The sequence below is a fragment of the Macaca nemestrina genome, chromosome Y, assembly GCF_043159975.1.
Source record: "Macaca nemestrina isolate mMacNem1 chromosome Y, mMacNem.hap1, whole genome shotgun sequence".
NCBI lineage: Eukaryota > Metazoa > Chordata > Mammalia > Primates > Cercopithecidae > Macaca > Macaca nemestrina.
The window spans coordinates 6,874,494-6,946,582 of NC_092146.1; the positions used below are offsets into that span (position 1 = coordinate 6,874,494).

General features: G+C 40.0%; 1 protein-coding gene across 1 annotated transcript; it reads right to left on the bottom strand.

The window, feature by feature from the left end:
- Nucleotides 1–1,331: 1,331 nt before the first annotated feature.
- LOC139360929 (BCL-6 corepressor-like) lies at nucleotides 1,332–33,815 on the bottom strand. Its single transcript, XM_071089420.1, is given in 20 exon segments — nucleotides 1,332–2,745; nucleotides 3,980–4,136; nucleotides 4,350–4,427; nucleotides 5,010–5,155; nucleotides 12,969–13,135; nucleotides 18,771–19,025; nucleotides 19,382–19,707; nucleotides 20,029–20,367; nucleotides 20,740–21,003; nucleotides 26,252–26,435; nucleotides 26,828–26,877; nucleotides 27,880–28,369; nucleotides 28,792–29,129; nucleotides 29,132–29,662; nucleotides 29,665–30,371; nucleotides 30,373–30,486; nucleotides 30,488–30,900; nucleotides 30,902–30,963; nucleotides 30,966–31,103; nucleotides 33,782–33,815. Coding segments are annotated over 20 exon segments (5,085 nt in total). The 3' UTR covers nucleotides 1,332–2,453.
- Nucleotides 33,816–72,089: the final 38,274 nt, after the last annotated feature.

Here is a 72,089-nt window from a genome sequence, read left to right on the forward strand (position 1 = left end):
GTTCGCAAGCTACATATCTAACAGTAAGGGTATCCAGAATCAACAAGGAACTCAAACAAATCAGTAAGAAAAAATCAAATATTCTCATCAAAATATGGGCAAAAGACATGAACAGGCATTTCTCAGAAGAAGATACATAAATGGCCAACAAATATTAATTTGCAAAAAAATGCTCAACATAACCAATCATCAGAGAAATGCAAATTAAAACCACAATGAGATACCACCTTACTCCTGCAACAATGGACATTATTGAAAAGTCAACAAACAACAGACATTGGTATGGATGGGGGGAAAAGGGAACACTTATACTCTGTGTCAGAGGAAATGTAAATTAGTACAACCTCTATGGAAAGCAGTGTGGAGATTCCTTAAGGAACTAGAAGTAGAACTAACATTTGATCCAGCAATCCGCTATTGAGTGTGTACCCAAAGAAAAAGAAGTTGTTATATAAAAACGACATTTGCACATGTATGTTTATAGAAGCATAATTCACACTTGCAAAGATCAGGGATCAATGTATATGCTACCCATTGACTAATCCTGGATAAAGAAAATGTGGTGTATATACACAATGGAATACTATTCAGCTATAAAAAAAAAATAAGGCCGGGCGCGGTGGCTCACGCCTGTAATCCCAGCACTTTGGGAGGCCGAGGCGGGAGGATCACAAGGTCAGGAGATCGAGACCACGGTGAAACCCCATCTCTATTAAAAAATACAAAAAATTAGCCGGGCATGGTGGCGGGCGCCTGTAGTCCCAGCTACTCAGGAGGCTGAGGCAGGAGAATGGCTTGAACCCGGGAGGCGGAGCTTGCAGTGAGCCGAGATCGCGCCACTGCACTCCAGCCTGGCGACAGAGCGAGACTCCATCTCAAAACAAACAAACAAACAAAAATAAAATAAAGTCTTTCACAGCAACTTAGAGCTAAAGGCCATTATTCTAAGTGAAATAACACAGGAGTGAAAAACCAAAAACCATGTTCTCACATGTGGGAGTTAAGCTATGAGTACACAAGTCATGCGGAGTGATACAGTGAACTTGAGATGCAGGAGGTAAAGAGTGATGTGGGGCCAGGGATGAAAGAACTACACATTAGGTACTATATATACTATTCGAGTAACAGATGCACTAAAATCTCAGAATTTGTCACTATATTATTCACTCACGTAACAAAAAACCACTTGTACCCCTAGAAGCTATTGAAATAAAAAGTTTTAAATAATTGAAATTAAGCCACCAAGGAAATTTGTCAACTTAAAAAAAAAAGTAACAATATGTTTTGGATCACATAGGACACAGGACAGTTCAATATTTTCATTTCCTAAACAGTTTTATTGCATCTTCAGAAAATTTCTGTAACAGTGTTACAAAAGCATAAATCTAACAAAGTTGAAAGAAATTATAAGCACAGAATTAAAATATTTACATTTTCAAGCAAACTCAACTGTCATTAATTTTCATAATTTTATAGTGAATAGAAAAACAGGCTGCGTATGGTGGCTCATGTCTGTCATCGCAGCACTTTGGGAGGTAGAGGCAGGCGGATCACTTGAGCCCAGGTGTTTTAGAACAACCTGGGCAACATGGCTAAATACTGTCTCTACAAAAAAATAAAAATAAAAATAAATAAATTAGCAAGGCATGTTGACATAGGCCTATAGTCCTAGCTTCTCCAGAGGCTGATTATGAGAGGACGACTGAGTCCAGGGATGTAGAGGCTGCAGTGAGCTCTGACTGCGCCTCTGCACTCCAGGCTGGATAACAGTGAGACATTGTCTCAAAAAGAAAGAAAAGAAAAGAAAAAAAAGGAAAACAAGAAGGAAGAGGAGGAGGAGAAAAATAAATCAAAGTTTCTTCATTAAAAGATCATAAAATATTTGAGTTTGGTTCATAGAAATTAATTTATAACCTTTAAGTTAGGTTATAAATTTCATATAATTAGTTGTGTTTCAATGTAATTTTAAGTTGAAATATACCCAATAGCCTATACCTGGCATGAGAAGACATACAGTAAACAAAACAAAAAAGTTACAATATCAAATGCTTTTACCAAATTTATTATCCCAAACACTTTCTCAATTCTGATGACATTATTTATAAATGTTAATGATCTCTGTCATCAGAGCTTTGTGTGGAAAAAAGTGAATACATAAGGCTCTTTTTCCTTATTCTAGTTTCCTTTTAAAAGATGTTCCAAATGTAAACAAATTTATTCAAAGCAGTTTCCATACATTTAAAATTAAAGAAACATTTCAGTAATTTTGTAACAAAAGTTTAAAATAAAAAGACATCTTTCTAAGTCTTCTAGCTAGAGTGCTCATCTTACATAAAGCTGAAATATTGTCATATGTCATAATGTCCCTTTTCCAAAGAAATAGTTGTACTTTGAGAAACATAAACAAGGATGAACACTACAACACACAGTATACAGTGGGACTTGACTTCTCCTCAGTGGTCCTTCTCTAAGGCCACATCCCTGGGATTTAAGCATTCCAGAAAGGAGCCAAGAAGAATCTGAAGTTCATTTGTAAATTCTAGTAAATCTAGTAGTTCATTGCTTTCTGGATTGAAGGCTTCCAAGTCTTTGGAGGAAGAGAACAAGATACTTGCTGAAACCTGTCTGTAAAACTCTGCCTCTGCAATTGGGATAATTTTCAGATGTGGAAAATTACAGCGAAATATGCAGGATGACATTTTCAGTTTCTTAAGTACGTCTGAAAGCAATAACCAGTTTCGTGGTCTGCAAAATAAAAAGAAAAGTAGTTCCAATTTCTGGCAAAAATAAGAGTTCCCCCAACCATTAATTATCATCTTGAAAAAACTACCTTGTAGGCATAACAGGAGTCACTTACTTTCACTTCAACACCCCTGCCATTTCTCACCATATCCACTCATAGACCAACATTCTTCTTTCAAGGTAAGGGTAAGTATCTACTTCTAATCAGGGTAACTCTGGATTCATCTGGTTATTGGACATTTGTAGAAGAGCAAACTGAATTATACAAAGCAAGGGAAACACCTTAGTGAGATTTATCATAACACCTACTCCACTGCTCTCACTGCTGATGAAAAAATATTAAACTCCTGTTGACTCAGCTCTCACCATAATTTGGGTAATGACTCTTAATATGTCTCACTAGGCTTACCGAGATAAGTGAGTCTGTACCCCAACCCAAAAGGATAACTACAAACACCTCTTTGATCTTTCTTCTTCCCCAAGTCCATTCCTTTCACACACTCTGCAACACAACTTTACTATTTCTATTTATAATAAACTTCAAATCGAAACCACAATATCATCTTCTCTTAGTTAGGATGCCTATCATCAAAAGACAAAAATAACATTATGTTGGTGAGAATGCAGAGAAAAGAGAATGTGTGTATGCTGTTAGTGAATTCCTCAAAAACTAAAAATAAAATTAGCATGTGATTCAGCAATCTCATGGTTAGGTATATATCCCAAAAAATCAAATCAGTATGTCAGTAAGATATCTGCGCTCTCATATCTACTGCAGCACTCTTCACAATAACCATGACATGGAATCAACCTAAGTGTTCATCAGCAGACAAGTGGATTTTAAAATGGAATATATTTACATAATGGAGTGCTAGTCCACCAAAAAATAACTTGAATCCTGATATTTGCTTCCCAAGAAGCCCTTGTAATGATCTGTTGAAGCATTCCTAGGACTCCTTCCCAAAGAATTTAGTAAAATAAACTTCTGTGCTTAGGGTTCTGGAGCCTTACTTGCATTGGTGGTGTTCTTTTGAGGATAATTTATACTATACTATAAAACCAATTAATTAGCTGAGTATAATCAATCTTCTAAGAAAAAACCTATTTGCTACATCAGGTAAAACCCTTGGGCATTTAGCACTCACCCACCCTCATCTACTTCAAAAGCGCTTTAAGTCCTGCTACTACCCACAAAAGCAGCTCGGCCAATTTTCAGTGACATGGCAGCCATGCTCACCCCTGCAAAGATGAAACTTGAATGTTATAACAAGGTAAGAGAGGGCTATCTGAAAATTCAAATTCAAACACATCACTGCAAGCCTCATTGTCATCATCCTGGTCCTCTTGTCCTGGGGGGTTTGCCAAAACACTGGATCCCCCTTCATTATCTGGTTCTAATGGAGAAAAGAAAGAGATAAAGGTGTTAGTAAGCAATAGTGGAATTTCAGCTGTCATGAAATGAAGAACTCTAAATAAAAATATAAAAATAGATTCCTTTCCAACACAGTCTGTTTTATAGCATGCACAACCTATCTTCCCTCACCCACACCAAAGAAAAATGTCCTCTTCCTATTTTTCACTGAATTAAAAAGAATAATATTGCTCACCACAGACAGAGCTGCCATAGAACTCCCAAGAGCTATTCAGCTTATTGTCACTGCAACCCTGTAGGTCATTTAAGTAATCTGGAGAGAGAGGGAAAAAAAAAGATCAGCTTTTTAAGAAAAGTTAAGATGAGTAATTCCAGCAAATTTGCAGGATACTAAATCAACATACAAAAAAACAGTTATATTTCCATACTAGTGTATGGAAGTAATCCATTTCCATACTTGTGTATGGAAATGTAGTCTAGTAATGCCTGGGGCTTGCATGATAAGTTCTTCACTGAGTTACACAGACGACTCTAAATAACCTCTACTGTGGGAAGTTTGAGGTTTCCATTATCCAGAATCAAGATGTAAAAATATTTATTTGTTTAAAAATTATTGGTAGGAAATCCAAATAATTGGGGGAAATCTTTTACAGTGTTAGTGGTGGAAACAGATAAAAGGAAATATAGAATCAATGGCTACTCACTGAAATAAGTAGCTTCACTAGACTACTGTATTATGCAATACAAAAAAAGCCACATTGCTGCTGTTTTAAAGTCTCAAGCTTTTTAATTTGTACCCAGTAAAACTCAAATCTCAATAACCTAGTCCCCATCTAATATATGAATAAAGAACATATCTTGAACTTTGTTATTCCTGTTCCTTAATGTGACCTACCTGTTAGAAATATTTCCATAACTTTGCTGTGGGTCATTTTCATAATGGTTCTGCCTGCGTAGGTGGCCAAAGTGGGGTCAGCGCCATAGGAAAGGAGCAGGCGGACAATTTCCAAACAATCATTTTCAACTGCACCATGGAGAGGCCTAGTAAGAGATGTGCAGTGGGATTAAACTCATGCACACTTGCTCATTTCTTGACTTTTCTTTAACAATAGGCAAAATTGGATATATGTGTAACATGTGAGCCTCATAGACACAATATTCAACTGATGAAGAATGTCACTGCCATGCACAGATAGTAAAATTGAGACGTAATTACTGACCCATCATCAGATGACAAATTATTGTTATTATACACATAATCCTTTTAACAGGACCCATGCAGGGACTATTTCAGGACTAACTCTCAAATGAAAATCTATCTCAATCCAAGGCCTGAAAAACTGAAGACAGAATAAATATTTTAAAAGTTTTGAAGGAAGCAGGGACAGGATATAAAAACATAACTAAAAAAAAAATTACCATTATGAAAGCTAATACAACAAACAACTGTTAAAAATTTTTTAAATATGCCTGTTTGTTTATATAAAGAACCTGTGTGCAAAGATAAATGGTGAGTTTAGACTCTCCTAAAAGCCTCTCTTGTTACCTTTCAGAGATCTGTGATCAAACTTGTGGCTCAGAACCAGGGTGGTTAGAATCAGGATGAGATCTGAAAAAATACAAAGTTCTCTCACCCATGTCTACTGGAAGATGAACACTGCCAACAGTGCCCTCCTGATGGAATGCTGTTTGGAATGTGTGAAAAACCAAAATACATTTTCGTTTTTTTTTTTTTTTTAACTATTAGCAAACCCTAATACCCAGTCCTCAGGCAGCCACCACATTTATACCACCAGAGGATTCCACAACAGACAAATCTTGGTTTCTGACCAATAAACTAAGGTCAAAAGCAGGATGAAGTCCACGTCTGGGGATGTGGATGGTGATGACAGGTCCTTCTGAACCAGCTGTGGGACATCTGTACTCTGAGGACTCAAACGTATACTCAAATATACGTTTTGCATATAGTCACAATAAAGAGTGCAGAGTCTTACAAAGCAACACCACTAATTATTCACTAATTATTCACCACTAATTATTGACATTTTCAGGGGCTTTTGCCACTGAGAACATTGAAGAACAGTCCAACACTCCATGCCCTCACTACTTACCAACTGAGAGAAAGATATAAACCTACGCACACAGGAATAGGAAGAAATAAGGCTCCAAATGCCATCCAATGGCCAAGAAAGGCCCTGAAAGTGAAGGTTGAAGGCAATGAGGAGTTTGAGCTTGGACTCTCTGGGAGACCATACACGAGGTATGAAAAAGGATTTTGAAGCTGCACAAGGCGTCATGAAGCAGAAAACTTGTTCTGTTGGGCCATGAAGGAAAGTTATGCCAATTCAAGGAAAAAATGGTCAAAATAATAATCTCACTACCTATCTCAACCAAATGCTATTTGTGTTCTTGCTTTTGAGTACAAGAATGACTTGGTCACTGACTTTTGGAGGGAAAAAAAAATTAAAAAGAAAATTAGAAAAAAAATGGTTAGTTTTTTTTTTAAACAACACTATTATAAAACCACAACAAGAAAATTAATGTGACCCTAATACTGAAATAAACCCTATCTGGTGCAGGGAAACACACACACACACATCTTACACATACACACACATATACATGTGTATAAATATATATACACACCGTAACTTAAAAATCAGAATTAATCCTACCAAGGTAACCACAAGATTTTTGTTTGCTTATTTTGAGACAGTATCTCAACTCTGTCTGCCAGGCTGGAGTGCAATGGTGCAATCCTGCCTCACTACAGCCTCAATCTCACTGGGCTAGGATGATCCTCTCACATGTCTCCTGAGTAGCTGAGATTACAGGTGTGTGCCACCATTCCTGGTTAATCACTTCCTCCCTTTGTCCCTTCTTCCCTTCCTCCCTCTTTTCCTCCCTCCCTCCCTCCTTCCCTCCCTCTCTCTCTCTCTCTCTCTCTCTCTCTTTCTTCCTTTCTTTCTTTTCTCTCTTGTAGAAACAGGGTTTCACCATGTCATCCAATCTGGGCTTAAACTCCTGGGCTCAAGTGATTTGCTCCTTTGGCTTCTCAAGGTGCTGGGATGACAGGCATGAGCCACCACGCCCAGCCCCATGTGTGGTTCTTTTTTCAGTATTATCATTCTAACAATGTAGAGGTTATAGTGATAACATTTTAAAGTAGCAGTGTGGAAAAGGAGTAACTAAAATGAGGCTGAACATTTACGAAGGTTATATCCTAACTCTTGTTAAATTTGAAGCACTGATTTTTTTACTTGTGGCAAAAATATATGTAATGTATATTTACCATCTTAACCATTTTTAAGTATTCAGTTCATGGCCATTAAATCTTTCACATTATTGTGTAACCATCACCATCATTCATCTGCAGAACTTTCAACAAGCTCTGTACCCACTAAACGGTAACCCTATTCACCTTTCCTAGCAACCCAGGCAACCACCATTCTACTTTCAGTCTCTGTGATTTTGACTTCTCTTAGCATGTTGCATGAGTGGAATAGTAAAGTATTTGTCATTTTATGATATGTATATTTCACTTAGCATAAATGAACCTCCTCAAGGTTCATCCCTGTTATGGCATGTCAGAAATTCCTTCCTTTTAAAAATAAATAATATTTCGGACGGGTGTGGTGGCTCACTCTCATAATCCCAGTACTTTGAGAGGCTGAGGTGGGCAGATCACGAGGTCAGGGGTTCGAAACCAGTCTGACCAACATGGTGAAACCCCGTATCTCCTAAAAATATAAAAATTAGCCAGGCATATTGTTGGGTGCCTGTAGTCCCAGCTACTCAGGAGGCTGCAGCAGAAGAATCACTTGAACCCGGGAGGCAGAGGTTGCAGTGAGCTGAGAACGTGCCACTGTACTCTGGCCTGGGCAGCTCCATCTTAAATAAATAAATAGAATTCATTTATAGATACCTAGCAAATTTTGCTTATCCATTCATCTAATGATTAACATTTGAGTAGTTATTACTTCTTGGCTGCCTGCTTTCAATTCTTTTCAGTACACACATACCCAGAAGTCAGACTGCTGGATCATATGCTGGTTCTGTTACTAATTTTTGAGGAACCTCCATTCTGTTTTCTATAATGACTGCACTATTCTACACTACTAGCAGCAGTGTAGAAGAGTTCCAATTTCTTCACATTATCACCAACATTTGCTATTTTCTGTTTGTGTTTTTAAAAAACACTCCATCTATTCTAACAGGTGTGAGTTGATATTTCATTGTGGTTATGATTTGCATCTCCTTGATAATTAAAGATGCTCAGTTCCTTGTGGACCATTTGTGTTTCTTCTTTGAAGACATATCTATTAAAGTCATTTGCTCATTTTTTTAATTTGGGTATTTAGGTTTTTCTTGATGTTGACTTACAGGAGTTCATATATTTTAGATATTAACCATTATCAGATACATAATTAACAAATGTTTTGTCTCATTCCATATGTTTACTTTTCATTCTGCTGACTGCATATTTTGATGCACAGAAAGTTTTAAAGTTTGATGTCTTACTTATCTACTTTCGCTTTTATTGCCTGTGCTTTTGATAACATAGTCAAGAAATCAATACCAAACCAAATGTTATGAAGCACAACCCTGATCTTTTCTTCTGTCAGTTTTATAGTCTTACATCTTACTTTTAGGTCTCTAACCATTCTGAATTCTTTTTCGCATATGGTGTAAAGAAGTACATTCCTCTACATGTAGATACCCAGTTTTCCTCACACTTGTGGTTGGACAGACTGCCCTTTCCCCATGATGTAGTCTTAGCACACTTGTTAGACACCATTTGACCACATACATGAGGATTTATTTCTAGGATCTCTATTCTGCTCCTTCGGTCTTCATCTGTCTTTAGGACCGTATGCTATTTTGAAGAATATTTTAAACCCATGTGGTTTGAATTTCTATATACTTGTTTTTCTTGATCAGATTGTCTTAGCTATTCAGATTTTCTTGAGATTCCATATGAATTTTATTATAGAGTTTTCTATTTCTGCTATATATACTGTTGAAATATAATAGAAATTGCATTAAGACTGTAGAAAAATGTGACATTAGCAAGACGGTAGTAAGGGAAGCCTCACAGTCTCAGGGAGAAAAAGTCTTAACAACAACTTGAGAAATCAGTTAATTTGAAGTACCCTAAGAAAGCCCAACATCAAGAAGAGCTTTACTGACACAAAGTTTACCCATGATTATCCTCCCACATCTAGCACAATGCAGAGCAACAGGAAGAAAACTCCTCCTTCCAGCTTCTCCCTAGGTAGAGAACAAGAGTGTGTGCATTCAACATCTAGCTTCCCGCACGGCATCTCTGAGAGACTGGTTCCTGTCTGCCTGACTCAGAATGCTGAAGGTACTCTTCAGATGGTCTCTTGGTCAGCTCAGGCTGCCACGACAAAATACTAGGTGGACTAAAAAAAAAAACAGAAAAATTATTTCTCAAAATTCTGGAGGTTGCATTTCCAAGACATAGGTCCTAGCCAATTGAAATAAAGACTCTGGCCAATCCAGTTTCATATGAAGGTCATCTTTGTAGCTTGCAGTCAGATGTCTTTTCATTACATATTCACATGACATAAAGAGATATCTCTCTCTTCTTATAAATAAGGACGTGATCCTATCAGTGTAAGCCTTCATCAATATGACTTCATTTAACTTTAATTACCTTCTAAATATCCTATCTCCAGATACAATTAGACTGAGAGGAACAATATGTGAATGGGTTTCAGCATATGAATTTTATACCTCTTCTCTCTCTCTCTACATATAGATCTATATACAGACCAACAGATATTTCTATATATAGATAGCTCTATAGACACACATATAGATCTTTATGTGTATAGATTTCCATATCTCTATGTACATTGGGATGCATGGATAGATAGATAGATAGATAGATAGATAGATAGATAGATAGATAAATTTTCTTTTTTTTTATTTATTATTATTATACTCTAAGTTGTAGGGTACATGTGCATAACGTGCAGGTCTGTCACACATGTATACTTGTGCCATGTTGGTGTGCTGCACCCATCAACTCGTCATTTACATCAGGCATAACTCCCAATGCAATCCCTCCTCCCTCCCCCCTCCCCATGACAGGCCCCGGTGTGCAATGTTCCCCTTCCCGAGTCCAAGCGATCCCACCGCTCAGTTCCCACCTATGAGTGAGAAAATGCGGTGTTTGGCTTTCCATCCCCACGATAATTTGCTAAGAATGATGGCCTCCAGCTGCATCCATGTCCCTACAAAGGACACAAACCCATCCTTCCCCATGGCTGCATAGTATTCCATGGTGTACATGTGCCACACCCTCTCAATCCAATCTGTCACTGATGGACACCTGGGCCGACTCCAAGTCTTTGCTATTGTGAACAGTGCTGCAATAAACATACGTGTGCATGTGTCTTTATAGCAGCATAATTTATAATCCCTTGGGTATATACCCAGTAATGGGATGGCTGGGTCATATGGTACATCTAGTTCTAGATCCTTGAGGAATCGCCACACTGTTTTCCACAATGTTTGAACTAGTTTACAATCCCACCAACAGTGCAAAAGTGTTCCTATTTCTCCACATCCTCTCCAGCACCTGTTGTTTCCTGACTTTTGTATGATCGCCATTCTAACTGGTGTGAGATGGTATCTCATTGTGGTTTTGATTTGCACTTCTCTGATGGCCAGCGATGATGAGCATTTTTTCATGTGTCTGTTGGCTGTATGAATGTCTTCTTTTGAGAAATGTCTGTCCACATCCCTTGCCCACTTTTTGATGGGGTTGTTTGTTTTTTTCTTGTAAATTTGAGTTCTTTGTAGGTTCTGGACATTAGCCCCTTGTCAGATGAGTAGATTGCAAAAAGCCCTCTGGCATCCAAAGTTTCTGATAAGAATCCCTTTAGGAATTCCTTCTTTCTTGTTGCTCTCAAAGTTTATCTCTTTATAGTTTATCAAGCTTCTTGGATGTTTACATTTATGTATTTCATTAAATCTGGAAATTTTTCTGCTAGTATTTATTCAAATAACTTATCTCCTTCTATCTGTATATTTTCTTCATCAGGGACTTGTACATGCATATGTTGGTCTGCCTGATGATGTTTCACAGTTCCCATAAGCTCTGTTCATATCTATCATTTTTATTTCTTTTCCCAAGACTCAATAGTTTCAATTGCCCTATTTTTCAAGTTTTCTAATTCTTCTGCCAATCCAAGTCTCCTTTGAATTCTTCTAGTGAAGTTTTCATTTCGGTTTTACTTTCTGCTCCAAGATATTTTCAGTTCCTTTTTATATGTTATCTCTTTATTGCTATTTCCACATCACGAATACATCATTTTATTGACTTCACATCTTTCACATCTTTCTTTGTGTGTCTGAGTTCCTTTAACGTAGTCATTTTAAAGTGTTGGTGTAGTAAGTCCACCAACTGGTCTTTGGGGCAATTTCTGTCTATTTTTCCTTGAATGAAACATACTTCTGTTTCCTTTTTATGTTTTGTGATTCTCTTTTGGTTGAATCAGGGACATTTCAATTTTTTATTTCTACTTCTTTTCTATTGTGTAGCCAGAATCTCACTATATTGTCTGGGCTTATCATGAACTAGTAGCCTCAAGTGATCCTCCCAACTTAGCCTCCCAAATCATTAGGATTACAGACATCAGCCACTGCACCCAGCTGACATTTGAGTCTTACAGTGTGGTTAACAGACTTTAGAGTTTCAAAATAGTTACAATAATTTTTTTAAAACTATTGCAGAGTGTCTCTGTGCCAAGCATCAATTTGAAGTATAGATTTCTCAGTTCTCTTCTGAGCCCATGACTTTCTGAGGCCCCTTGTACATGTGGTCAGTTTTGTTCAGTTTGCTTTATTTCTTCAATACTTTATTGGATTATAACTGACATACAAGTGTATGTGTGATGTTTTGGTTGTATCTATATACTGCCAAATGATTACCACAATGAAGCTAATTAACATTTCCATCACTTCACACAGTTAATTTTTCACATACATATGGTAAGAATATTTAAGATGTACCCGATAGGCAAATTTTGAGTATACATTATTATTCACTGTAGTTACCATACTGTACATCAGATCTCCAGACTTATGCATCCCACATAAGTTAAACGTTGTGCCCTTTGAATAAGCTGTTTCTATTTTGTGATTGTTTTGAATGTCTTAACTATTTATAAGTCTAGCTGCCAAAAGAGAAAAATGAATAAAAAGCGAAAAAAGACAATGGTAAATCCACTGGAAGTCATTTCATCCAAAAGAGAAGCTGATAACAATATTTGCCTGTCTCAGTGTCTGCATCTCCTGTCTGTGATGAGAAGCAACAATCAGTGATAAGAACATAGATCTCCAATATTTGGTGGACAGGATGCTTTTTTACCCTGGCTTCTGCAACTTTATGCAAGGGGCTTCAGAAATGTGTACATGTGTACAGGGCTACCTACCCTTGGTCCGGTGTGGAGGGAAGGTACCCTAAGGAAGCTAAGAACTGCTAAGACAGCTAATATAGTAATATTAACTGCAATTTCCCTGGAAGTTATAAGATTTGAACAGACTTTAGAGTTTCAAAATAGTTAAAACATACAAATTCTGCCAATGTAATTGTCTAGATAGGAAGTCTTTACTGGTGCTATTCTGCCTATTTCCCTCTCATGTCATTAACTTTTCATGTTATATTTACTTTGGCAGAATTGCCTGATTTAGTTCTAGATGATTCTACCATTCATGTGCTCCTCACTCATGTTTTCTCCAGGAATTCCTGCATACCCTGAAAAATATTGTCTGTCCCCTAAATTGAGCCACAAGGTTGAGAGTAAAATATACCACTAACCTGGTTCCATCTTGGGCACTGCAGTTAACATCAGCACCATATCTAAGAAGGTGCTGCACAATATGGAGCCATCCACGTGCACAAGCTTCATGTAGAGCACAATAACCTGCATTGTCTTGATGATTTACATCACAATGCTTGTTCTCCAGGCAGTACAAGACCAAATCCTGTAGGGAAGAAAACATGTCACTGCACAGTGAATTTTGTAATGGGGCTGTTCTAGCTTGGTAGTGTCCACTTTAAAAAATACATACTCTTATGCCCAAGAACCCACTGTAGCTTACCCAAGACATGGAGACCTTGGTAAAAGGCCAACACATGTGTGAAGGTCTTGTGATATAGACAGTGTAGTCCATGCCTCTGCAGGTTGGTGACACTGTGAAACCTGGCTCTGTTACCCAGCTGTCTGGCTCTCAGTAAGTCAGACTTCATCTTCTCCAACTCTCCATATCCTCCTCTTTAAAAACAAAAGGCTATACAGACTGGCTGTTTGGACCATTCAAGTAGGCAACTACAAAAGCCCTTAACCCAATGCCTGTGTCAAATTCAAATAAAACAAAATAAAGATAGAGATCTCTAAATTTAAAACCCTTTGAGAAGCAAGAATTGCAATGCAAGACATACACTGAGATCATGGAGTCTTCAGTATGTCTGAGGAACAAAAAGAAACTTGAAGATTTCATTTAAAAAAAGAGATAGAAGGTAGAAAGAAATGTTACATATTGCTCTTTAAGAAAGTTCATTGGCACTTAGTAAAGTTTTAGGGAGCTGCAAGCTCTTACTGGTAACTGATGGTGATGAAGAATTAATGTAAAAATTTCAGCAGGTTGTTTTACTAGCTATTAAATAAAACTGGACTCACATTACAGCAGGCAGTTTCAGAACCCAGGATAGCAGAGAGTTACATTCTTAGAGAAATAGTATGTGATCCAAATATTTTTTCCTTCTGGACTCTCAACTGTTTTAGCGAGGTGTAGCAAGAATGACCCAGTTCGTATGATCAACGTTTACAATTTTTTAATCTAAGATCCTTCTCTGAGAACACTGCTTTACTTTATCTGGGAGCAACTATCTTAAAATTAGACATAGTTGTGTTTTGGTATTCAGAGGGACTTGTTTTGCCTGTCTTTGTTTAAAGTTAAAGGAAAGGTATGTGGATAAATGTCAGAGACTAGAGTCACGTTTCAGTAACAAACAAGTCAGAAAAAAATTTTTTTTGAAAATATTTTGAAATTACACTCAGTTTATTAGTTTTACAGGTATTAGTAATTATTTTGAAGTGTTAAGTAACATTATTTTGTTGAGAGGGCAGGCTTCATACAGATTAGACAGGCAATAATAATAAAATTTAAACACTATAATTAAAATAACTGACACTATATAGAAACAAGGGGAAAATAATTAACAACAATACAACAAATTTAGTTTGTATAATAGTTTTGAATTGACAATTTAAACCTATGTTAATCAACCAAATAAATTAGGAGCACTGTATAAAACATGCTGTCATTACTAAGTGATGTTTTATCACTGGGTTGAATTAAAGCAGAGAATGTTAACTCTATAAAAGTGATCACATGTCTAATTTTGAACAAAAAGTTGTGTTAAGGATATTGTGAGAGTTTACCACTAGGCACACTACAAGGATATTTTTAAGTTAGGTTTTGTCAAGTTATTTATAGCAGTTATTGATTCTGAAATTGTAATTACAGTATTATTTCTCAAGTGAAAATGTAGGCATTAAGGAGGTAAAAGTGTGATTATGATATGCAGTTTTGTTCTGATACCTTGTAAAAGTCAATTATAATGTAGAAAATGTTTTTTTCTTTGGTTTGTAGTGTGAATGCTTTTGATTATGGTATTAGACATTTTGGCAAACTTTTTGTGTGGCTCATATGTTAGCAAAAAGATTCATTTAAAAATATTTATTTGGTTTTAGTTAATAGCTTTGGGAAAAATGAAATTTTAGTTTAGCAATTTTATGGAAAAAAGTTGGGTTGGAAGGACCTAAAAGAATTTACAAAATAATGTATAGCATTACACTTTAAAAAGTGTATGATACCTTTTTTTAGGAAATGTAACTTTATTATACTGCATAACTATGTATTCTGTATTTAAAGATTGATTTCTGAGACTAGATAGCTAACGTAAGGCCAACTTTAGATTTTACTTATGGCCTTAAGGTTTGGGAGCTGTCAGGAAGTGAGAGTTTTACATTATTAATTTATTGTAAGGCTGGAAACCCTTGAAGTTATTTTATGAGTATTTTAAAATCTGACAGTTAAAGTTTTGGTGACATAATCAATGTTTTTAATTATATTTTGTTATAAATAAAATATATTTTAAATTTTGGAGAAATTAAAAGAACAAATTTTATTTTTGCTTATAGAAGTATATTTTATTAAACTATAAGTTATACTTTAAAAGACATTTTTTAATTGGAAAAATAATTTTAGAATATTTTAAGTAAAGTTTATAATGTTTCTGTTATTAATTTTGTTTTTCATTTTTGTTTTGACTTTGATTTTATAAATTTATTTATGTCTTATAAATTTATTATTTATATTATAAATTTATATTATAAGTCTTATAAATTTATAAGTTTTTTTATTAGAGTTTTGAAAGTTTTTATTTGGCTTTTTGAACTTCAAGTTATTAGAAAGTTGTGTTTAAGACAACTTTTGTTGGGCTGAGCACAGTGGGTCATGCCTGTATTACCGAGTTATTACAAAGTTGTGTTGAAGACAATCATTTATTTGGCTTAGCACAGTGGGTCATGCCTGTAATGCCAGCACTTTGGGAGGCCGAGGCAGGTGAATCACTTGTGACCAGGAATTCAAGACCAGCCTGGGGAATATGCAGAAATCCCCATCTCTACAAAAATACAAAAAACAGTTGGGAATGATGTCGCACGCCTGTAGTCCCCACTATTCGGACATGAGAGGATCACTTGAGCCCAGAAGACTGGAGGCTGCAGCCTCCACTCCAGCCTGGGAGACACAGTGAGATCCTACCTCAAAAGAAAAAGGAGAATATTTGCTGTATATATATATAAAAAACACAAAAATTTCTTTGCCTACTTCTTTCCTACCAGCCCACTAATTTCTGACAAAGACACCAATAACACACATTAGGGAAAGGACATCCTATTTACTAAATGGTGCTGAGGAAACTGGATGTCCATATGAAGAATGAAACTAGATCCCAAAACCTCACCAGACAAAAATATCAACTCAAATAAAAGACATTTATGTAAGACCCAAAATACAAACGTACTAGACAAAAACAGGGGAAATGCTTCAGGACATTACTCTAGGCTAAGACTTTATGTTTAAGACTTTAAAAGCATGGATAACACAAACAAAAACAGGGAAATTGAACTACAACCTCTGCAAAACAATCAACAGGAGTGAAGAGACAATCTGTAAAATGGGACAATATATTTGCAAACTGTTCATATCCAAGAAGGGACTAATATATAGGGAACTCAGCTCAACAGCAAAAAAAAAAAAAAAAAAAAAAAAAAAAAAAGACAATAAAAAGTAGGCAAAGGATCTGAATAAACAGTTCTCAAAGGAAGACATATAAATGGCCATCATATATGTAAAAATGTTCAACATCATTAATCATCAGAGAAATACAAATCAAAACCACTCTCAGGTACCGTATTACTCTAGTCAGAATGGATATTATTTAAAAAGACAAAAAAATAAATTCTGCCAAGGGTTTGGATAAAAGGTTGTTTAACAAACTCTTGGGAATGTAAATTAGTACAACCAATATGGAAAACAATATGGAGGTTTCTTTGAAAACTAAAATTAGAGCTACCATATAATCCAGCAATCTGACTACGCAGGCTAACGAAAAAGAAAAAAAGCGAATCCCGATAGGCAAACATGAAATCAGCCTAAATGTCCATCAGTGAATGAAAGGACAAAGAAAATGTGGTATACATACACAATATAATATTTTAAGCCATATAAATGAATCAAATGCTGTCATTTGCAACAACATGGAGGGAATTGAAGGTCATTATTTTAAGTAAAATAAGTCAAGCATAGCAAAAGATATATCACATATTCTCACTCATATGTAGGAGCTGGAAGAGTTGATGTCATGAAGGTAGAGTATAAGATAATAGTCTCCAGAAGCTTGGAAGCCAGTGTAGTTGTGGGCAAGATAAATAGGAGTTGGTTAATTTAGGGTACAAGTATACAGGTATATCAAAGGAATAAGTTCTAATGTTTAATAGTAGAGAAGGGAGACTATAATTAACAAGAGTATTGTATATTTCAAAATATCTAGAAGAGAAGGTTTGAAATATTCCCAAAACAAAGAAATAGTAAATGTTTGATGTAATGAATATACTAAATAGCCTGACTGGATCATTACAAATTGTATGGATGTATCAAAATATCACATATAGGCAGGGAACGGTGACTCGTGCTTGTAATCCCAACACTTTGGAAGGCTGAGGCAGGTAGGTCACTTGAACTCATGAGTTTGACAGCAGCCTGGGCAACATGGCAAAACCTTGTATCTACAAAAAACAAAAATTAGCTGGGTGTAGTGGTGCATGCCTGTAGTCCCAGCTACTCAGGAATCTGAGGTGGAAGGATCACTCTGCCCAGGAGGCAGAGGCTGTAGTAAACTGAGATCACACCACTGCACTCTAGCCTGGGTGACACAGCAAGACCCTGCCTCAGAAAAAAAAAGGTTTTTTAACTAAAAACTTGTGATCTATTTAATTTACATGTTGCAAATTCACTGAATATCTGAAAAAGTTACTATTTTTCTAACCATCCAAGTGGCAGTCTAGAAATTTTAGTTATCCAAATACCAGAAATCTAAAGCAACAAAGTCAGCCATCCTTACACAAACAAAAACAATCTCAAAACCACATGTGCCATCAAAAGCTTTGTGACCTAAAGATGTATAGATGTGGAATTCACTGAAGCTGTTCATTGGTATAGGCCTCACATCCATCAGCTCTATACAAACAACTAAAACTGAAACTATTCCTAGGTTATTACCTATCCAAGTCATTTTAACACTTCTGGGAGTTAGTTTCCTCACATGAAAACAGTGATACTAGTTGGCAAAGCTGATGAAAGAGTAAAATGAGTTAGTCCAGATCATGTGAGCTTAGAAAGAGCACTCAGCCCAGTGCTGAGCTGACATTCGCCAACACTGTCATCACCCATCCTTGGAGGAGTATGGGTGTAGGGGTCAGGAGTGAGGGGTGATGAAGGAGTAGTGACTTGGGGAGAAACCCTGAGTCTGAATCCTTCCTCCATTGCTCAGCCCTAGGGCCACCTTACCCTGTCTCAGAAAGAGACCACTCAGGTCTGCTCCACACCCTCATATCTGAACACCTGTGCCTAACCTGCATTGCCACTTCCTGCCTGCTCTCCACACAGGGCCACCATAGCACAAGCAACACTAGATAGAGCTAATAACATCTCTTCCTCTTGCTAATCAGAATCCAAAAGGGCTCATTAAATTTCTCCAAGTCACCAAGCCTTGAATTTTGTCAAATTTTATAGCAGAAATAAGTTAGCCAGACTGGAGGATGCTGAAGCAGCCTGCCTGACTGCATGCCTGTTTGCACACTGTGACTGCACAAGCCACCAAGACAGAAGGCAGACTGGGGCTAACACAAACATGCTACTGTAACACCAGCCCAATCCCCTGATGTGAAGGGGCTGAGCTCTGCTGTCCCACTATCCCATCCTAGCTAGCATGACCTGCCCTCTAGCTGGAAGCAGCAGCTGCTCTAGGAGTGCTCACCAGGACACTCACCTCATAGCCAAGCCATGCTGCCCGCTGCAGGAGAGTCTCACCAGCATGCCTATCGACAATAATTCTCTTTGCTCTCAGCAGCATTGGGCGAGATTGGTTGGTTTCTTGAGGGAAACATGAGTGTGGCAACTTCATGGCCTGGGAAGCTGGTAGCAACTCTTGCAAGCAGTTGAAGGGCTTCAGCTCCTGCTTGGATAATGTCAGATCATAGTTGGAACTGGGTTCAAGCCGCTTTATGAATCTTGGGACAGCTGACTATGACAAAACGAGTTAGTATACACAGTTAAGATTAAGACTACATCCTTTCCACATCCACTGCTTCCCCTCCTCCTTCCTGCAAGACAAATCTGCATGGGGAAGGCAGTTTCCTTTCCTTCCTTCGAGGTGGAATATCAAAGGAAAAGTGTTACAGACTGGGGTATGAATTTAAATTTTAATATTTTCCAATTTTATCAACATCAAGGAAGACTATGCCTCCAAGACAGGGAAGTTAGGAGTACAATAAAAGAAAGGCTTTACATCCTTGAGAAAAGCAGGCAGGTGGGGAATGTTGGGGTGAGGGGAAATAACCCCTACATAAGCCTAAGGAGAAAACAAGTGCTAAGAGGTACCTTGCCATCAGCATTCTCAATGTAGCAGTCCCCTGTTAGCAGGAACCCCTGCCTCAGGTCCTGAGGTATCAAGTGCTTAGTTTTGCACTGTCTCTTCCCAGATGGCTTCTCACTGTTGTTGGTGTATTTCTCCAGCAGGGAGGTAGCAGGGCAATCCTCTTCCTTGTTTGTGCACAGCATATCTGTCTTAACGCTCTCTCTAACTTTCTGCTGCTTATCAGAGAGCCTCACCAATGGTATGCAGCGTGGGTGAGACAGCTTTTGGCGGCTTGCATTGTTGGATAAAAGCTTCTTCTTTGGTGGAGGGCCTAAGAACATAGGCAAGGCTAAATATAGAGGGTGCAGCATGGTGGCAGAGTAGCTAGCAGGCAAGAGACACGGGGAAAAGGGCAAAAAAAGGAGGCATTACTTAGTTGTAGCCCATGCAGAAAGAAAATACCACTGTTAACTCTTACCTGGGAGCAACTTCAGTTTTAAAATTAAGTTTTCAGACATAATTATCCCTCATACAAATGGAAAATAGGTTAACACATCAAACTGCAAGTAGCAAGTTTCTTCAAAGTGCTCAGACAAGAGAACAGAAAGCCAACTCTCTCTACATTCCACAAGGAAGTGGGTAGGGTAGTCAAGAAGTGGCCTCTACATACCTTCTTCATTGTCACTGGGTTTGAGAGATTCTTCCAACCAGCTTCTATTGCCTTTGGCCTCTGCCCTTTTCCTGCAGAGTTTCTCTTTCATGATATCATAATCCCAGGCAGTGACCTCAGGCTGAACTGTCTGGGTCACTTCCTTCCTGCCTTGCAGACCAGGTTTGCTCTCTGCTGCCAACACCTGCTGCTCCCACTGTTCTCTAAGGTGCATCAAGTGGTGTTTCTTAGGATGAAACCCTGTAAATGTAATATACACCTTCAGGTTGGTCAGCTCACTATAATGTGGGTCTTCTAAGTGGATAGAGGAATTTGTCACTTCCCTCTAGGGCCAGTTACCTAATGAATAAATAACTACACATTAACAAAAATGCTGCCTTGAAAGGAACAAATGACTTTATGCATCACTAGTAGTGTGAAGGGAGAAGGGAAAGGAGGGTGGTTACCATCTCTGCTTTTGGGAGAGAACCTAATTGTTTTTGACCCTCTCTGGGCTTGAGTGCCTGCATCTGGCTGTGAAGCAGGGGCTCCAGGGTGGAAATCTTATGGAAGAGGAGTGGGAATAAAAACTCTTCACTGCTGTGTGTCATGGCTTCCCTTCACTGATTCTGTTTATGGGGGCTGCATGCCATATATCCATATGCCATGTCTATCCACTGTGGCTGTATGCACAGGCCCCCTGAGCAGGCAGGTAAAAGTGACAAAACTCACCTATATAAACCTGTTTTTGCTTGTTTTTTAGGAAAGAGTCCTCTGGCAACTTCTCTGGAGTAGTCTCAGTCTGGCTGCTGTCACTTGAGACTTTGCATTTCTTTTCTAGCTGGAGGATGGGGCTGTGCAGCACATCCATAGCTACCTGGTCTGTAGCTAACTCACCCACAGGCTGCCTTTCCATTAAATACTTCTCTACAGGAAGATCTTCATCCTTTAGGGCTTTAAAGGGATTGTGCTGTTTGTTTCCAGGACTATACTTGCCTAGCATGAGAGAAAACCAGAATACATAAATGAATTCAAAAATCACTATGAGAAGGCAGGATTCAGGGAACAGCTGGGACCATGTCAAGGTAATCTGCTGTTGACAGATGCTTCTTTAGAAACTGGAGTTCTCACGTTGTTAATATCAAAATCTCATAAATAGACTTCTCCAAAGGAAGGGTACACTGAAGATGAGCAGCAAGCAAAGCAGAGAGTTAGGCACATACCCCACTCATAATTCTCTCCTTTCACCTTTGTATATTAGGGAAATGAGACATAAGAAAGAAGACGAGACATCAATGTTATCTTTAAAAAAAAGACCAAAAAACTACAGTCCTTTCTTTCAGCAGCAGGATCCAATCAAGCTAGGACTGGCATAAATATCTCTACAGTAATATTTGCTGAGGTCATAATTTTGAAATAAACAAAAGACTGATGAGATTAAGACAAAAAATATGCCCAAAATGTCATCTACTGAAGGGGTAACACCAATATTCACTTGGGCCAACAGCAGAGATCATGAAGAAGGAGGGAAGGGAGACAGAATGTCAAAATAAACCTTGAGCCTTATTGGGCACAAGTAATCATCTCTCCCGTAGGGCCCATGGTCCAGGACATGGCAGCTGTCTGCAAAATCAGCAGAGGGAAGCAGCTGCTGGAGGAAGGTTGAGAACCTGGGCAGACCCAAGATGTGGCGAAGAGGAGTCTGGGAAAAGCCAAAGACAAGGTTTGACAGCACATGCACAATTTCAGAGACAACTTCAAAACTCAGTCTGCTGGTTGAACACATGTGGAGGGAAAAGCTTTTCACTGGAACCAAGGAGATTCCATTTCCTGTTCAACATAGGAGGACCACAATGAGGACACTGGTCACACCAGCTGGGACTAATCAAATGTTTGTAGAACTATGGACAGCATAAGGTTTTGGATGAAAATGAAGAATATGTCACCAGAAACTGGATGAAAGGATACCCTTCCTAAAACAAGTTCAAGGAACTTGGCAGAATTGCCTTCATGTCCAAAGATGTTGTGAAAGGCAAGGCTTAAGAGCAACGAACTAGGATATCTACAAGCATACTAAGTCTTAAAACATTCATGGTACTGTATGGCTTCCTTGGCAACTTACCAGCAAAATGAGAGAAAAGAGAAATGATTTAAAGACAAAATTTGTAATTAAAAAGCATTATGAACATATTTGGCAAACTCTGTATATCAAGTAAAGAAAAAAAAGTGGTTTCAAGAGAATAAAAACAACATATAGCAAAGCTATCATTTGCTAAAGAGATAGTTCAGATATAAGGAAAACAGGTGCTATTCATCAAGACTATGGGAGAATGAGCCTGAAGGAATTTGAGAGATCTTGGAGGAAAGATATTGCCTTGTAGGCAAGTACACCACCTCAAGTATCTATTCCTTGCATTTTGTTGCAGTGATCTTTGGCTACCCCAGTGATGGCTCAAGCTGACCCAGATGTGCCTCATGTCACACTGCCAGAGGGGATAAGCCTTAATCTACAATGATATCCATATGGTTCTGATTCTACAGGTATATATAATCCCTGAGCCAGGGCCACATTCACCTGCATTATAAAGGATGGCTTCAGGAAGAGTCATGTCACAGGGGCATAGCCAGATTCCCACTACAGTAATGCTTTGTGGCGCTGTGAATCTGAAGCCATCTCCAAGAGCCCAGAACTGTAGAACTACCAGAGTGTACCTTCAGCCTGGGAGAGATATAGGAATGTAACTCCAAACCATGAGAGTTTCTGGGTGGACTAAAGCCCAGCAAAACCATGCAGGCAGGAATGCCTAGGCCTTGAGGGCTGAACTCTTACCACCGTGTGCATAAATGTACAACATGAAGTCAAAAGATATGATTGTCCAGCTTTATAACTCAGTGTTGGCTGGGCGGGCTGGCTCATGCCTGTAATCCCAACACTTTGGGAGGCTGAGGCAGATGGATCACGAGGTCAAGAGATCAAGACCTCTCTGGCCAACATGGTGAAACCCCACCTCTACTAAAAATACAAAAAATTAGCTGGGCATGGTGGCATATGCCTGTAGTCCCAGCAATTCGGGAGGCTGAAGCAGGAGAATCACCTGAACCAGGGAGGCAGAGGTTGCAGTGAGCTGAGATTGCGCCACTGCACTCCATCCTGGCAACAGAAAAGACTCTGTCTCAAAAAAAAAAAAAAAAAAAAAAGAAAAAGAAAAAGAAAAAAAGAGAAAGAAACAAAACCAACAAACAAAAAAACTCATTGTTGTTGTTTTTCTCCCCCTTTTGTATTTTGGGGTTATCTGGAACCAGTTACTCCTTTCTTCTTGCCTATTCTCCATTTTTAAATGGGAATGTCTTTCCTATGCCTGTTCCACCATGGCATTTCAGAAGCACATAACTTCACAGGCTCACAGTAGAAGAGAAATTTGCCATATAGTAAATTACGTCTTGTGTCCCATTCATATCTGATTAAGAAAAGACTCTAGATTTTGGACTTTTGAGTTGATGCTGGAATGAGTTAAGATTGTGGGGCTATTAGGACAGAATGAATACATTCGGCATATGAGAAGGACATGAATTTTGGAGACCACAGATGGAATGCTATGGTTTGAATGTTTCCCAATGGTCAAGTGTTCGAAACCCAGTCCCCAGTGCAACAATGTTGAGAACTGGGACCTGTAAGAGGTAATTAGGTCATGACCATGGACATTAATTAATGTCATTACTGTGGGAGTGAGTTCATTATTGTGGAATTGGGTTCATAATTAAAATAAATGAGTTTAGTCCCCTTCTTCTCTTTCCCTTGTGCTCTCTTGCCCATCTGCTTTCCATCATGGGATGCAACTGGAAGATGGAACTCACCAGAGAAGGCCCTCGTACTTCTTGGCCTCCAGAACTATGAGCAAATACATTTCTGTTAACTATAAATTACCCTATTTATACCAGTAGAAAACATACTAAGACATGAATTCTTCCAGTTAGTCCATTCAACTTCTTTGATCCAATTAGTCTCCCCTGAAAGTACTATGGGAGAGACTAAGGATGCAGAATAAAAATGTAAGTATTGCCTTAGGAAATGCCATGTGCAAATGGAAAAGTATACTTTTAAACTTTTAAAGTGTACTGTCTCCTCTCCCTAACTCCTTTAAGATAGAAAACATGTTTTGAAAAAAGTGATTGCATGGTGTCACAATGTCTTTGAGAGTCACAATCAGGCAGTGGCTTAGCTAGTGTGGGACCCAACCCAGAATGAACTTCCTTTCCCACATCAAGTATCAGACTAAGAAGTTCTTAACCTGAGTGTTTTAGATTCTACTTTTGTCCCTTATATCTGAACTACAGGTCGCATACAGTCATCTGTATCTCTAACACTCTCAACTTTGTCTAAGGCTTCTTTCTTGAGGAAATGGTTTTCCAATTAAGTTTTATCCCCACTGCAAAATTATCTCTCACCCACCTGACCTTTTGCCCAAACTGAGAGCATATTTTACTGGAAGAGTTGTGATGAGTATTTCACAAGGTGAAGTTACTGGGCAATGACTGACTGGTAACCTCATCTCTCTGCTCAGTGAATGGCACTACCTCTATAAGACAGCCCTGGCCAACTCTGTCTACTCCAAAATTTCCCATATGGTAAAAGCTACCCAGTGAGGGTAGGGAGGTCTCCCTTTCACATACAACCTCTTGCTCCCCACTTCATGAGGAGTCCAGCCAGGAAAGGATGGCCAGCCTGCTACACAACTGTGCCTTGGAAGGTTGTAACTCATCTCATGGGCATTATCCCAACTCTCCACATAATACCAGGAAACCCAGGGGACCATGACCTCACCCTGAACTATTATCAAGAACCCTCCATTGCTAAATTTGGGGTTCACTGCAATCACACTTACACGCATAGAGTTTCCCTACTTCTTAAAAGGACTTTTCCCCAAAACTGGTTCCATTCACCCTTTCCCAAATTCTCCAAGTCATTACAAAAAGGGACAATAATTTCAAAGAATTGAGGTATTTTCACTATTATCTCTTAGGTCAAAGATTCTCATTCCTCTAAATAAGCTCCTGCTACTCCCCTCACAAGATATTACACGACTTTACAAAGGCCAGTAATAATCCCGCCCACAGTGACAGCCCAAGAAACACAGGTTATCAGCTATAGAGATGAGAGGCTCTATGTTCCTTTGCTGCACATCTCAACCTGGATGTTCTCAAATTAGACTATTTCAATCATCACCCACAGCATTAATCACAGGGCAAAGGATATAAATTAAGAGATGCAGGGGTCCTAACCATTAGACTCTATCACTGCTGCTATTTTCAGCCCTTCTAAAGAGCAGAAAACCATGTGCCCTTGATAGATAAGAATGTGACTCTGTTATTTGCGGTCTACCACCTGCTCCCTGCAGCATGATCTTATAAGACACAGCACATACATTCTATAATTTGTCACAGTTGTGTCAAAGTAGAACCTCATAGAATTATTTCCATGGCAACATTTACAAGTCTCCACCTCAAAAATAAATTTTGCCACTGTTGGTGCCACAGATGCTGAGCCTTAACAAGATAGGAGAGGACTGAGACTTTTGAGGGTTTCTCATGGTCCATTTCCTTTGTAAGCAACTGTACCACCACAGCTGAGGCTAACCTTGTTATAACTTATGCCTCCTCCACCATAGGCATCAACTTTCTCTGATCCTAATCCAAGGTAGTCTACAAAGCATTCAGGCATATTCTCCTGGAAGAGAAGTTTCTGAGCCAATAACTCATAACTCCTGCCCAGGCACTGCGACCGAACACACTCTAGGTCTGCTTCAGTGGAGTGGCTGGCAGAAGAAAAGGAAACCCACATTCAAGAAGGAAGGGCTAATATGTACACCTACTATGCATCAACAAAAATAAATCAATAATTTAAAAAACTGAAAAGTGTACTGTTTCTAACTATAGGGCTAGGCCTCTTTTAGAAAAGGAGATGTGTCCCTTTTCTAAAGGAAAATAATATTTCACAGATTATTAAAAGGAAATAATCTTTCACAGATAATTCATTCCTGATTGCCACAATGATTAAAAAGACAATCAGTCCTTCACTCCACAGATGGCAAAAACAGCCCATTATTCTAAGAAGACACCATACAGAAGTCAGAATCTTGTATGTGAATTGATTTATCTCACCTCCCTGGGCTCTGGGGGCAGGATCACCCTGTTGCCACCAATGTGGTAACTGAGCCACACAAGCAGGTGGCTCAGCTGTACTTACATCTCTCACGGTTATTCTGGCTGGCAATATCCTCCTCCAGAAGACATTTTGGCTTTTTGTCCCGATTTCCTTTCCATCTCTCTGAGTCAGCTGTGCTGAATTTGTATGCCTTGGAGTCTTTAGTTTCTGAATGGCCACCTTTTTTCTCACTTACCTGCAACTCTGAGAAGCGCATCATTGCAAGCTAGAAAAAAGAAGAAAAAAAGAGGGATGAAAACAACACCTTATCGTAAAAGTTATTTTGTCTTACATTAAAGAAAAATATTTTCAAACAAATATTTGCCCAAAACTAATCACAGAGATAAACTCTTTAACCACACTGTTTTCAAGGAGTTTAATATATCTAGATACATAAGCTATAAGCGTGTATATCAGTGAACACATTTTTGTGCACATTCTCTTTTGGAATAAGAACACAACACACAATCAAAACAAAGTAGAAATAGCAGAAAAAAAATCACAAGGAATATAGGCTATAAACTAACTTTTGAGTATTTGGAAATAAAATTTAACTTTAAAGGCTTATATAATATTGTAATAACAATAATATGAAAAACAGAAATTTGAAGAACTGACCTCACAGTAAGCACTAGGCAGACATAAAATATTGTCCTTTTGTAATTCTTCTAGTCATGTAATTAAAATGGGCACTCAAGGGGGTCATTTAAATAACTTCATTCCTTTTTGTAAAGATAAATTCTTCTTAACATTAAAAAAAAATGGCCTATCATCTTTGAAATGAAAGTAAAAATCTTAGAAAATTCCTATACAACATGTATCATAATTAACTATCAAGGTAAATATATGCTATATCCCATTCTGCAAGAGGTAAGGGAGTGAGTGTGTGTGTCTGTGTGTGTGTGTGTGTGTGTGTAAGTTGAACCATCCTGCAGACCCGCAGCTGCTACACATCTTCTCAAGCAAGTATCAAGTAAGGTATTCTGAGCAGCACTTCTAGATATATTGGTTATTTTATCAACAGAAAAATAAAATCAACTGCTAGGTAAATGCCATGCATTTTTTAGAAATTATTCACAATAATTAAAACTTCTGTTACAGGTTGAGCATCTCTTTATGTAAATACTTGGGACAAGTATTTTAATTTTTATCAGATTTTAGAATATGTGCACATACATAATAAGGTATCTTGAGGATGAGAACCAAGTCTAAACAAAAAAATTCATTTATGTTTCACATACACTTTATACACATAGCCTAAAAGTAATTTTATTCAGTATTATTTTTAATAATTTTGCATATGTAAAAAAGTTTGTGTTAAGTACTTGTGTGTGGGTTTTTCCACTTGGGGCATGATGTTGACATTGAAAACGTTTCAGATTCTGTAGCAAATCAGATTTTGAATTTTTGGATTATAGATGCTCAACCTGTAACTGCATTCAGGTGATGTTCTCTCATAACTTATAGCACAACTTAAAGTATCCAGACACATGTACATCCTAAGTACTACTATTCACATTCCCTTACTGGACATAATACATACATTCAAATTACCATAAGCTTCATTAGTCCAATCTGCCTAGTGCCATGTCCTACCATACTCACCCAGTCCTCTTTACAGATTTAAACTGTAACAACCGGTAAAGTTGTGAAAATTTGGGTGGAGAGGCTCATCTTCAATGCCCGTTGCTCCCACCTGAGCTGACTAGAATCTGCATACAGTTCAGCAGTGACACTGTCGAATCCGTCACCCATGTAACCTGCTGAGGTAGCGATTCTCTTTACCAGCTTAGATGACTTTGGTTTCAGAAGTTTGCCATCATTTGATTTGGCCTCATTGGCTCCATCTTTGGTGTAAGTAGAGATTATGTCCATACTCAGTGGGGCACTGCCAAGGCTATATGGTTTGGAATTCTCTTGGATTTTACCAAAAGTTACAGCATGACCATCACTCACTAAAGCTGGCTCCAGCAATGGTGTTGAAACTGGCATCCCTAGGTTCTCTTTGTTGGCTGGAGTCTGTTTGAGAGTATAAGCCTCAGGCAAGTCACCAATGTGCCCCAACTCCTCTCTTAGCATGACAAAATCATCATGTTGCTGCAGGGATGGCTTGACAACCAGCAGCTTGGCAGGCTCAGAATTCTGACCAACATTTTTTTGCTGTAAAGCTGAGTTTGGACATGTTTGCATCAGTTTTGGCATCTGGTTCTTCTGGGAAGATCTACATAAATAATCTTGTCATTTCTGCTAACAGTGCTCCCTTGATTCCAGCTGAAGTTTAGTTTTAGATTGTCGGTGTGGACTTCTGGATGAAACTCTGTACTGCTAGCTTCCAACATCTCAGAAAACTGATTCCTGAGAGTTGGGTCTTTGTGGCAGGCTGTTTCATGGGAATGAGACCTCCTCTCTGGTTTCTCTTCTTTTTTCTGTTTGTTGGCTGGAGTCTGTTTGCTAGTACAAGGTTCATGAAAGTCACCAATGTGCCCCAGCTTCTCTCTTAGGGTGACGAAATTGCCATGCTGCTGCAGGGATGGCTTGACAATTGGGGGACTGGCAGGTTCAGCATTCTGGACATTTTTCACTGTGAAGCTGGGTTTAGACATATTTGCATCAGTTTTAACATCTGGTTTTTCTTGGAGATGGTCTACATAAACAACTTTATCACTTTTGATAACAATCTTTCCTTGATTCCAGCTGGGGTTCAGTTTTAGAATGTCAGTGGGGAGTTCTGGATGAAATGCTGTACTGCTAGCTTCCAACACCTCAGAAAGCTGATTCTGGAGAGTTGGGTCTTTGTGGCAGGCTCTTTCTTGGGAACATGACCTCCTCTCTGGTTTCTCCTCTTTAGTGATCTCCATGGGCCTGTGTGGTATCAACATGGGTTGTACCATGCCAAATCCGAGGGCATCTTGGTAGATCAGAACTCTGGATAGCCCATAGGCACCACATAAGGCAGTGTAGGCTTTGGGGCAAGGTGCCCAGGAAAGAGACTGTTGTTGGGCAACAAAATCGGATGAGGGTAGATAGGTCCTTTGTCATGTAAGGAGAAGGGTCTTATAGCAGTGGCCTTAGATACTGGGTAAGGAAAATAACTTCTGGGATAGGAAATTGATGGCGGCCTGAAAGCCTCGTTTGGAGACAGAAATATGGGGCTTCGTTGAAGGCCATTCTCATTTGCTTTGAAATTCAGTTTTGGGTTGCTGGCTTTGGCATCCTTGCTGCTGGTGTTGCTGCTTTGTTTAACAGGCATGGTTGGAGGCTAGCCCACTTCCTGAATGATGGATAGTGTGGTATCCACAGAGCTCCTGTTGGTCCTAGTGCCATCTGTCCCATCTGGGGTTGGAGATTGGTAACATGGAGGTAATACAGAGGTGGGGTGGCCTGCACAGGACACTGACCCCAGAACATTAGGGATCATAGTGTCTTTACCACTCATGCAAAGATATGAAGACTCTGCTGTTTTATTATCATCCAGTCTATTATCTGGTTTTTCAGCATGCTTTCACCATTGTTCTCTTCATTAGGTCTTGGCTTGGGTACTACCCAGGATGAAGGATCAGTGCGAATGATTTCAGATCTATAGATAGCACAGCCATTTCTTGGAGAAGACGTTTCTTTTGGAATCTCACTTCTGGAGAGCACTAAGCCACCTCCAGACCTGCTGTGAACCAGGCCCATAGACGCCATCTTTTTCATATGGTCAGCTTTGGAAGCATCTACCTCCATCACTTTAGAAGACAACTCTACTGGCTTATTTGAGATGCTTTTGGTAATACTCTGCTTCTCTAACAGAGGCGGTGAGCCTCCATCTTTCCTGTCTTGAGCCACTGTCTTCCAGGTGTACATGGGGACTGGCTGAGCACTTTCACCCACTTCCAGGGTCTCAGGATATTTGCTATTGGAGAGCTTGGCTGTGGGAAACTCGCTACCTATCATGTATAGCCTTGACAGCATGACTGCAGGAGGGGTGGAGATCCTGGTATAATGCTCATGGAACTCAGAGAACGTGTCTGCAACAGCCTGGGTGGCAAGGTGGATCTAGGGTGAGGGCTGAGGGGAGGCAGGGACCACGAGAGTTGTATCCCCTGGAAAGCCGCTAGTAACTGCCTTGGTAGACGGCATCCTAGGTTGTTTACTGTTCCGAATATGAGGATAGCTGTGGGGGGTTCTGGAGATTGATGGCCATCCTCCACGGTAGGCTTTTGTCTGCACAGCAGAAGAGAGGCAGAATGGCTGAGATGGCGAAAGGCACCGAAAGCCTCATGGGTGATGCCAAGAGGTGGTGGCAGGTAGGAAAATTGCTCCCTGTTTCTGTTTCCTGGAGAATATAGTGGCTGGGCCAAGTTTTAGAACTGCTGAGGTAGCAAGAACATGCTCTGTGAATACATATTTGGCAAATCAAAGGAAGGATGGATGGCTGGTGTGGCACTCTCCATGTAAGGATTGACCCAGGGTAGTTGCAGGTAATGAGCATCAAACATATTGAGAAGTTTCTGATTGTGGCTTGCAGGCCTGTCCAAGGCAAGTGTTTCTGCTGTGCTGAAAGCATTCTTTTGTATTCCATGTTGTGTTTTACATACAGCAGGTAAGCAATCTAGGGGTTTTTCAGAGACAGAAAAATCTTCCACTATCTCAAGTATATTTAGTTTGAACTGCATCTCTGGATTTATTTCTGAAAAAAAACTCAAGGCTACCTACAGTGTTCATGGCAACCTCATGATCTTGTTTGGAGTCCATTCTGCTCAAACTAGAAAGACAGTGTTTCTGGGTAACTGGAGCCCTTCCTGTTTCAGGCCTGTGTGGTCTATGATCAGTGCTTCCAGGAGGTCAATCTGATAAGCCGATTTGCATCCACCTTGGCAGAGCAACAACACAGATGTTACTTGGGACACTCCTGCAAAACAGCAGTACCAGTCCCTAAGATAAAGCGCCAAGTAGTTCAATATGACATCAGCCTAACATCTGAGCAGAAGGGGTTAAAGATAAAGTAAGAAAGATGGTATCTGTGTGAACTGCTGTTTTCCCTTATGCAGACTTCTTCTTAGGGCACTGTGCTGCCTACTTTCTTCACACCTCTGTTGAACTGTAATTCTAAAAGCATAACACAGTGATCCTTTCAGATTTAAGGGATATTAAGTTGCCTATTCACTCTGGAAATTTTGCCTTCTCAGCAAAAACTATTTCCTGCAACTTAGAAGCTACCAACTCCAAAATTCTCAGCACCACCCTCACTGGGTAAAGAACTCACACTAACCCTCACAAGGCCTGTTAAAGTTCAGATAAGATGAATATTCACTTAATTTTTCCTGAGTGCAGGAAGGCATTTTTCACAGAATAAACAACCTTCAGTGGACAACAAAAACTCCAGCCTGGGAAATACAGTGAGACTCTGTCTCAAAAAAAAAAAAAAAAAAATTAAAAATTATAGAGGACACACAATTTTATAACATAACCATCAGCTGCTACAGTATCAACAGGAAGCTGCACATATGTGCCAGGCTGCTTTGTCTGTCCTGGGACTTGTTTTCAAAAGTAAGTAAATATTTGGTGCCATCTTTCAAATCCCCAGGATAAAATCACCAATATGCAGCAAAAAGAAATTGGGGCATTTCCCTGAAGAGCACCTTTAATTATTTACTGCTTAGACAGAGAAGACCCTACAAGAAAAGAAAGTTACAGGCTAGTATGACTGATGAACACATAAATAAATTATCAAAAAGTACTAGCAAACTTAATATAAGAACACATTAAAAGAATAATTAACCATGATCAAATGGTATTCATCTCTGAGAAACATAGTATAACATATGCAAATCCAATAAATGTAATACCTCACACTGAAAAAAAGAAAAAATGAAAAGTACATGATCATTGTAATATTAACTGCAAAAGCATTTGATAAAATTTGACACCCTTTCATGGTAACTCTCAACAAGTTAAGAAGAGAGGAAATTTACAGGCTACATATGACAGATGCATAGCTACCATCAGATTCAGTGGTGAAAGGTGAAAATTTTACCCTAAGAACAGGGACAAGACTACTCTTTACCACTTATTTTTGTCATAGTAGTGGAAGTCTTTGCCAGAATAGACAGCAGATAATAATAAAAGGTATCCTAACGAGAAAGAAATAAATGAATTTGTCTCTACTTGCAGATGACATGATCTTATGTTCAGAAAATCCCAAGGCTGCACCAAAAGAAAACTGCTGGAACCAATAAATAAATTCTATAAAGTTACAGGACAAAAAAATCAATATGTAAAAATCAGTATCATTTCTGCATACCAACAAACTACTAAAAAGGAAAATTAAGACAATCTCACTTATAAGAGCAACAGCAAACAAATGTAAAACTTGGGTATAAATTTAATCAAGGACATAAAAGACATGTATACTGAAAACTACAAAAAAAAAAGATCCAATAAACTTAAACACAAATAGAAAGATTTGCCCCTAAAATCAAAGAATTAATACTGTGAAAACATCCATTCTACCCAAAGTATTTTAGAAACTCAATGTAATCACCGTCAAAATTCCAAGGTCTCTTTTCACAGAAATAGAAAACACAAACATTAAATTTGTATGGAACCACAAAAGACACTGAATGACCAAAACAATCTAAAACATAAAGAACAAAGCTAGAGGCAGCATATTACCTGATTACTAAACATATTACAAAGAAAAGTTAACAGGAGCACCTGTTATTAGCATAAAAACTGACATATTCGACCAATTAAGAATAATAGAAAACCGACAAATTACTCAAACATTTATGTTATCTTTTTTTCAAAAGTGTAAGGAGTTCAGGATGGAAAAAGGACAGGTTCTTCAAACAATGGTGCTGGGAAAACTCAATATCCACATGCAGATGAATGAAATTGACTGTTATATTTGTTACACAATATACAAAATCAATTCAAAATAAATGAAAGAAGCAAATACATAATCTGAAGCTGAAAAACTACTAGAAATCTCAACAATATCAAACTAGGTAACAACTTTTTTGATATCACCCCAAAAACACAGGCAACAAAAGTCAAAATATCAAATTAAATGGCATTAGACTACAAAGCTTCTGTGTAGCAAAGGGAAAAAAGGAAGAAATGTCCCATACAGTAAGAGAACATATTTGCAAACTGTATATCTTACAAGGCATTAATTTCCAAAATTTACAAGTAACTCAACTGAGTAACAATAAAACAATGTGAAAGTAGGCAAAGAATCTGAATAGTCAGTTATTAAAAGAATACATTCAGGCCAGCCGCAGTGGCTCAAGCCTGTAATCCCAGCACTTTGGGAGGCCGAGACAGGCGGATCACGAGATCAGGAGATCGAGACCATCCTGGCTAACACGATGAAACCCCGTCTCTACTAAAACATACAAAAAACTAGCCGGGCGAGGTGGCGGGCGCCTGTGGTCCCAGCTACTCGGGAGGCTGAGGCAGGAGAATGGCGTGAACCCAGGAGGCAGAGCTTGCAGTGAGCTGAGATCCGGCCACTGCACTCCAGCCTGGGCGACAGAGCGAGACTCCGTCTCAAAAAAAAAACAAAAACAAACAAACAAAAAAAACCCTTCAAATAGTTGATAGGTCTACAGTCCTCCATACTCCCACGGAGACACCAATTTAATAAGGATATATGAACCAAATTTTACTCTGTAGACTCGTTAAGAAGCTGCAGCACCCAGTAAAATGCACTGTCAAGAAATACTGCAACCAAAAACAGCAGCCAAGTCCATGATATTTTGCTCATCTTTAGCCCTTCCTCTATCTGGTATAGTGACGAATGATCGGAGAAGACCTTCCAATTCGGAACTCCTCCCTCAGGATAGAGCAACCCCTCCCTGCTGCCAACATTGTTCTGTCTTGTCTTCAGGATACCTAAGAAACTGGTTTCTATCTCACTTGAATCTGAAGTACTGAAAGAAACTGTAGCATCATTTGTATACCAGGATGCAGTATGCTGAAAACATGGGCACATCAGGCAACAATGAGTCTGCAATGTCAGAGGCAGGAACCAGAGGAAGTAAGAAATTGTTGGCAAATGAAGACCAAGACCAGATTGAAACCAAAACCAAATCACGTGAGAAATAGCATGGACAATCCTATAATGGAAATTAAGACAGTTAAATCAGCTATATGTGTTAAAATAAAAGCACATACAGGCAAGAGGCATCCCAGGAAAGGTAATGAGAAGTCCCAGAACCTCTATCTGGGGTGACTAGAAAAGATCTTTCCCTCAATGAAGCCAGTACATAAAATGGAGGGGTGGCTGTTTCTCACATGCCAAAATCTCAAGAAAGATCACAAGACATGCAAGTAACATGGAAACATGGCCTAATGGCCAAATCAAAAAACAGAGTACATCACTGGAAACTAAACCTAAAGAAACTGAGATCACAGAATTTCCACACAAGGGTTTAAAATAACTGTCTTAGCTGTTCACTGAGAAAACAAAACAAACATAAGCAACTAAATGTAATAAGAAAAATAGTACATGAACAAAACTGAGACTATCAAGAGAGATGGAAACGATTTTCAAAAAAAAAAAAAAAAAAAAATCTACAGCCGAAAAACAAAGTACTAAAATTAAAAACTCACCAGCAGACTTGATCAGGTGTGGGAAAGAATCAGTGAACTTTAAGATAAATTATTTGAAATTATTGAGTTAAAAGAGAAAACAAAAGAATAAACTGAGGAGACCATCAATATACATATTATGAAAGTCACATAAAAAGAAGAGTAAGAGAGAGGCAGAAAACATTATTGGAAGAATACGACCAAAATATTTCCAAATTCAAAGATAAAAAGACATACAAATTTGAAAACGTATCAAATTCAAAAACTTAACGAATTTAAAAACACCCATACAGAGATACACTATAATAAATTGTTTTTTTGTGTGAGGGGGTTTTTTGTTCCCTAGTTTGGAGGGCAGTGGTGCAATCTAAGTTCACCACAACCTCTGCCTCCGAGGTTCATGTAGTTCTCCTATCTCAGCCTCCTGAATAGCTGGGATTATAAGCACCTGCCACCACATCAAGCTAATTTTTGTATTTTTAGTAGAGATGGGAATTTGCCATGTGATCCAGGCTGGTCTTAAACTCCTGGGCTAAAGTGATCCATCTACCTCGGCCTTCCAAAGTGCTGGGATTACAGGTATGTGCCACAGTGCACACCCAATCAAACTATTGATTTTTAAAGAAAAGGAGAAAATCTTGCCACATACCAGGAAGCTTTTAAAAAATTACCAGTGAATTTCTAAGCAGAAACCTTGAAGGCCAGAAGGCAGTGAGAAATTCAGTGAAAAGAAAACCTGTCAAATAAGATTACATATATACACGTACAAATACATGGCAAACATTCCCTAAAAAATGAAGTAGAAATGAAGACTTTCCCAAATAAACAAAAGTTGAAGGCATTTATTCCCACCAGACCTCCCTCACAAGAAATGCTAAAGAGAGTACTTCAAAGAAGGAATGCCAAACTGCAATAAGAAGCCCTATAAGACATAAAGTTCTCTGATAAGGTAAATATATGGTCAAATATAGAGTCCTATATTATTGAAAGATTGATGACGAATAATACTTTTAAAAGCATTAAAAGACAAATGCCTTAAAAAATTATACATCCATACATCCGTATACATGCCATATAAAGATTTAAGCTGGGTGCAGTGGCATATGCTTATAGTCCTAACTGGTTGAGAGGCTGAAACAGAAGGATTGCTTGAGGTTAGGCATTCACATATACCCAAGGCAACATACAGGATCCCAAATCTTTTTTAATAAAAGACGTTATTTGCAATATCAATAACAGAAATTTGGAGGGAAATGAAGCTGTAAACGTGTGGTTTTCATTCGTAGTTGAATTCAATATCAATTTATAATAGCTTATTGCAAGTGTCAGATGTCCTATATAATCCCCATGTTAACTATAAAGAAATCTCTACAAAATACAGGCAAAAGGCCAGGCGCAGTGGTTCACACCAGCAGTCCAGCACTTTAGGAGGCCGAGGAGGGCAGATTACTTGAGGTCGGGAGTTCAAGACTAGCCTAGTGAATATGGTGAAACCCTGTCTCTACTAAAAATACCAAAAAAAAAGAAAAATAGCTGAGCATTGTGGTGGATGCCTGTAATCCCAGCTGCTCAGGAGGCTGAGACAGGAGAATCTCTTGAACACGGGAGGCAGAGGTTGCAGTGAGCTAAGATTGTGCTGAGCTGATATTGCGCCATTGCACTCCAGCCCAGGCAACAAGAGTGAAGCTGTGTTTCAAAAGAAAAAAAAAAGAGGAAAGGGAATGAGAAGAAAATCAAAGCACGTCACTAGCAAAAAATCAAAACACAAAGGAAGACATTAAGAGTGAAGATAAAGGAACAACAACTCAACACACATAAAAACAATAAACAAAATGGCAGCAATATGTAGGTCCCTCTCTACCAGTAACTACTTCAGTTAATGAATTAAGTTTCTTAATTTAAAAAAAAAAATGGACTAAATGCATAAAACATGGGCTCCACAAAGGGACTGATTTAGAGTCTTTAGGGCATGATGCTAAATATGAATGAGTGGATTACATTCAAATGGTAACCAAAAGAGAGCAGGGGTGGTTATAGTAGTAGAATGAGTATATTGCAAACTTACAGAATGCAGCAAAAGTTGTGCTAACAGGGAAATTTATAGCTATAAACACTTACAATAAAAAAGACGCATCTCAAATCAACAACTTCACTTTACAGCACAAGCACAAGAGGAATACCAAAGTCAACCTAACACTAGTAGAGAGAGGAATAATAAACGAAAATTAGAGTAGAAATAAAGGAAACAGAAAATAGAAAAACAATACAAAAAAACCCACCAAACTAAGAGGTGGTGATTGCTTTGAACAGATCAAGAAAACTGACAAAACTTTAGCTAGATGTTTTTGAAAAGGAAATAGATTCAAGTAACTAGTGTCAGATTCAAATAACTAATAGATTCAAATAACTAATATCAGATGAAAAGGGGACATTACAACTGATGCCATAGATCAGCAACCCCTAGCATTTTTGCATCAGACATAGGTTTAGTGAAAGACAATTTTTCCACAGAAAGAGGAGGGGGATGGTATGGTTTCTGGATGAAACTGTTATATATTAGATCATCATGCATTAGACTCTCATAAGGAGCACACAGTCTAGATCCATTGTATGCACTGTTCACAAGAAAGTTTGCACTCTTATGAGACTCCATTGCCACTGCTGATCTGACAGGAGGTGGAGCTTAGGCAGTAACCCTCGCTCACCAACCTCTCACCTCCTCCTCTGCGGCCTAGTTGCTAACAGGCTATGGATTGAAATGGGTCCATTGCCAAGGGATTGGGGACCCCTACAATAGAGGTAAAAAGGAATGTAAGAGAAAGCTGTGAAAATTGCACACCAAAAAACTAGAAAATCTAGAAAAAATAAGTAAATTACTATAAACACACAATCTAATAAAAATGAAATATAAAGAATGAGAAAATTTGAAAAATCTTACAGTAAAAAGACTGAATCAGAAATCAAAAACCTTCAAAAAAGGAAAGCTCAGGATCAGAACGCTTCACTGGAGAATTCTACTTAACAAGGAATTAAAACCTAAAACTCTTGCAAAAAAAAGTAAAGAGAGGAAAGAGTTCCACATTCATTGTGTGAAGATTTATACATTCATTCGTTCCATATTGCCCAGATAGTAACACTAAAGAAAAGGCTTAAGAAGAAAACTATAGGCCAATATAATATTTACATGAAAATCCTCAACAAAACACTAGCAACAGTTCAACAGAACATTGAAAGCATTATACACCATGACCAAATTATGTAGGGTTTACGCCTACATAAATACAAGGGTATGCCAGAACATGAAGAAATAAAAGGAATGCAAGAATAGTTCAACACCTGAAAATCAATCAATAAAATACATTCTCACTAAGAGAATGAAGGGGGAACATAAAATATCAACTCTATTTATACAGAAAATGCATTTGCAAAAATTAACCCCATTTTGTGATATAGAAAAATACTCAGCAGACTTGAAATATAAGAAAACTACCTTAACAAAACAAATGTCGCATATGGAAAATCTAGAACTATTATCATACCCAACAGTAAATGATGAAAAGCTTTTCCTCTAAGACCAACTACAAGACAAGGATGCTTGCTCCAGACTCTTATATTCAACAGGATACTACAAGTCTTAGCCAAAGCAAATAAGCAAAAACAAAATAGTAATAAAATAAAAAACATCCAAACTAGAAAAGAAAAAGTAAAAATATCTGTCTTTTCAGATGATACGATTTTATATATAGAAAACCTGAAAGATTCCACTGGTGGAAAACAAACAAATAAAAAAAACCAGTTAAAACTAATAAATGAATTCAGCAAAGTTACAGAACACAGAGCAAACAAGTTGTGTTTCTGTAAGCTAAAATATACCAAAATGGCTGACAAAAATTCCATGCATAAGAAAATTTTACAAATAGTAACTTGGCATATTGAAACAACAAATCATTGCTGAAAAAAATTAAATATACAAATAAAGAGAAAGACATCCTATGTTCATAAGCTGGAAGACCTAACATTGTTAAAATGTCAATACTATGTTGACATAAATTACAACACAATCTCTCAGAATGTTAATGGGTTGTTTTGCAGAAGCACAAAAACATATCTTAAAATAAATATGGAATCTTGGGAAACACCAAGTCATGAAATCAATCTTGAAAAAGAAAACCAAATTGGTGATCTCAAACTCCATGACACCAAAGCATATGACAAAGTTACAGAAACCAAAAAAGTGTGGTGCTGAAACAAAGAGAGAACCCAGAAATAAACCCTCAACTATATGGTCAAAGGAATAAAAGTGATAAGACCACCCAGGGGGGAAAGAAGAGCCCATTCAGCAAATGGTGTTTAATAAACCTAGATACTCACACGCAAAAGAATAAACTTGACCCTTACACCATACACAAAAATTAAATCAAGATTGATTAAAGACCTCATGTAAGTACTAAAATCATGAAAGAAAGAAAAAAATCATAAACAGAAAGGTTCATGACACTTAATTTGGCAGTTATTTCCTGGGTATGACCACAAAATCAAAAACAGAAAAATGGAATTGCATCAAACTAAAACGTCTCTGCATAGTAAACAATCAATCAGCAGACTAAAGGGATCCTATAGACTGGGAAACTGTTTCTTCTAGATTATTTAGTTTTTTTGTGTACAAATTTCACAGTTTTCTCTTACATTCCTTTTTACCTCTATGGCAGGGTCCCCAATCCTTTGGCAATGGACCCTTTTGCAAACCAAAAGGCTTTTAATTTGAATTAATACCCAAATATATAAGGATTTCCAATCAATATGAAAAAATTGAAAACAGGACTTTTAAAATAGCAAATAACTTAAAATACATTTCTCAAAACAAGACATACAAATGACCAATAGGTATAGGAACAATGCCCAACATCACTAATCATCAGGAAATGCAATGCAGTACCACAATGAGATATCACCTCACATCTGTTGCAATGGCTATTACCAAGAAGACAAAAGATAAAATATATTGACAAAGATGCAGAGAAAAGGAAACCCTTTTACACTGTCAGTGAGAATACAAATTAGTATAGCTAGAATAGAAAATAGTATAAAGTTTCCTCAAAAACTTAAATATAGAACTACCATATGATCTAGAAAATCTGCTTCACAGTATCTCTCCAAAGAAATTGAAATCAGTATGTTGAAGAGACTTCTCTTCTCTCATGTTCACTGCAGCATTATTCATAATAATCAAGACATAGAATCAAATGAAGGGTCCATCAATGGATGACGAGTAAAGAAAATGTGGACTATATGCACAATGAAATATTATGAAAATTATGCACATAAATATTATTATGAAAATTTACATTGCCTTGATGTGCCTTGGTTTTACTGTGGCAAAATATATATAATATAAAATTTACCATTTTTAAGTGTAAGTTCTGTACCAAAAGAAGGAAATGCTATCATATGCTACAACGTCGATGAACTTGGAGGACATTTTGCTAAGGGAAACAAGCTAGTCATGAATACTATATGATTCCACATATATAAGATATCTAAAGCAGCAACACTCAGACACAAAAAGGAAGTGGCTGTCAGGCACTGCAGGAAGAAATGGGTGGTGGTCTTCAGTAAGCACATATCTCTGATTTGGACAATAAATTTTGGAGATTGGTTGCACAATATGAATGTAGGTAATTCTACTGAACTGTACACTTAAAGTCGTTAAGATAGTAAATAAATGGGGTTTTCACCACAGCTTAAAACCCCCGAAAAAATTGTTAAAAGGACACTAGCAGGAAAATTAAAAAGCAAACGACGAAATGGGAGAAAATATTAGCAAATCATATATCTGATGAAGGATTAAAATTCTCAACATATAAAGTATAACAGCTCAATAACACCACCAAAACAACCCAACTAAAAAAATGGGTGAAGGACATAAACAGGCATCCAACAAAGGTACAGAAATGACCAATAAGCACATAAAAAGGTGCTCAACATCGTGAATCTTTGGAAAAATGTAAACCCAAATCACAATGAGATATCATAAAGATGGCTATTAAGGTTTACCCCATTAGGATGGCTACTACCAAAAACAAAACAATAAAATGAAACAATGTAACAAGTATGGGGAGGATGTGGAAAAACTGGGACCCTTTTTAATTGCTGGTGGGAAGGTAAAATCATACAATCGGTTTGCAAAACCATACTGCTTCTTCCAAAAATTCAACATATAATTACCATTCCAGTCCAGCGATTCCACTTTTTGGTGTAACACAGAAGAATTGAAAGCAAAAACCAGAATAGTGTTTTGTATACCAGTGTTCATAGCAGCATTATCTGCAATATCTAAATAGTGAAAAAAAGTCCACTGATGGATAAATGAATAAATAAAATGTTGTGTGTGTGTGTGTGTGTGTGTGTGTGTGTGTGTGTGTGTGTGTGTGTGTGTGTGTATATATATATATATGGCAAGAATGAACCTTTAAGATACTATGCAAGTGAATGAAACCATTTGCAAAACAACAAATACTTTATTTAACTTACATGGGTTACTTAGAATAGTGAAATTTGTAGACACAAATTGGAATTGTGGTTGATATGGTTGATATAGCCGAGTGGGGAAACAGCTTTTAATGGATTTAAAGTTTCAGTTAGGGAAAATAAAGAAATTCTGAGGATGTAGAGTAGTGATGATTGAACAACAATTTAGATGTACCTAATGCCACAGAACCTATACTTAAAATGGTAAATTTTATATTATATGGTATATATAACCATAATAAATCTAAAGCACATGAAAGAAAAAAAAAAAATCCGAAAAAGAAAAAAGAAAATACTCAACTATTGGGGGGTAAGAACGTTGCAGCCCCAGTGGAAAAGAGCCTGAAATTTCCTCAAAGAAACAAAGAAATAGGAAGTTGGACTGAGGACATGATTAGCACCAAGGTGTCTTCCACTGTGTCTGCCTTCTCTGTATAGACTGAATATTGAGATTTATTAAAGTCCACACATTACACTTCTCAAGTAGCACAGACAAAATGGAAGGCATCTTAGAAACCACTCAATATAACACAAATCAATGTCTCTCATTTCTTTATGAAAGCACCAAAGAGCTCGTCCCTAGAAAAGGAGAGGCTGAGAACAAAAATCATTTTCATGTAAATCATTTTGCATAAAATTAATCTGTATCAAGTAGAAGACTCCAATAATGCCCTCAAGGTTGCCAGCAGAATCATATAAGAAGCATTGCAGAGGGAAATACTACCCACTGTTGCTATCTGCTGCCATCGCCCTCCTGCTTGTCTACACACATCCACGCTCCCAAGTTCTGCAGTTACAACAAAATGAGTCTTAGCGAGGAAAGAAGAGGAGAGAACTGGAAATTCAGAGTAGAAAGTTCAGTGACCAAGTACTTGACTCTCATCAGTGGCAATATAGAGAGAAGGAGAAATGTCCTTTCCTCTTGGTAGACCAAAGTTCTCTAACACTTACTACACACCAATTGGCCTTGGCAATCCAACTTATTTTTCCCATGCCTGTACCTTCTGTCCCCACCGAAATCTTCATGAAAAGAAACTACATGGTGAATGGTGCAGTTCCACATGCCACAGGGAGACTCTAGTATACCAAAAGTCTCATTGATAATACTGCTGAGCTTACTAGGAAATGGACACAGAAGATACCATCCCTCTACCTTAACCCACCCCCATCTCCACTTCCACAGTCATTCAGGCAACCTTCCAAATTGAATGAAGCTTTGCCTCCCATTGTTGGCCCTTCCTCCCCTACAAAGATACAAGTGAGGTGTAAGCAACCATTGGGGATAAAGCAGAGGACGGCAGTGCAGGCCCTGGGAAATAGTGAGGAAAAGGAACTAGCCAGTAAATCAGCAAGGAGAGTATAGGACAAATCCAGGCTTCCCCATAGAACCCCTCATGCAAAAGCATCTTGGGACAGGTGCTTCTCCCAGATCAACTCTTGCTGAGGGACTCTCTTCTCCATTAATCTCTCAAGCTACTACATCTGCTTTTTTGTTCCTCTCACTTTTTACACATTGTGCCACATGCTGAACCCTTAGGGAGTTATTTGCCTATGTGACAGCAGAAGCATTGGAATGTTGGGGTCCCTCAATAGGAGAGGTCACAAAAGAAGAAATATGTATCAAACATGGTGAATTAGCATTACTTCTTCTCCCACAAGAACTTTCTTGATCTGGTCCTAACAGAGCTTGTTCCCACTCACAGTGATGGGTGAGAGGGGTTTGTTTAGGGAGGGACAGATCCAAAATAGGCAGATCTACAATAACTATTTATTTAAACCCTGAGTGCCTGTCAAAGCACTTGCCTCCATTAGAGTATCATAGGAAAAAAAAGCACTTGAGCTAGGTGTTCTAAGTCATGCCTGTAATCCCAGCACTGTAGGAGGCCAAGACAGGAGGATCACTCTAGCCCAGGAGTTTGAGACCAGCCTGCACAACAAAGCAAGACTTACATCTACAAAAACTTAAAATAAAACACTTAGCCAAGTGGGTGGTATGCACCTGTAGTCCCAGCTCTTCTAGGGGCTGAGGTGGGAGGATCATTTGTCCAAGTGTTAGAGGCTGTAGTCAGCTATGAGCATACTAATGGACTCAAGCATGGGTGACAACACAAAACCTTGTCTCTAATAATAATAATAATAATAATAATAATAATAATGTACTTAGTAAGCCCCTCTATCCAACAAAATAGAACAAACTCTACCATAAAGCTAATGGCAGCATTTATGAGTATATACAGGGAATATAAAGAAACTTTACTCAGGAGTTCTGAGATTCTTTGCTCTTGATCCAAAGTCTGGGAGTCCATGGAAAGCAGGATGAGGGCCAGAGCACAAAGTTGGAATCCATTTTCTTTACAAGGGACTAAGAGAAACCCATGGGTGCTGCTTAATCTTAGAAGTCTAAAAACACAAAAGAAAGCCTTAGAAAAACTTCAGGGTACCAACTGCCCATGGTTACTTTTCTGGTTGATCAGAGTTCAGTCACTCCTCCTTGCTCCATGGGACTATACACACTATAACACATTCAATCACCTCCAAAGAGCATCAAGCAGATGTAAGCATGCTAGTACAAATGAGGCCTACCTTGGGGCACAATAGAAAGTGACTAATACATTGCACACAATTAAAAATATTTTTTCTATAATTTGCATTTACTTCAGAAAAATGCCAACCAAAGTCCCTCCTCAAAAGCACAGATCAAATCTGAAAGTACAAGCCCAGCTGTAAACAGGAAAAGGCCTCTAATGTTTTCACACTACAGGCTTGTTTATCTGTAAGCCTTTCCTCCAGAAGAAACTCAAGCAGGTAAAATGGAAGCAACAGTCCTCCAGAAGATGGCATAAGTCATAAAAAGACACCAATTTATAGAACTGGCAAGAAGTTTAGGTATCACTCCAGAAGCATTTCTGTGATCCCCATTAGGTATCCTAAGTATATGTAAAAGCCCATGTTAAAACTTAGGGAGACTGGAGGGAGGGGAAATGGAAATGGTAACAAAGAAATGCAAGCATCCTGCAGGTATTCACCAAAGATTCAAAGTCATGTAGAAGGGCAGGATACAGATTAAGTCAGCCCTAAATGACTCTCTGAACCCCAGGTTCTATGGTTAAAAGCTATCAACTTCAGAGTTCCTAAGGGGTAAATTTTTACACTAAGTTTACCCCAACCCAGCCAAAAGGCAGACCCACATTTCTGATCATCTTCACTTTGCCTGCTTTGGTGACTTGGGCATTTGAAGGATTCATTGAATAGTCAGCACTGCAAATTGATCTGCTTCCCAACATGATGCCTCTCTGAAGTACCTGGAGAGGTGCCAGGAACTTGGAAATGGCCTATGACTATGAACATCTAGTTTAATAAGTCACAGAGTGGATGATACAGTAGGCTGACCTGAAGACTACACTTTTGCATCCTATAATTGAAGGCAAAAATAATTCTGAAAAGGGTAAGGCTTATAAGGGATACAGATTGTCAAAAGCCAGCTGGCATTCTTTCTTCCTAAATATACCCTCTTTGAGTCCTGGACCCTACAATGTTGCATTTCCAATCTGGTAAACAGCGTCAAGTGTAAGGAACAGAGCACACTCCTGTTTCCAACTTGTCTGAAATAACAAGGCCATTTCAGAAGGAAACAGTGACTTTCAGAGTATTCTGCAATTTCCAGGACTATTATTACATAACTAATGTATTATTAAATACTTATTTAACTAAATTAATAATTCTTTTTTTTTTTTTTTTTTTTTTTTTTTTTTTTTTTTTTTTGAGACGGAGTCTCACGCTGTTGCCCAGGCTGGAGTGCAGTGGTGCGATCTCGGCTCACTGCAAGCTCCGCCTCCTGGGTTTACGCCATTCTCCTGCCTCAGCCTCCTGAGTAGCTGGGACTACAGGTGCCCGCCACCGCGCCCAGCTAATTTTTTGTATTTTTAGTAGAGACGGGGTTTCACTGTGGTCTCGATCTCCTGACCTTGTGATCCGCCCGCCTCGGCCTCCCAAAGTGCTGGGATTACAGGCTTGAGCCACCACGCCCGGCCTAACTTAATAATTCTTACAGCAGGGTTATTACTTACCATTTAAAAGTTATTTTCTCAAATCTTAAAAATTCTGTTTCAAGCAGCTGAGAAGACAGATGTACAGATCCTGGCCAAACTCCTCCAGGCAGAAACACTCATGACCCTGTACGCCTTCTGCCATCACCTCCGCCTAACAAGTTCCCTAAACCACAAAATACAAACCATCTTGCACCTCATCCCAATTCTGGGAAGTCAGAAAGATGTGTGTTAAGGAAGTTCAGCTTAGCTTTCTCAGTCGAAGACATTCTGGCCAGAAACTAGCAGCCACCTCTGCACTTCCTCTGTGGGTTTACATACTGTGGGCTTTGTAAGTGCTGAGGAAAGAAGACTAGAGACACTGTGCTAATCCTTGCCAATAGCTTTTACACTATTTACAAATCATGATTGAGGTAAACAGCCTTCATATTCCTCTTATCAAAGTCAAAACCAAGACTAGTGATACAGCTACAGATCAAACCTTAACGGCAGTTCAAAACAAGTCCCATACTGGTCAGCTTCACCAGAGACATCATAAGCAAAAGAACCCTGCCATTTCTTATAGATTTCTGTGTGGTTTATCAGCCCTCTCCCAGAATTTTCTCCTTGTGGTAAAAAGAAAGCATGATTCCTACAGCCCATTTCCTCAGCTAGAAATAAAGGTTGTTCAAACCTCTAGGACTGATTGCTACACTCAGCAAAAGCAGGAGCTGATCTACCCTGGACATGCTGAGGTTTTGCAAGTAAGTCCTACAGGTATCTGTGCATGTCACAAAGGTCTGATCTGTCCTATAGCCCACAGCATTCGTTTTGTAAATTGGCCACCTCAATGTCTCCTTTATGATATTTGGTTAACTTCATTTTCATAGTATCATTATTAGACCAAATTACAAGACTAGTCAGTCCTTAAATATACTTCAACTACATACTTACATGAGGCACATTATATGGTTTACCAAAGGCATTACCTTGTATCATAAACTTTCACTAGAAATACAACTGCCCTAGACACAAATCTTGGTCTCTCTCTAAAGAATATTTTTGATATATAATTGACATTGTACTGAACAATTAAATTTACCAGGTCAGTTTACCTCCCATCTTAGCTCCTTGTTTTTTTGTTTTGTTTTGTTTTGTTTGCTGTTGTTGTTTTGGTTTGGTTTTTGTTGTTGTTTAGGTTTGGTTTTTGTTTTATGTTTCTTTCTTTTTGAGATGGAGTTCCACTGTTGTCACCCAGGATGGAGTGCAATGGTGCGATCTCAGCTCACTGCAACCTCTGCCTCCCAGGTTCAAGAGATTTTCCTGTCTCAGCCTCCCGAGTAGCTGGGATTACAGTTGTGTGCCACCACGCCCAACCAATTTTTGTATTTTTAGTACAGATGGGGTTTCACCAGGTTGGCCAGGCTGGTCTCAAACTCTTGACCTCAAGTGATCCACCCATTTTGGCCTCCTAAAGTGCTGGGATTATAGGCATGAGCCACCATGCCCACCTTGCTTTATAAACAGTATTTACCCAACTACAATTATTTTGAAGTAGATAGCTTGGGCCTTGCTTATATCAAAACATAGCTTTAACTGAGTGTACTCAGAGAAGGGGTGAAGGTGGGGAGTGCAAGGACAGGAAATTATTTTCAAGTCTTTTTGTTTTCTTCAACAACAGAGGCAGTGGTGGAACTGGGCAAGTCAAAAATGTATGTTCCAGCTTTTGGTCTGATTAAAACTTGGTTTATTGTCTAGAAACCTTGTTAAATGCCTTGTTAAATGCTTTGAATCTCCCAGCAGTTCTGTACAAATTCTGTACAGCAGTTCTGTACAAAATCTCCCAGCAGTTCTGTACAAGTTCTGTACAGCAGTTCTGTACAAATGCAAACTTGAATAGCTCTAGGCCTACTACATCTTAAAAAAAAAAAAAAGAAAAGAAAGAAATGTAATGTCCAAACAATGTAAATCCTAGACAAGTGTCATATTATCACATGACAAGTGCCAAGGCATTTCATGTCAAAAACCCATGAATCTACATCCTTCAACCTTTGTAATGTGTTTTTCTGTTGACAGTATAATTTGTTTTTCTATTGACAGCATTTTATACAGCATTTAGTAAGCACAGCCTGATTTTGTTTCACTGCGACTCTGAGCAAAATAAAGGGTAGAAAACCAGTAAGGGTAGGAAGAGTAGTCTACAGAAGAGCGTCATGCTGGAGATATGTCTTCAGGTGGGTAAGGAAAAATAGCATTTAGGAATATTTCTACTGGCCAAAAAGAAAACAAAGGTATTTTTTTTTGGAGGGAAAAAAGCCACTCTCACTTGTCTAGTGGCTCAAAGGAGAAAAGCTGTGCAGATGTAAAGCGTCTGGTTACAGCTTCCATTCTAAACATAAACCAGTTTTTTTCATGACACTCTGCCCTCAGTTGTCAGGTAATTTTCAAAAAATGCAGATCTGATTTTCTACACATGCTAGAAACTTTTTTAAAAACACAAAACATAAAACAGCAATCCCTGGGCAACTTTACTGAACACCACACTGAGCCCTTATAACATCCAGATTTAATCCTTATCAAATGTATCCCACACTTCTGCTTCTGCAGCAGGCCACTTCTGTCTCACCTGTTCCAATCAGGTCTCCTTCCTCTAGCAGCTCCTGTTCCCTTCCCCAAAATAATTATGAAAAACTTGCCAGCCAGGCATGGTATAATCCCGTAATCCCAGCACTTTTGGAGGCCAAGGCAGGCAGATCACCTATGGTCAGAAGTTTGAGACCAGTTTGGCCAACATGGTGAAACCGTCTCTACTAAAACTACAAAATTAGCTGGGCATGGTGGTGGGCACCTTTAATCCAAGCTCCTCAGGAGGCTGGGGCAAGAGAATCGCTTGAACCTGGGAGGCGGAGGTCACAGTGAGCCAAGATCATGCCACGACACTCCAGCCTTGGTGACAGAGCAAGACTCTTGTTTCAAAAAAAACAAAAACAAAAAACAAAAACAAAAAAAACTTGCCAAAAAGCATAGTGATAAGAGTTTTGGAACCAATGTCTAAATCATAAAATGATCCTATTTAGTGGGGAAAAGAAAGATTTAGTCGTTTCATATAGACTCCTTTAAAATACAAAGAACTGACATAAAAGGAAAGAGGGAAACCCACAGAAATAACCTCAGTGGGGAGTATTAACTGGTCAGTCCCAGGACAATGGCGTATCACTGTTAGAGGGAATAGCAACAGCAAGAAATGAAGGCGCAATCCACAGAATGTGACTGGTTAGCTAAGGCAATGATTTATCCTTCGGACAATTATGTCCCTAGTGTTCTTCTTTGGTCCTAAAGATGAATGACTGTTCAGTCTTAACAAATGAAAAACTTACTGAGGCTTGAGGGCCCTAAATAACAAAACTAAAATGAGCCACTCAAGCTCAAACCTGGAAGTGCACAGAGAAGGCAATTGCTGGTCTAATTTTTCCACTTGAAATCATTATTTTCTCACGCCATATCCTTGAGTAAGTTTGGAAGACTTCCTTAATATTCCTTCCTAAATAACAGTAAAAAGATACCATTTCAGTACTAGAAACTAAATTCACCAGGAGCCTTGAACTCAGTTTCTCTTACCTGCAGTAATCTTTTAGCACGTTTTAAACTTTCATACTTTTTTCTTATATCCCACTCTACTATGAAATTGACCTCCTTAGTGTAAGGTCATTAGTCACCAGAAGACCCCACTTTCCCTTCTTCCACGAGCCCAGAATAGGAAGGAAAAAAAAAAAATAGGTTGGCTACTCTCAGGTCTCCAACTCATTGTTAGAAACTAGGCTTTGACGCTCTAGTTTTGCCACGTAGTGAACAAATCTATTTGCCTCGGGCTAATGTCTTCAAAAGGTATTTTCACACTGGTCACAGAGCTGAAACAAAACTAGCAGAGAGGAGGAAGGGAAACAGGTGAAGGGAGAAACTAATAGGAGTGGCTTGCAAGCCAGGTACTGTGCCCTACAACGCTCGCGCTGCCACAAAAAGCCATTAACGAAGCAAACTGGTGCATCCTTTCCTCTCCCCAAAAGTTCGCCCTAGAAATAAAAAACCACTGAAGTTTAGGAGTGGCAAACATCGGTGCCCGTTCCGATGTTTGTTCTCACACTATTCCCAATTTCTAGTTATCATGGAGGCTCCAATGCCCAGGGTTACCGCCAGCTCGGCTCCGTGGGGACGCGCAGGGGGGCACCAGATCATCGGCCACCCCTACGAGTTTCCCAGTCTTGGACCGCTTGCTTCTCCTGACCCCAAAACTCCAGATGTGCGAAATGGCTCCGCCGTGTGACCCAGTAGTTAGCGATAGGAGGGACAGAGGGGTGATGGCAACTCGTTTTGCCAGCCAAGCACGCCGTGATGGTCCGGCATCCCTGGCCTGGGGGCCAGCCCTCCGCAAGTGCCTTTTAAAGAGTTTCTAGCCTAGATAATACGGCAAAGTTGTGACCTCACCCCCTATAGAGTTCTGGGTGGGGTGGAAAGGGCCCTCCTCAATCTCTCTGGTAGCATCCCAGCACCTCCGGACAGGCGACGTCCCGCCCGGGCACTGAGAGACAGAACTCACGTTGCTGACTTCCCCTAACCCAACCAGGCTTACTTGGTCCTCGTGGAGCTGGAGGATTCCCAAAGCGATCGCCTACCAATCGAGGCCGGGAGCTCGGTGTCAGAAACTGCCTACAAATCCAACCGTCCAGTCCTACCTGCGGCAGGCGTGCAACGTGCACCGCAAGTTCGCGCACTATCGGAAGTGTCTATAGCTTCCGGAGGGGGGACAGGGCGGGAGCAAGGCGGAAGGGGGCTGTCTTGAAAAAATAAAAATAAAAAAACAAAAACAAAAACAAAAAACTTTTGCGATAAAAGTCTTTTGTATTCTCGTCACGATAACTAGAACTCCGAAGAACACAAATTGGTGTTGGAGGAAGGTGCCAGAAATGGTACGGAGCGACTCCTACTGGCCCTATAAATCTACCTCTACGGCAGTTATTATTAGCATTAAAAGACCATGCAATAGTGCCTTTTCATAACCTTCCGCCACCTAAAATGGTACTCCTCCCCACATTCTGAACTCACAAGGACAAACATCACTTCGAAAGTTGTAACCCCGGGGCCGGACACGGTGGCTCACGCCTGTCATCCCAACACTTTGGGAAGCCGAGGCGGGTAGATCACGAGGTTACGAGATCGAGACCATCCTGACCAACACAGTGAAAACCCGTCTCTACTAAAAATAGGAAAATTAGCTGGGTGTGCTGTTGCGAGCCTGTAGTCCCAGCTACCCCGGAGGCTGAGGCAGGAAAATTGCTTGCACCAGGGAGGCGGAGGTTGAAGTGAGCCAAAATGGCACCACTGCACTCCAGCCTGGCCAGACTCTATCTCAAAACAAACAAACAAACAAACAAACAAACAAATCTGGAGACCTCCGAATCTCTTGGTTATCTCACATGCCCTGCTCCTAGAACCCTAACCTGGAACCCTGATCTGAAACACTTTACCCAGCAGTTCCTCTAGATGCATATAAAATAAATTTATAGTTTAACTTCAGGTTTTCAACCTTAGCATAACTCTGTATCCATGAAGTCAATATGACAAGTACAATCTAAAAGCTCTATCTGCCCTGTGTTGATGTAAATTAATCATTCGCCTATCGTCTTTGAGATCACAAGTTATATTTTCTGCTGGGTTAAAGATCTTGGAACAGACTTCCCGCGAATCTAATCGCCAGGAGTGAGCAAGTTAAGTGCAGAGTGGCAATGCTAGTTGGGGTAACAGGGCGCTACCAAGGGAGAACAGCTCAGTTACTAAAACCCACAATGACTCTCACTCAACAAATATTCAGACAATCCCTTGGCAGGAATGTACTAGGGACAACTGCTGAAAGCAGTCCGGATAGCTGTAGACCAAGGCAATTTGGCCAACACAGAGACTGACAAAACAGGTCAGTCACTCCGACCAGAACGTCTTCTCCGGGCTCAGATACCTGTGCCTCAGCAAAGAACAGAATTTGCAGAGGAAATAGGGAATTCTGTCCAAAAACACTGGAAAAAAAAGTCAGTATGAGTGGTAGCCAAACTTGTCCTCCTGCCATTCTGCCTATGTCCCTAGCAGGGCTGAGACATAACAGGAGGCACAAGAAGTCCTGATGCAAGAGGGTCCTCTCCAGCAGAGAAAAGAACTCACCTGCCCCATGTGGAGACTTCAACACACTCATGCACACATGAGAATTACACTAAGGCCTAATAAAGGACCTTTTGGACTTAAGCCTGTAATTACAGCACTTTGGGAGGCCGAAGTTGGGGGAAATCACCTGAGGTCAGGAGTTCAAGACCAGCCTGGCCAACATGGCAAAATCCCCATCTCTAGTAAAGCTACAAATATTAGCTGGGCATCATGGTGGGTGCCTGCGATCCCAGCTACTTCAGAGACTGAGATAGGAGAATCACTCAAACCCGTGTGGTGGAGGATGCAGTGAGTCGAGACTGGGTCCCTGCACTCCAGCCTGGTCAACAGAATGAGACTCCATCTCAAACACCAACAACAGAAAGGGACTTTTGAGCCCCTTTAGCCCTGGGGCTGGTGGGAGGTAGGGAAGAGGGGTGGAGAACGGGCTGTTGTATGAGACACCATGCCTCAGGCATAAACCCACAAAACCCCTTGCCCCTCCTATGTTTTTCAAAACCTCCAGGATGGCATTCCCAGGACTGCCTGGAGCTTCTGAAGGAACTCCTGGTGATCCTGGGGTTCTGGTGGCATTCAGGCCCAGCCAGCAGCCAACATGGGCTCCACCCAAGAGCAGTCTTGCCAGCTTAAATCCTGCTATGCCAGGGTGGTGAAAAATCCTTGAAGCAGGGCAGAATTTACATGCATGTCTGGGTTGGTGGGGGCTCATACTAATCTACCCTACACAGGCCTTCCTGATGGTTCTCCAGAGGGGTGTGGGGGGAGGGAAACATACAAAAATGAAAGCATTCTTCTTTTGGCTTTGTCTTTCCCAAGCCACAAGACCCTGCATCACTTAAGATAACAGAACCACAAAATATGCAATATCCACTACCCAGTGTCAGAAAGTGGAAAAATTGTCCTCCCTTTTTGTACCCTCATCCAACCACTCAAAGTCAATAACTCAAAATCTCTTAGAAATCTTGCTTCACAATGAACACATACCCTCTTTTCTGCTTCAGAATGGGAGAAACAATAACCAGAATAAATTTTAAGAATTGAGGGCCATCCACATTCAGGTATGTAGCTTTGCCCTCTGTTTCCTGTTTCTGTATCCCACAAAGATGTACTATTTCCCTGTGAACAAAAACATTATATGTATGAGTGTGGTTGTGTAACCCATGCTTCCTTCACAGTGTTGTTTTCTCTCATCAGGAAAGTCTTCATTACACATTGAAGAGATTTTCTCATTCACCCTGTGTCCCTAAGCATGGATAGATAGATGTTCATGGAACTTTTTGTGTTTCCAAGTAACCATCTTCACACCTTTAAATAGACTTTTGTCCCTAGCAATATCTTATAAAATTTCTGCCCAGTATTAAATTAAGCAAAATCCCATATTTTCTCTCAAATACAGTTACACTTTTTGTCTTTGTATTTGCCTATCAATGTTTACATTTCTAGTTCTTTATGGACAACTGAGTGCCAAGTGTCTTGATTTGTCTTCGTGCATGTTAGCCTGACATACATATTAAGCTGAACATTCTTGATACATACCCTAACTATTCAAATTGTCTTGTTCTACCTACTACCAATAACATGATAATCCAGAACATGTCTTTAAAAAAAAAAAAAAAAATTTACGAATTAGTAACATTTATAGGGCACCAATGTCTGATCTGTAATCCATCCATGAATGAGCAGCTCTGCAAAGTACTGTACTAATGTCTGCATGGTCATTAAGTTTTTAGACCAATCCATTATCGACACCCCAAATCATCCACACATCAGTCTCCTGCTGCTGAATGAAGGCTTTTTCCCTCCATTTTTCTGATTCTGTCTCCTCACAAGTTCAAAAGGTGTCTATTTATGTCTCGTTTGCTCTCTCCAATGCCTAACTGCAGACATTGGCATGGCACTTTAGGCTCATGTTCTCAGTGTGCATATGTCTTGCTTAGGGCGTGTACACATGTTAAGGCTGAGCAGACCCTCCTCTACTTGAGCACTAGCATGAAGCCTCTCCGAAAACAGGTTTCCATCTACATCTCCCAAAATTAGTTCCTTAAGTGTGCCCATTATGTTTGTTCACAGCTCCCGCAGTAAGACTGATAAGCTCAAACTAGCCCATGTGGCATCTCCTTTGGGTTTGCCAAATTACCAAGCACGATGTAGACTATGAAGTGCACAGAGAACAGAAAATCCTAAACCCACATTCCTGTGCCCTCTAGGCTTTGTTCTCTTCCCCTGCCGTTTGCACAATTCACACTATGTTCAAATATTTGAAAAGAAAAAAAAAAACCTCTGTATTCTTCCCTCCAATTTATTCTATGGGAAACCGCAAACTAGCTGGCGCAGTATCTGCTCGCCTGCATAAGCCTTCTCCTATTTCTCCACCTTCCTCTGCATCCCATCAGCACTCTGGCTTCCAAACTCCAATCCCCAACTCCACACTCCCTCCCTGCTCCGCCCCCCACTCCCTTCCTGCCCCGCCCCCAGCCTCCCACCACCTTACTTCAACCAAAAGAAAGCCTTTAAAAGGATTTGTCACAGGAAGACTAGTAACATCGGAGACATCAGAGAGACCCTACCCAGGTCTTCCGGCCCTCATGGTACATAGCGGACAGAACCTGCGCAGGGTGAAGGCGCCTGTATGGTGGGGGACGAAAGGACTCATATCCATCCGCTCAAGAGCAAGAACAGAAAATCTTGAGTTGTCCTCACCATTCCTGGTTTCTGGAGCTCTGGCAGCACCGCTTGTGAAGGTTCTGAGGCAGTCAGAGCTCCCGAGCAGAGCTGTTTAGCTTTGTTTGTCGTTTTTGTTGTTGTGTCTTGTATTTGTTTTGTTTTGTTTTTCAATTTATAAATCTAGTTGAATCGCCAACCGGGCGGAAAGTAATAGTGTCGTATTTAGAGAACAGGAGACGGAAGAGCGAAGCGAGAAACAGGAGCCAGATAGGAACTCAATGTGGTGCGAGATGAATGCACAATTAACGCGGCCATAAACAGAATGGAGGACCCGGCTGTGCCATACGTGTTGCGCTACCCTGCGAAGTGGGAACTGGCCCTCTCTACTTCCCAGACGCGCCGTCGGCAGCTAGGCGGGAGGCAGCATCACATGCAAGGGAAGTAAAGATCCTAAAGGTACTGAAAAGCGCTGCAAGGAATTGCAAATAAGCCATACTACCCTGTGAACCAGAAAAGACTTCTTAAGTGGCTGTGTCACCTACTGGTGATAGTACTTCGAAGGACAATGCTGGGAAGGAACGACCTGCTAGCAGAGCACCCGAACCAGGGAGGATCTCCTTCCCAACGGCTAGGAAAAACCTGCCGTGTGGCAACGTAAACCAGCACACTGAAGACCTGCCTCAAAATAAACGAGAACAGTATAAAAATCGCTATCTCCACTTTTGCTTCCGGTAAAACTGTGCCCAAAATTTCACGAGAACCAGCCCTGCAGAGCCCTGGCAAGAGAACAGGTCAAGAGTAAAGCAGGATATTTATATGCAGAAATCTAAACTATTTTGTGACAGGTCGTTTAAATGACCTTTATACACAAATCCTGTCGACGACCGAATCCAACATTTTGTAAAGATTTACTGCAGTCTCTAATATCCATTTTCAGAGCTACTCCAAGTGCTAAATGGCTGTAAATACTGAAGCGTGTTTGTTCTGGCTAACCAATAGAACGTCTACGATGGACTATTTCTCACTTGTACTCCCAAGCCAAAAAGCTAGAATCAAATAACACCACTCCTCCCTCAAACTTCTCTCAGGAAAAAAAGGCCACTGAACTCTGGAGCTGTGTAGTCTGGAAGCAACAAGGCTGCTCACTTCAGTGGTCTACAGAATTACCTATTTGAAGAGGGTTTTTTAAAGTTTTTTATTTATTTATTTATTTATTTATTTATTTATTTATTTATTTAATACACTACTCCTTGTATTCAAATACACACAGACTTTTAGATAATTCTCTTTGTCCTTTCTATCACCTCCTCCATTCCCCAAGCACCATCCTCTGCAGCGCGCAGTGGACCTCACAGAGTCTAGCAAGCAGCAGAGAACGAAGAAGAAGAAGGAGAAGGAGAAGAAAGAAGAAGAAACCAGTAAATTAAGCTTTCTACAGCCTCCGCATACAAACTGGCAAAGGAAAGGGCAGTAATCAGAAACTGCTATGGTACACACTCTATAACGTAGGAGCTTCGGAAAGCCATCAAGAACAAAACATACCCTCCGAATCCAAATCTTGATGCCCCACGTTGCAAGCCGGCGTTCTCCATTCTTCCTCGGCAAACGCGTATTCTGTGACCAGTCCTGGGAGTGTCCAAAGTAAAACACAACCAGCAATGCGGCGGTTGTGAGAGGGGAAGAAGGAGGGAAAAGGTGGTGAGGATTGAACTCTCATGTTTACTTAACCCATCTAAATCGATGGTAGTCCAATTCAATTGGAACCTCTTACGATCTCATTTCCTGGTAGTGGGAGTCTCTATTCTAACTCTATGAAATTCACAATTCGGGGCAAACCGAGAAGAATTCTGTTCATGGCAGCCACTGCAGGTTAAGCTCTTCTGTTTCCTGGTGACGCCTGACAACGCACAGCGTATACACTGGTGGTAGCTGCAATTTGGAAGAACTATCCGAACTGGATCGCCAAGGGAGACGACTGCAGCGGCAGCCGCAGGTTTTTAGTTCTCCTCATTCCATCCAAAAAGCAGACAGAAACCCGTCGCTGTCCCCTTTCTGCTGGCTTGCGAACCCTAACCAGAGTTTCTCAGCTTCCAGCCAGCATCCCCGAGGGCGGATGACTCTAGGAGACCCAGCCGCACTAGAAGCCACAGGCCCTTTTCCTCACACTTTCCTTCCTGATGATCATGCGGCCGCTTAGGATCCCCCCATTTTTAATGAAATAAAGACAAAAAGTAACATAGGGCAGGGCGCAGTGGCCGACGACTGTAATCCCAGCACTTTGGGAGGCCAAGGCCGGCGGATCACGAGGTCAAGAGATCAAGACCATCCTGGCTAACACGGTGAAAATACAAAAAGAAATTAGCCGGGCGCGGTGGCGGCGCCTGTAGTCCCAGCTTCTTGGGAGGCTGTGGGAGGAGAATGGCGGGAACGCGGGAGGCGGAGCTTGCTGTGAGCCGAGATCGCGCCACTGTACTCCAGCCTGGGCGACAGAGCAAGACTCTGCCTCAAAAAAAAAAAAAAAAAAAGTAACATAGAAGCCACAGGAAAGTGCGAAAACGAATTTTTCGTGGAATATACGAGCATAGTCGGATAAACGAGTCGTGAGCTGGCTAGCGTGGACCGAAAGGAAATGGACTAAATTGCACCCCCCCCCCCCCCCCCCCCCGCGCCGGGGCACAAGCCGGCCTTCCTGTAGCGGTATAAAGTTGTTTCGGTCCTAATGCGAAATTCCGGACCCCACAGGGGAGTCCACAAAGAACCTACGAACCACTACTTTTATGTATTCTCCTAGAGCTGACTCAAGGCCACAAGAAGCACAGGAAGCGGAGCAGTGCCTTGAGTTGTTGGGGAAAGGGTAGATGGGAATAGAGATGTTAGCTGGCGGAAGCGCCCTGCTGAGAAAGCGCAAAGTAGGGGCAGTACTTTAACTTCTCCAACCGCAACTACCGCATAGGCATCTTTCGCCTGTTTCTTGTCAACCAGCTGCTCCGTGAATCAGCCCCATCAAGGTGCACGCGCTGAGCCCTATCCGGATGCACCGGACTTCGCGCCTTTAGGTGGTGGAAATATCCCCGCGCCATCGTCACAGCGGATGGCTCACGCAGGCTTGGTCACTTTCTCTCAAACGACTACCCCTCTAGTGCTCTACGTTGCGGATTAAGCTAACGCGGGTCTAGTTCGACCTACTTCGGCGAAGCTGACCTACCTTACTGCTAGGGAACCCTTCCCGCCTGGCACCTAGTTCAGTCAGATGGTTGCGGAACACTACGACCCTGACAGGATATCTTCTTCTCTTGTTCCCGCCACTCCCTCTTCTCCTCCCTAACTCGCCCCCCTCCGTCCTCCCACCCAGTGGCCACCTCTCATCCACCTGCAAGCACTGCGCTTGGTAAGCAGTCTTTCACCAACCGCCTTCGCCAGCTCTTCCAAGTTTGAACTTCCCCAGTGTCCGCTCACCCTCCGCGGCAACGTCTCAGTGTTCGGTTTTCGGCAGGGGTGACTCCCTGGCAAAAAGTTGGCCTGAATTTCCTGGGAACCATCCATTTCCTGTTGGGCGTGTTTGCAATGGCGCCCCCCTCGTCCGATGGCCTTCCTCATCGGATCCGACCTTGTTGGCTGCGACAGCCGCCCGAGGCACATGTCAGGGGCGAACAAGACATTGACTCAGACGGCGGCAGCAAGGGCTACCCGAAGAGCCGGATCCCAGGGCAAGTGGGCAGCTTTTGCAGCCGCGCACAGAGACTTCCCTAGGTATCTACAAGGTCGATAGAGGACTGCCGTGACCTTAAAGTGCAATTGCTTCTCACCAAGCTCAGCCAAAGCTGTCAGACGCCAGTGTTGCGGCCTGTTACCACTGGAGCTTCGCTCTGCCGGCTTCGAGTCCCGTCTGGGATGAACCAGAGGATACGAACTGCACGACTGCAACCACCTTGACCCTTGGTCGCTCCTTCCTCTGGGAGTAGCCCTTTTGCATCTCGCCTTCAAGAGGCTGTATGTACTTGATGTGCACTTCACTCCAGGAGATAGTAGTCGTTCTGTCCGAATCTCCCAGACATTTCAATCGTGGAGCAATTAGAGAAAATATTGCGATTAGAATGGGGTCATCTCATGGGACACAAGAGGGGAAGATAGCAAAGGAACGGAGATCCGCCTTAATTTCTACTGATTTGCAATATTTCTTCGTCTGCATCTCAGGTAGTTGGAGAGTATACCCTGATGTCAAGAGGTTAGTTCTCGCGTTTTGTTTTACTTGCCAGGGGGACTTCTGGTCTACACTGTTGGATCCAAAAATTCTCACTCCGTACGGTGTTAATTGGTGCGTGAGGGTAGCAGAGTACAGCCTAAAACACAGCAGTTTCTTTAACTTCTCCAGTGGACTCTGAATTACCTTGGGAACCGGATACGTTGGCGGGTAGGAAGTGGGGGAAACAAGGACTGGCGAGCTATCGAGGAGGAAGGGAAGAAAGGAGGCTCAGACCCTCCTGGAGCTTAAAGCCTAGAGAAGGAGCCAAGATGGCCTAGAAGGGAGTGGAAATGACTGTTCTATCTTAAGCACACCCAGGCTACAGACCCAGAAAAATGTGCAAAATCAGGGATCCCCAGACTGCAGACCCAAAAGGTGTACAAATCAGAGATCACCAAACCATAGCCTCCAATTGGTACCTGTCTGTGGCGTGTTAGGAATCCGGCTGTAGAACAGGTAGTGAACTGCTCGCTCCGCCTGAGCCCCGCCTCCTGTTGAATGAGAGGAGGCATTGGATTCTCAAAGTAGCAGGAGCCCTATTGTAACCGCCCATGCAACGGATCTAGGTGGCGCTCTCCTTATGAGAATGTAATGCCAGAGTATGACCTGAGGTAGAACAGTTTCATTCGGAAACTATCCTCTCTTATCCCCCCGCTGTCCCTCCCTGTCCCTCTCGCAGAGCCGCTGCCTCACCCTTGCCCCCTGTCACACTGCTCCAACCCGAAGCCCCCCTCCACCCCGTGCCCCTCGGGGCCCTGCCCCCACGCCCCCTGTCGAACGTGTCCACCTCGCCGCCTTCTACCCCTACCCACCGCTTGTCTGCAGAAAAATTGACTTCCGCTAAACCGGTCCCTGGTACCAAAATGGTTGAGGACTTCTAACCAGAAGTGTTCACGCTTGGTTGCTAACTAAGGTCTTCTTTATGCCAGGGGATAGGTGAAGTTTCTTTGTGTCTCAGAACAAGATATGCAGGCTCCAACATATGATCAGTGCAAAATGGGAGTAGTATGTAAATCCAAGTGAAAAAACAAACAAACAAAATTATCTGGTAGTGTCCCCAGTCCAAAAATCATAAACAGCAACCCGTCTTGGTTACTACTAAGTCAATATTAAGACCAAAGCCAGTTCTCCTAAGCACACATTTTTCTCCCTTAAAAATTATACTTAGGCACTTTGGGAGGCCAAGGCGGGTGGATCACGAGGTCAGGAGAGCGAGAACATGCTGGCTAACACGGTAAAACCCCGTATCTACTAAAAGTACAAAAAATTAGCCGGGCGTGGTGGCAGGCGCCTGTAGTCCCAGCTACTTGGGAGGCTGAGGCAGGAGACTGATGTGAACCCGGGAGGCAGAGCTTGCAGTAAGCCAAGATCCTGCCACTGCACTCCAGCCTGGGCCACAGAGTGATACTCTCTCAAAAAAAAAAAAAAAAAAAAGAAGAAGAAGAAAAACAGAAAAAAAAAATTGTGCTTACTACTGACTGCAGGACTGATACCAGGTAGGATTGTATTTTTTGTGTTTGCTTCTCAACATAACTGCAAGAACAGTTCTTCAGAACAAAAGTGAAACTTCTGAGGGAAAAAAAAGGAGCCTTTATCTGAGGAATGAAAACCTTTTAAATTATCTGGCCCAGAGAGATAAAAATAACACCAAAATCACGTTCTATTCCCCACTTGAGCTATGAATTCATCTCCTGAAACTGCTTACTTTTGACACAACTATGAATTAACCTAATAATGATGCACCAGAAACCAAAATCCATACACTAGAGCTTACAATGTCTAGCCAATCCTGAATCAATGTTTCTATAAACCATGACAAATGGCTTTGTATCACACTATGCCCTGTCCCTGTTTTTGCCTTTATACACTCCCTTGTAACACATGTATATTCAGGACAACTTGAATCTGTGCTGTCAGGATGCAATCCTCAAGCTTGGCCCAAATAAACTCTACATTAATTTGCCTAAGTTTCTTCCTTTCAGGCTGACACATCTTTACTCTTTAAAATCCTAAATTTAAAGCACAACTAAATCTTTATTCTCCAGAACTGCTTATAACAACTTATGCAAATGATAGGTAGGTAGGTAGATAAGTGCCTCCAGAGCAATGCACAGTTGCGTTACGCTGCCAGTGCAGGCAGTTGTACATACTTCTAGCCAGGAGGCAGAATGGAATGCAGACATTTTTCTTTCTTGCCATTCTGGGAGTGGCTCTCAAGGATAATGTATATATTTGTCAGTCTCTGTTAACAAGCAAAAAGACACCTGAATTATTATGTTGCAAAGCTATTTTTTTTTTAAGATGTTTTAGGGCCAGACACTAAAAGTTATTTGAATGAATACAGGCACAACTGGAGAAGGGACTCTGGTTGTGTGATACGGTGACATTCAATTTTTAAGTGAATCCTTGTATTCCAAACAATTCTTAAATAAGATGACTGAAGTAAGGTATTTGTGAGGAAATCCATGAATGTGGCCCCAGGTGAGAAGACTCCATGCTCCTATGGGCTACAGGGGAGCACTGATTGGCCCATGTTAGCACAGAACATGCCAGGGCCTCCCAGCTAATGCTGGGCCTGTACCATGAAGGCATTAGCTTGGTGCTGGGCCACTTCCTGTCTTCCTCAATTCTTCTTTCAACCATAAGCTTTTCCTAGAGTCACAGAGAAATTCAGGTCCCAGTAGAGCTTGGAACCTGTAGCCTTTGTAAGTCTGCAGGCTTCTAAAGCCACAGATAAAGGGATCTGCACATCTAACTTTAAAATTCTAGAATTAAAATAAATGAGGAGAGTGTTGCTATACAGAGAGGCCTGACTATGGGGAAAAAAATGGTGCTGGAGAAAAACAGGCCAGTAAATTCACCGTTGATATAATTAGCTCTTTATCCTTTCTTTTAAAAACTACACTTGCATCTACCATATGTTTTATAGACTAGTAAATTAAAAGAGTTTTTCTTGATCTCTCAGGAATATATTTTCCAACTCTATGGGATTTTTGAAATATCATTTTAAGAGAAACTCTAAATTGTGGATTGAATGTGACTTGCTGAAAATTAAAATATGAGACTTTTTCACCCATCTCTGACATTTAAAATTTTTACTTACACCTCCGAGCCCTGAAACAGATTTGATGATATCATTTGGGAGAAATGACTCACAAAGCTAGAGAACAAGACCAGCCTCTTCACCATTCCCAAACACTCTACCGTCATTAAGGATTTGAAGCTAAGATACCCCATGGAGGCCTCAAAACCTGAAGACTTTGTAGCTGAGTACAATTCTTTCCTCTTCTTTTCTCCCTTTGTACCTTCACTCTCCTGATACCTCAAGAGCTGAGAGAGTGGAAAGGCAGGGAGGAATGGAAATTATTAGGGAATTTGCCTCAAACTTCAAAGATTTAGTCTTTTCATTTTGGGGGACATTGTTTACTTAGGCTGAATAAAACTAGAAGATAATTTATACTCCAACCAACCTCAAGTTTGGAGACAAGTTTAACTTTTTGTGATTATAGATGGGTGTTTGTGTTTCACCCTTGCATTTGGAACTCATAACTACGTCAGCATGAATTGGCTTTACAACAGAAGAAATAACCTGAAGTCATTTTCATGTCCTAGGCAATAGAAAAAGCATCAAATCACCAGAAACAGAGAACTCCCAGAAGAACTCAACTGTCAGAAAGCTTTAAAAAGATCCTATTGTTTTCTGCACAAGAACCTCCTGAAGGGATTTCATAGATGGCCCTGATGAGGCATCAAGACCCATCACCATTTGTTTAATAGACTGTTCTTTCCCAGTTTAATAGTGTTGGTACACTAATCATTTGACACTGGCTCATTTGTGAGCTCTATTCTATTCCATTGGTCCACATCTCTATCTTCATGACAGTACCACATTGTTTTGTTTGTTATAGTTATGTAGTAAGTTTTGAAATTAGGAACGAAGAAACCTCCAACCTTATTCCTTTTCAAGACTAGTTTGGTTATTCTTGATCCCTGGCCACTTGGGTGTTGCATCTAATAACAGGGAAGAAAAAGAAAGTGTTTTAGATATGTGGTTTTAAGGGTTTGTTGGTATCCCTCAACCCATTACACAGGAGACTGCTTCCTTTATTATGGCAAGAGCAGAGAATGTGGACTCCCAGAGAAAAGATCAGAAAGCTAGACCTGCAGACTGGATCCTACCCTACCAGCCTTTTCAGCCACATTTGGTCTCCAAATTAGGGCCACCCTACATTGTAGAAGAGGTGAGTGTCAGGCTTCTCATTCAAAAGATACCAAACTTCTTTTCTGCAGGCAGGGGCATAGTACCCTTACTGTGGAATGTTAATCCTTCATGCACTCCCAGAACCATTAGCACTAGAGCTGCTAAGGTGGCAAATTTTAAAGGCTGCATTAAACAAGGCCTGCTGTTTTCTCAGCCAGTGGCTATCCTGTCAGTCACACATGGTCTTGGTCCTCTGATCCCAGGCTCTGTGACTAGTCACATGTTCAGTTTTCTTCTTTCTTCATCTGCCTCTGCAGGCACCCTGGAGACAGAATAGTTTTGGAGATGCTGACAGAAAACCTCCAGGCGCAGGGCAGGTGGTCTGTTCAACCTGCTGAGGTTAACTGAACTCAGCTGCCTTGGGGACCTTGCTGGCTCTCAAATGCAGACTAAGCATCCTGTCCTCCTCATTGTCCCGTGGGTGGAGCAGCACCATCCCTCTTTCCACCACTCTTAAGGATCTGCAGGATCTGTATGTGGTGACATATGCATAAATATAGAATGTGTGTTTCAATGCATTGAAATGCCTCAGAATCCTTATTGAAGTGCCTTTGGTTATCGGGGCTATTTGATTTACGGTATTTGTGTTGCCATTGAGAAAAATAAGACCAAATTCTAGGCAAATCCTTTGGCGATCAGGGACCACCAGAGCATCCATGTCTGCACATAAAACAAAGAGGTCTAATTAGCAGCTCTCAACACATTTACAAGTGACACTTCCCAATGCTGCCTTCTGCTGGACTGGACTCTCTCTAGGCTTGCCCTGCACTCAGCTGGAGGTGCCTTATGGGGGCAAATCAAGTGGCCACTCCTTTCTGTCCAAAGTGTAGCTTTCCTTCCCCAGCTACCGCTGCTCTCCTCTGCCTCTTCACTGCTTGCCAGGAACTCCTCAGCTTGGATAAATAAGTAGAAGAGCACTAGCCATAGGGAGCCAGTAAATCAATCATTAACTGGCCTGTGAAGGGAGCAGCACCCAGATGTATTGGGAGTCTTAAATGTGCCAGTGAAAGGGTTCATGAAGAGAGGGGAGGCAGTCCCACCAAGGTCTCTTCGTTGTTACCAGCAGTCCCTGATAACTCCTTGTATCTTTCCAGCCAGGCTCATTAGGTTACGGTGCGCCCTCAGGGCTGGCTTGAATATTAACGAACCACCTCAGTAGCCTGATTGCTTGCATTTCTTAGGATAGTCTGCTTCCCTATCTCAAATTTACTCTAAAATTCATACAAGTTTTAAATTATTCTAAGACGGCCACATAATGTTATTCTGAGCAGCTCTGTTTGTTGTAGCATGAGATTATAAGTAACCTAAATGTCCAGCAATGACCTTGAAGTTTTCATACAATGCAATTATTCTGAAGCTACTTCTTAAAAAATGATGATCTACTCTGTAAACTAATTCTTTGGGAATGATCCCAAGGTCTATTGCTAATGAAACAAAATACAGAGGCAGAACAATTTGTATAAAAGTCAGGATAAGCAAAAAGTTGAGAAAACAGAGAAAGGGAGGTCCAGCAATGGTTTCTTTGTAGCCTTCACTGAATATGTAGTGCAGAAACAAGCATAAACACATGTCTCCTTTCCCTCCTCACCCGCATCCCCTACCCTGTTCTATTTTTGATAAATAGGAACCCACTGTACTTGCTGTTTTGTATCTCCTGTGTGAAATTTATCCTTACCAAGGCTCAGAGAATGTTCATAAATATTTTTTTTTAAGGACAGAGTCTCACTCTATTGCCCAGGCTGGAGTGCAGTGGTGCCATCTTGGTTCACTGCAAGCTCCGCCTCCCAGATTCACACCCTTCTCCTGCCTCAACCTCCTGAGTAGCTGGGACTACAGGCGCTCGCCACCAGGCCCAGCTAATTTTTGTGTTTTTAGTAGGGACGGGGTTTCACCGTGTTAGCCAGGATGGTCTCGATCTCCTGACATCATAATCTGCTTGTCTCGGCCTCCCAAAGTGCTGGGATTACAGGTGTGAGCAACTGCACCAGGCCTGGTCACATAATTTTACAGGAGAGATCTTTAAGTCACTATGCTGTCCTTTCTCATTCTGCAGAAAGTGCCAACACCACTAGTTACTTTTTTGTTTCCAGGAATAATGAGCTTTTCCCAATTATTTCCTTGTTTGGCTTTGCAGAAGCATGCCACATGTATAACCACTTCCTAGTTAAATCCCTTGATTGTCTTGGCTTCAGCATGCGCCAGTCATGTCCCTACAGAGGATGCATACCATCTTGAAGAGATGATTGGCCACAAAGGAAGTCTCAGAGCCTAGTAAGGAAATAACAACAGATCTGTGGCTGTCCCTCAGATTGTGAGGTACACCATGGCAGGCAAAGCAGTGGCAGGGATTGTAAGATTTGCTAAGGATTTTTGGTTATGTTCTAAATGAGGTGGGAATTAGCAGGACAATGATGACTGATGATTTTAGAAGACTTTTTTCTAGATGTGATGTGGATGATACAGTAGAGGAGGATAAAGCAGAGATCAACTAGAATAATAATGGGAGAAAATAATCTAGGAAAGAAGATGGTGAATCTGTCTAAGGCATGTGAGGGAAAATGGAAAGTAGGAGTCATCCAAGTAGGAACATTGGATGAAAATGTGCAAATAGGATAGTCTTCGATTCTGATTCCCCAGGGTTCTTAACATTTCTCTTCCCTAATCGCCGCTATACTCAACACATTAACTTGGGCCTTGATCCTTTCCTTCACCCAACCATCATCTCACTAAGACTCATGTCTTTAAATAGTGCCTACTGCTGTTGACTCATGTTCAGAGAAGCTGCATTTCAGAACACAAGTTAGTTGTGGATATGTGTTAAAGGAAAATGAGAGTTCTTGGGCTTCCAGGTAGAGCATCTGTAGTTCTAATGAAATGAAAGAAAGCAGAAAGCAAATGTCAAAGTTCCCATTATCTGCTGGGAAAGCCCAAAAGAGATGCATAAGAGCACAGTGTGTATGTATATGATCTTTCTACTGCCAGAGTTACTATGTGACAGTGGTGTGTGTGCATGCTGTTCAGGAGGACTTGGAAGTTCTATTTTGCAAGCTGTCAGAGAATATCATCCCCAACAGATTTGAGAGAGATACCCTAGACAAGAGAGAGAGGAAAAAAGCCAATAATTCTTGCCCATGGCCAACCACTTGTTTGTTACTTGCTGGCAAAAAGACTGAGACTATCTTTTTCCTTGAGACTCTCTGAGACCAGAAGAGAGGGTTCTGGTCACAGATGACCTTGGACAACTGGAGTCCTCTTAACTAAGATGTCATACCTTTTGACCACTAACAACAACTCTACATCTACAGTGCTTTTGGTATTAAAAAAAAAAAAAAAGAAACAAAAAAAAAACTCTTCTTAATTTTGCAAAATTCTCATATGATAAAAGTACCTATTGTTTATGGAGAGTCTTTATTGTTTTAAGTCACTCAGTTATACTGCCTAATCCTATAGAATAAGTCTTAGTATTCACATTTTGTATTAGAGAAAAATGAGCTTTTACAGTTACACAAAACACATATAGCTAATGTAGCAGAGATTCTACCTAACTCCAAATAAAGACTTTTTCAATAGTATGTGTTGTTTTCACCCCATGCGTATGCACAGTTCCTCCAAACTTTAAACTATATCTAGGATCAGATCCTATGTAGGTTCTCCAGTTGTGTCCTTCTGAGTCATCCTGGAAAATTGCTACTTCAGTAAATATTATAGAGGGAGTTTATTTTTCTCTCATATTAGTAGTTCTTAAATGGTCTGTTATGTTCATGATGGGAACACAGGAAGTATTATTCATATAAAGAGTTGCCTTCCTCTCAGGTAAGCCCTGAGAAGTATGGAGCCAAGAAGTTCAAGATAAGGGCTTCCTTTTCAGAACAGGTAAATTGTCTGTCCCTGTTTAGAGGGTTTATGTGTGTCCCTCTACCAATACTTAATTATGGCTTAGTGTCAAGAAGATTATAAAACACATTTTTTAATATAATTCTAGGCAATACTTTTTCTCTGTTTTCAACTTTGATGAAGATTTCTTATGCTCTTTTTATGGGAAGAGCTAGTGCTGAGTAGAAAATATATAGGAAGAACCCACTATACAGCCCTTCTGAAGCTGTAAAGTTCTTGAAATTTGAATGAGGAGGGTCATTAGTTTTTTTTTCTAGCTCTTAGAAAAACAATAGGTATAAATCATTAAGGGCTTTATATCTGCCTAGAAGAGTTCTCAACACCTTAAATATATTAATAATCTAATATGGAAACCAATTTTACACTAAAAGTCTCTATAAATTTTTTTTTTAAATTAGCTGCATGTGGTCATACATGCCTGTAGTCCCAGCTACTTACGAGGCTGACTTGGGAGGGTTTCTTAAGCAGAGAGTTGTAATTGCACCACTGGACTCTAGGCTGAGCAACAGAGTGAGACCCTGTCTCAAAAAATCAAAATAAAAATATTAATTTAAAAAAGGACAAAGGATCTACATTCTAATGCTGGATTCCTCCGTGTGTGACCTTGGGCAAGTCATTTACCCTGCCTAATCCTTGAATTCGGAATTCTCACATGTCTCTGGTAATCTCTGAAGCTTCTCCCTCAGTTATCTCTGACATAGAGAGGATTGTGTCACATGAGTAGGAATCAGTACTGCCCATTGGGCATGAGGCTTCTGTCTTCTCTAAGGTGTAAACTATTTTATTTTTCCTAGAGCTCAAAACAGTTTTATCACTTGGCATCATTCTCTCAGTCTAGTCTTATGCACGTTCACTCCTCCTATAACTATATACTGTACTTTTATATTCTCACAGCACTCAACACAAGCTTACTATATCATTTGCCTTTGACACTGTTTCTCCCCCTCTCCTACTGAGGATTTTCCAGTGACTTTTTATTGCCAAAATTGGAGTTGCTTAAAGTTGTCTGCAAGGTGCTCTATTGGTCAAAAGCAGGAAAAGGGGTGGGAAGGGTCCTTGTGAATTTGTCCTAATTATTTTTTAAGCAACAGGTTTGTTTGAAAGCTCTTATTTTAAAAATGGCATGTGCCTGTGGTAACATGGATAAATCTCTCAAAACTTGGGTAAAATCCACCAGACACAAAAGAGGTAAAACTAATCTATGATGTTAAATGTCGAGTTACCCTTAGGGATAGAGATTGCCTGGAAAGGAACACAAAGAGATGTCTTGGAAAGGGTTGTAGTCTGTTTCTTGACTTGGGCACCGGTTACATAAGTATATTCAATTTGGGATCATTCTTTAAACAAGACACTCATGATTTGTGCACTTTTCTGTGTTACACTGTGTTTCTAAAATTAAAAAATAAAATAAGAGGGAAAAACAAGGTTTTCAATATGCATTTATGATTGCCTGTGGATGTTGTCCTCTAGGGACATCATTTCTTCCCTACTCTTCCTTGTCATCCAAAAGACCACCAGGTGACTTTTAAAGGGTCTCTGGAGAAAAAGATCACCATGGTGGCTAAGTAGTAGAAAGGAGAGCTTTATTCATAATATCAGTTTGCAAACTATGGAGAGTTTCTCTGCATGGACTGAAAGTGCCGTCTCTATGAAGAGGAGAAAGACAGGTTGAGTTTTGTGCTTCAAGGGGCCTGTAACACACAAGAGCATCATACACGTTCAGCAACTTGGGACAAAAGCTATACATATTTTTTAGTGTGGTGGGGAGGTAGGGTGTCAAGGCCATGCCCAATGGGTAAAGACATACATAACATACATCTCATGTTCAGTTTGGGATGGAATTTTAGCATTAAAATGAGGTGGAATTTGACTTCTTATGTCAACAAATTAACTATAGGAAATGAACATTGTTTGTGCTCAGCCTCTAGCAGCTAAATGAAGTTGGCTTAAGGTATGCAGTTAGTTCTCAGGAAAAAATGTAAGGCCAGTCTTCTGTGTAATCCAAATTGCTGCTGTCTGGATTATAAAGAGTTGATGATAATTTGCTTGTTAATTGGATAATTTGTCGAATAGCTCCTTAGGTTAGGAAGTTTAGCAATAATGTGTTTTTTCTTGTAGCCATAGGAATTTTGACAGCTGCCATGTCAGCTGATCCCTGAACCCCGTTCAGTCCATAGGTAACTTTAGTTTCACTTTTGGGTCCATCTTAGTTGAGAAAGAAGCATCTGTTTTGCTCTCTCAGTTTACCTTTCCCCCTTTTGATGAGAGGGGGGAACAGCAGGAACAGCACTCTTGACCAACTATAGTTTGTGTTTCCTTGAACTTGTAGGCCCTACAGTGTTGCAGCCAAGTAGTGTGACTTCTGTTTCTAGGTCCATCTAGTCTCCTAGTGGCAGGGGATCTGTGTTTAGGAAATACAGCCAGTCAAGGAAATAGAGGGTAAGACTAGGCTGCCATGTCAGCATCAGTTAAAGTTGAAGCAGGTAGTGGCAACACATTTTTCTCATCTGAAGTTTGTATATCACCAATAATGAGTTTCAACTACCAGGGCCTCAGAAACAAAATCACTGAGTCAAAGCCAGAAAAATAGAAGAAATAATTGCAAATGTAGTTTAGAGACTTGTAGCCAAGAAATAATATAGGATTCAGTCCAAATTACAGGCAAATAATAAAAACTTACAAATAATAAAGACAGACAAGGCTAGAATAATGGATATACTATAGTTTTCTTCTGAAACATAATGTTTCCTACTCTAGTTTCTCATTTCTACCAAGGATAAAGTATAGAGGGATCAATTTATTTGTAAAACAACTTTAATTATGCTTAATTTAAGTGTTTGCCTAAAGTGCAGCAAGAATAGTGATTGGCCATATCAGATCTTTCTAAATTGGCTTTCCTGGAAATCTTTTATAGTGAATCTAAGACTAGACTTTTAGAAGTTCTCGGGCTAAGAAAGCAAGCCAAGGATTTGCCATTAGACTGTGCCTGCAATAAATACCTGTACAAATTGCATATATTTATCTCTCCTCAAGGTCCCCAAATAACATAATGTTTCTGGGTGTGTCAGAAAGAGATGTCCTTCACTTATCATAGGTCAGGAAACTTATTTTAAAAAACCAAAACAAAAAATACATAGACAAGGTACCACTCTAGTTTCTTCAGTGGGCTTTTTCCTCAGCTCTATAATGTCAATTTCAATTTCTTAAGACCGTCTGACTACACCTCAAAATATGGCCTTCCAGTTAAAGCCTTGCTAAAATAACCAGCGTTGCCAATTGTGTCCTGTTATAAAATATAATAGATTCCTAATAAACTTATGCAAATAGCTATTTTTCCATCAATTAAGAATACTCACAAATAGTTTCCAAATTTTGAAGAAATCAGGTAGAAAGATAAGTGCTTAACATTTTGCTCACAAAGTTATACTTTACCCAATTTGTTGTAAGCTGTAAATAGCTCAGAAGATAAAAGAAAATACCATATGTGGTGGCTCACTCCTGTAATCCCAGCACTTGGTGAGGCTGAGGCAGGAGGATTGCTTGAACAGAGGAGTTCAAGGCCAGCCTAGGCAACATAGAAAAATCCTATTTCTACAAATCCTTTAAAAAATTATATGGGCATGGTAAGATGTGCCTGTAGTCCCAGCTGTTTTGGAGGCTGAGGCGGGAGGGTCACTTGAGCTCAGGAGGTTTATGCTGCAGTGAACCATGATTTTGCCACTGCACATCAGTCTAGCCTGGGTGACAGAATACAAAAAAAAAAAGAAAAAGCAGTTTCCTGACTCTGGAAAACAAAACATAAAAATCAGCAATGCTTTTTTAAAAAGCCATACTTCTCATGAATGATGCATATATCAGCTTTATAGTCCTGATATTTTTCTTACTTTTTATTTTTTACCTAGTCAAATGCTATCATCTCCAGAGAAATAAGAAACCTATATTTAAAAGTACTTATCAGAGTCCTTTCAATACATTTTCATTGAATGATAAATATATTCTAGATTGTAGCTGATCATAAACTGCTTTTTGAGAAGATTCAAAGTAATATAAGAACTTTATGTAGATGACAAAGGTTTCAGAAGCGGCACTTTAGGACTACAATGTGAGCAGATTATGAGGTCAAGAGATTGAGACCATCCTGGCCAACACGGTAAAACACCGTCTCTACGAAAAATACAAAAATTAGTAGGGTGGGGTGCCATGTGCCTGTAGTCCCACATACTTGGGAGGCTGAGGCAGGACAATCACTTGAACCCAGGAGGCAGAGTTTACAGTGAGCCAAGATGGAGCCACTACACTCCAGCGTGGCGACAGAGCAAGACTCCATCTCCAAAAAAAAAAAAAGCCATAAAGACAGAATTGAAAAGAAAATTTAGGAACCTCATCTAATTTTGGAACACATATTAATTACATATTTGTACAAGCATAACTCAAATTTAAATATATTTTATTATTTGAAAATGATGTTTATATGATTTTAACATACCAAATAAGCTCATTATGTCTCTCTTGGACTTCTAGGGATCCTAATACCCAAAAAATTAGTTAGAGATAAGACTAAATTTGGAATTTTTTATTTCATTTTGGAAAGCTTGCAAAATATCAAATGTTTAAAACAATTGCTCAAAACAGGGCAAAAGATCACTGTAAAATAAGTCATTCACTTAGCCAAAGTGATTATTCAAAGATTGCAAAAAGAAAAAATATTTACTTTTTGATAAAGAGAAGACTCAGTTTTGTAAAGAAAGACCTAATAAAGACAGCATAGCGTAGCCTAAATCTGTCTCTCTCTTTCTTCCTTCTTAATTTTTTCTGCAGTTTTCTTAAGTGATGAAGAATAATTTTACTAATACTGCACCTAATTTTGTTCAAAAGAGAAAACTGCATCCTATTATAAGTATATTATTAATTCTAAAGCTAATGTGAACAAAATCTTACAAAGAAATCCATCCAGGTTGGGTGTGTTGACTCATGCCTGTAATCCCAGCATTTTGGGAGGCCAGATCACCTGAGGTCGGGAGTTTATTACCAGTCTGGCCAACATAGTGAAACCCCGTCTCTTCTAAAAAATACAAAAACATTATCTGGGCATCGTGGTGGGCACTAGCCACTCAGGAGGCTGAGACAGAAGAATTGCTTGAACCTGGGAGGCGGAGATTGCAGTGAGCGTAGATCGCACAATTGCATTCCAGCCTGGGCAACAAGAGTAAAACTCCATTTCGAAAAAAAAAGAAAAGATAAAGAAATCCATCCAATCTGAGTGACCTCTGACTACACAAAATATTTCCGAAAAGTTTATAATTTTTCTCATTTTTATCTCTTGCCCAATTTTTATATTTATTAGTTTTACCTACCATTTCTTTTTTCAATGTTAAAACAATTTTTAAAAACCACTAGACAGAATGACTTTAAACATATTATATTTTATAACTTTCTAACTGATTTTTTAAAAGAAAAAATCCTATTTTTCTCACATGC